Source organism: Sceloporus occidentalis, unplaced genomic scaffold (assembly GCF_023333645.1).
Source record: "Sceloporus occidentalis isolate IW3139 unplaced genomic scaffold, rSceOcc1.0.p SCAF_30, whole genome shotgun sequence".
Classification (NCBI taxonomy): Eukaryota; Metazoa; Chordata; class Lepidosauria; order Squamata; family Phrynosomatidae; genus Sceloporus; species Sceloporus occidentalis.
In genome coordinates, this window is record NW_028317010.1 from 4,645,323 (window position 1) to 4,706,903 (window position 61,581).

At 39.1% G+C, this 61,581-nt stretch overlaps 1 protein-coding gene across 1 annotated transcript; it reads left to right on the forward strand.

The window, feature by feature from the left end:
* Nucleotides 1–7,506: 7,506 nt before the first annotated feature.
* Nucleotides 7,507–8,463, forward strand: LOC149298942 (protein phosphatase 1 regulatory subunit 3C-like). Its single transcript, XM_089486978.1, has one exon. It carries the CDS (start codon nt 7,516–7,518, stop codon nt 8,461–8,463), a length of 948 nt encoding a protein of 315 aa, XP_089343104.1. The 5' UTR covers nt 7,507–7,515.
* The last annotated feature ends 53,118 nt before the right edge of the window (nt 8,464–61,581 follow it).

Genomic DNA, 61,581 nt, shown 5'->3' on the forward strand with positions numbered 1-61,581 from the left:
TAGAACGGAATGAAAAAAAACATCCAGAACACGAGACCAAGAATCACACAAGATCTGAGATGCAGCTAATGGGCAAACTATCTGGGCCTATCTGCAACCAAATATCATATTTCATTTGGAATGTAATGGATCCCATGAACAATGGCATTCAAGGCTGGCAGTGATAGCAGCATAGTATAAATTGTTGGCTTGTGTTTATTGAGGTAAAAGGTAAAAATAGATTTTGTCAAGCTGTATAGTGTCAGTCAATATACATGTGATTATCAAGCAGGAGCCAAAGTTTTCACTGCACAGAGATCACTACAACAAGACCATTTCTGCAGAGTATATAAGCCCCAGCATATAATACTAGAAATTATATCTAATGAGAAAATGTGTTTATTTAATTTTCATTTTTTAACCCATGGAACAGCGCAGCTGAGCGAAAGGGGCCTTGACTGGGTGAGGAGGTCGGATTAGGATAATTGGGTTAAGGCACTTTGGGAGGTCTTGTATAAATAGGTCCCTCGATTTTGTCACTTCTAATCAGTTTTTCTTACCTAAATATTTCCACCCTCCCTCCCAGTTATTAGTAGGGTGACCAAGGTTCTTCTTGTCCACGTCACAGTGGCGGGGCTGGTCCGTTTAAGGTGGGGATGGAATAATGGTTGGTTAATAGGAACTAGTGTGTTTCTGGTTTGGTTGGTGATTTTGAGCTGGTCTATGGCTCAGAACCAGGTGTGGGAAAGTACATCTCGGTATGCTCTTTCCCGACTGGTTTTGTTGTTGAGGTTAATGATGTTGTTATATGTATGGGAATGGGGGAAATGTATGCACTGTATTACTTTTGGTGGCAATTCTATCCAAACAGTTTGTGTCCGTGTGTTTATTTGGTTGGGGATTATGGTATCGGACATCCGGGCCCAAAAAATCGACAATTCCTTGATGGGTTTTAGTGTGAAATTAGTTTGATGGGAATTATGTGGCAGTGTGGTGAGATCCTCTAAAGGACATAATGTGAGTTCCATCAAGCAGGCTAGAGATGTTCAGCAAAAGCTGACACAGTATCATGTGTAACAGGACCGAGTGTCTTAGAGCTTTTGAAGCAGTGTAGAACAATAGGAAACTTAGAAAATGGCAGATAAATTAAACTGGATACGCTGTAAATCCTTTCATACTTATGTAAATGTACCTCTTTTTATATTTTATTTTGCATAATTATGGAATTGAGACCATTCTTATATGTGCTTACCTTGCAATATGTTGTATACTGTCATTATATAGGTGTTGTCTACAATCTACCTGTATGTACAACATACAGTATATTGTAAATACTTTAAGTGTTTTGGTTAGTTACTTTTGGGAAAAACAAAGGGGAAATTGTTATTGTTTAGTTTGGCAAAATGGATGAAAAATTATGTTTTCACTTTTTTCTTTATTAGCACAATTAAATGATCTGATGAGTTTACCTGAAACTAGTTATCTATGAATAGCTTAATTTGTCCTCGAAAAAGTTAGGTAAAGTGAATGCTGTTTATGAGGTTGTCACCTTAATATTCTAAAACTACAAAACTTGACCCAGCTACCCGAGGGGGGAGGGAGTGCCCTGATCTCTGGCGTGAACTGGGTAAATATACTGTATATGGTGTCGATGAGCTGGACAGCTGTGAAACCATTAGAACAAATTACAGAATCATTATGATTAATGCTTGGTTAAAAGTTCATAGTTTCCTGTATCTTGGCTGATGAAATATCCACTTCGGGGGAAGATTACCTACTACATCCTTTGTCTTTGTGATTTATCACGTACTGTTGGAGCAATGCAAATTATAAAACCACTGGCTTTTATCATTGAATAAATTAGAAACAATTTGATCAGTTTTAGAATATATTTTTTAATCTATGTATTTTGTCTTCATCTTGATCTTTAAGGATTGTGAAAAAACAACTGCTCATAAATGATTACTTTTAACAAAGATCTGGATCTCAAGATCAGATAATTTTAATTGACTTGGTTGTTGTATGACGCCTACAAGGTTAATTGTAGAACTTAGTTTTGCTGTGGCCTTTGATCTGCCCCCTTCAGGTAGAACTTGTTTTAATAGTATTTGGGAAGGACATGGTTTTATCACATATTTGTGTACTTGGTTCCACAGATCTGAGCAATGCTGACTTTGGCTAGTCCAAACTGATAAGAGGAGACCTTGGTTGCTTAACTTCTGCTTGCTAAATACTTGTGTGTAAATAAGCAAACCGGGTCTTGCTGACATGTACATCAAACACAATGCTACAATTTAAGTAATTATTAGTGCCGGCTTCTATATTTAGTAAGTATTATCAATGCAAAAAAACTAGGCAAATTGAATTGTGAATTTTAAAAAAATGACCTTGAGTGTTGGAAGCTCAGAATTCTCAAATAAATCTGCGCACCCCACACATCACAAAATGTTTATGTTGCTATAGTTTGCCCCAATTTTTGGTTTCTATATGAAATGTTTCTAGCACTGCCGATAATGACAAAGATGAACAAGCATTTTAATCCTGCTTGCTAACCCTGAAAACTACTGCAGTCATATTAAGGGACAAGGTGGGGAACGAGTGTTAATACCCCCCCTGGCATTGTAAATATTAGTTGCATTTTCTCTGATCATTCAATTCTTACATCATAATATGTACCACCAAATTAATATTGTATTTTCAAATTATAATATAAATGTTTGACAGTAATTTAATGGTTATTTTACCTCAACTTCCCATTGTCATCATATACATTTAGTGAATGGCTCGAAATACAATTTGGGTTGCCAAATCTGCCTTTTTTCCCCAGGACATTCGGAATTCTCCGTGGTATAAGGAAAGGCAACCAGAGGAGAGCCTACTTTCTTTGTGTCATTCAATGGAGGTTATCACGGACAGCTCAGTTCAACCTTAATTGCATGTTACCGCCTGATGCCGATCCTAGGAAATCTCTTCTGCTGGGTAGCAGCGCTCCCACTTAATTGACGCTTCCATTATGATTCCTCTGCTGCCAGAAAAGCCAATGAAATCCTTTTGTTTGTTCTCCCGGTACACTGAAGAAGCTCCATTCCATTCCCCAGAAGGGGCTCCATGGGCTTTCTAATGGAAGAACCTACTGAAGATTTCACCTTGATAAAGTTAAGTATTGTTTAATTTTCACACATATTGTGGTGCCTTTTGTAAATGTTGCGCAGCATAGTTACATAGGCCTTTCCTATATCTGTTAATTTGTTGCTGTTGATCCAAAAGAAGGCAAAAAAAAAGGCAATTTTGCACTAACCAGGGAAAAAAATTCCTTCTTGACCCCAAAATGGCACTCAGATTTCTCCTTGGATCAATAAGCTGTTTCCCCATAATTGAGATTATATCCCTGAATATTATGTTTAATCATTTTATTTAACTGTTTTAACCGGTTTAAGTGGTATCATTATACCAGATATCTGGTGTTTCTATTTCAAGCGCTGAATATCACTCTCTCTATTCCACTTTAAACAGGGGACACAAACTCAAAATGGAAATAGCAGACTGATGTTTAACATCAATTGTGGGGAAAACACTTTAAGGGATCAAATGTGATAGCTTGCAAGAATATATTGTAACAAAATTATTATCTCAAATCAACATGGGTTGATTGCAAACAATTAGTGGCAGGAAGGAGTTTCCATTGCAATTAATTGGTGCACTTTCCACATGTGCACGGGAGGGCTATAAAGACCCTCAGTGTTTACTGAGCCAGCACTAGAGCCGCCTGCTGATGAGTATATCACGACCATAGACATGTGTTGTGTTTGGCCGAACACATCTTCTACACGCAAAGTAGCTGGGTATCTGGGGAGGAGCAAATGCATATGAGAGGAACAAAATTTAAAGGAATCGTGCAGCTATCACATTCATTTAAGTGCATGTGATGGCTGGAGTGTCTCTATAAGGGTTATTTACACTTGGTCTGCATCAACAAACACCATATGAACAAAAGTATGTGGATGCCTGTCCATCAAACTTATGTTGGACATCCCACTCCAAAACATGGGCATTTATATGGAGTTGGCCCCTCTTATGCAGCTATAACAACCTCCACTCTTCTGTGAAGGCTTTCCACAAGATTTTGGAGAGCGTCTGTGGGAATTTGTGCCACTCATTCAACCAAAAGACCCTTTGTGAGGTAAGGCACTGATGTTGGATGACCCGGCTCGCAATCACCATTCCGATTCATCCCAAAGGTATTCAACAGGATTACGTTCAGGGCTCTGTGCAGGCCACTCGGGTTTCTCAACACAAAACCCATCAAACCATGTATTTATGGGCCTTTCCCAAACTGGAGCCACAAAGCTGGAAGCATACAGTAGTCTAAATGGCCTTTGTGTAGCATTAACATCACCCTTCACTGGAACTGACAATAGCTTGTCAGTGATTAAATTATTTTTAAATGCTGTTCAGCAATGGTCCATCTAGAGAAACTTTTAGCATCAAAGCCAAAATGCTTCGAGTGAATCAGTGTCTACACTGACATTGTAATGTCCGTGCTTAGTTTCCACCATCACCTACTGAGGTTTACACCCAATTTATGCAACCTGTAAGGCTCACAAAACATACAGCTCTGAGAAGACACCTGAGCAGGACCGCAGCTCCAAAAAGCTTTGATTAAAACCATATAGAGATGAAATGTTATTTCCTTCACTGCAACATATATTTATAAACAAAGTTCTTATCTTGTCTATATAGACATGAAAATCATTCTTTGGGTGAACTTTGCTAAGTGTCTGACGACATTGTAAGAAGATGACGAAGATGCTCTCTCCACTCTATAAAAATTAAACAGGATTTGGATAAAGCAAGAAATCAAAAAGGGTAGGCGGTTTAATAGAATGGCCAAGCAAAATCCTGCCCTGGTTAATAATGCTAGGCCAGTGTTTGATGCCCCATGTTCAGGGCTGTCTTTTTGACCCTGAGGGTACTGCAGGCAATGTTAAAGCTCCCAATGGACCATGTTCTAGCTTCTCTTGAATGGCACAAGATCACAGTGTTACTAGATCTGCTGTTCCATGTAGCATATGTTTCTCCATCCAGTATCAGTTTGCCAGGGGGGTGCAGGACACCAAGTTGTGGTAGGTCACGGTAGGGGAAGCCTCTGTCAGGGCATGTAGAATGTATTTTCGATGAAAAGGGGTAATGACCCTAGGTGAGAACCCTTGGTGTGAGAAGACCTGCAGATCATTTGATACATGCCTTTCCCAAACACCTAGTTCATTAAATGAACAAACTTTAGGTGAGCCTGGCTGGGTATAACAGACAGGGCGACTTTCAATGGACTATGCGCCTTTTGATAGCTTTTTGTGTGTCTGAGTAGTCATCACAAGTATTACATGTGCAAAACTGATCTATCCAAATACTGACTTCAGCTTAAACAAATTGTGCATCACTTTGATACATTCATACACACCAAGGGTATAGAGGGGGTGTGATTCTAGGTCCACAATAGGGACTGTTGTCTCACATGTAGGATACTTGGGGGATATTCTTTCATCCCCCAGCTCAAGCGCTCCATCACCTCTTATCAAATCTCTATGACTTTTAGAAAACTACGCTCATACCATTCAGATTATCTGTGAGCCACTAGCGACAAGCGTCTTGAAATTGAGTATATGATGCAAGGATACCGTGCGGTTACAAATCGTAAAGTGGAGATTGTAGGAATGCAGGGGCAAGTTATAAATAAATATTATGGTTCTGTCGGACACGGGAGGGCATTGTCGGTTTGTAAAGATCCGCTTCACCCTGCAGTAACCCTTGTGTTGCAAAGACCCATCCATCGGACACTGACCGAACACCCCCCCCCCCCTGACCTCCTTTCTGGGATCCCGTGTCACCCAGTGCATTTGTGTTATCACGTTCACGCTGTTGGGCAGTGCGCGGCGGTGATTGGATGACAGCGACGTGCGCTGCATCCGGATTGGCTGTGGAAGAGCGATCATGTGCATGGGGCTGTCCGGCTGATGATAACCAGCGAGAGCAGGCAGACGTCTGCGCCAATCTTCAGGAGGCTTCAGTGGAGGAGTGACACCGCTCACCGGGGGTGATCACAGTACAGGTATCCCATTATTGCATTTAACACTTTCGCAATGTTATTCATATTTAACCATTAACTACATTAAAATAATTTAAAAATATGGAACAGGAGGGAATATGCGAATGCATTAAAGGATGGCGAAGTTATGAGCAACTCATTTTTTCCCCAAATTATCTTATTTCTTCATTAAAAAGATGAATGTTTAAAACTGCCCAATAAAATCATTGCTATTAAGCATTAAAGTGTCAGTTAAGTGTATTGAGTTAACTCTTGGCACACAACTAGTTAATAGATTTACCCCCCCCCCCCCCCAAAAAAAAGCATGTAACTCCACTGTAGAGATGCTAAATAAATTATTTGTAAGTCAGCACACTTCTAGGACATTTCACTAAATTCTGTGGCAGTCAAAGTGTTAAAAGAATAGTACCTGCATTTGTTGCACACCCTGAAACACAAGCAAATAATGGAGACATTCTTAATCTGAAACTGAATTTATTCCTTTCTTGAATGGATGTCAGTTATATGGTATTAGAAGTGGCTAGAAAAATCCAGTGGTTTTGACCCATATTGGTAAAATACCTCAGCTGCTTCATTACCTCTTGGCAAGAAGATTGAGATAGGAGATGGTATGCTGTAATGAAAAGCTGCAAAACTTTTTTGTAATAAAGAGAAAACGTATTTTCTATCATATAGTCTTATTTATAGTCTTGCTTATTTTTGTATTATAAAGTGTATGGTTTGTTGCTCCTGAAATCATATTGCCAGGGAGGTATATAGACACAAATGGATAACAATTCTGGTTGATTTGTTGCCAGGTATTGTGTAGATTGTGTTTGCACATGTCAATGTGTCACACCTTAAAAATCACTAGGTAGGGGAAGTAAAGGATCTGGCGTATTGCACTGTCTTTGCAGAACATGCAGCAAAAATATGGGCTGATTGCAAACTAAGAATCATGTACTAATATATGACTTGAATGCAAAATGTACGTTATATGTATAACGTATAACACAAATATTTTTATTCACTTGTTGACTAAGTTGAACTAACAACAAACATGCAACATTCTGTAGTATTGTGTCATCTTTTAGTTATTGTAACTGTAACTGTTATTTCAGAAAGCAAAGAATGGATATGCTAGCTATTGTGAAAAAAGCTAAATATATTTAAAAAAAAGTTAAGTTCATTAGATCTTGTCACATTGATTTATATTATATTTCTCATGACACCGTTGTGTGTATTTCGGTGTTAACCCTTGATGTTCACATTAGAGAAAAGTTAAATATATCTGATGCTGACATACAACACTTTTTTTTATCTAGGTCTGCCTCTTTTCACACAATATGGATCTATATTTTGTTCAACATCAATTTTTAACTGTTTTAGTACCAAGGTACACTGTAAAACAGAGTTAATCTCGTGAATTTGATATCACTCTTCTCTTTTACAGAATGATCCAGATTCTTGAACCACGTTCTCTGCCCCGATCAATAATGCCAGTTGATGTTGCGGTTAGAATATGCTTGGCACATTCACCTCCGCTGAAAAAATTTCTCAGTCCATATGAAGATATCCGAGGAAGAAACTTTGTGAATCGATTCAAACCTCTAAGGCCATGCCTCACTTTAAAAAAAGAGTCTGATTCCAGGAGCAGTGAGTGGAACAGGTCGAAGGCTCGCAACAAAAAGAAAGTTGTATTTGCAGACTCTAAAGGACTCTCTCTCACTTCGGTTCATGTGTTTTCAGAATTTAAAGAAGAACCAGTGACACATCTCCAGTTTGACCTTATTGATTTGGAAGATATCACAGCAAGTTTAAAACTTCACGAAGAAAAGAACTTAATTCTGGGATTCACCCAGCCATCGGCCGATTATTTGCAGTTCCGCAACCGCATTCAGAAAAACTTTATCTGCTTGGAGAACTGCAGTCTTCAGGAAAGGTCCATTGCTGGTACCATCAAAGTGAAAAATCTGAGCTATGAAAAAATGGTGAAGGTCCGCATAACCTTTAACACCTGGAAAACCTTCTCAGATGTTGATTGCACATACATGAACAATGTGTATGGAAGCACGGACAGTGATACATTTTCATTTGTTATCGATATCCCTCCCAACACTCCCAGCCATGAAAAAATTGAGTTCTGCCTATCGTATGAAAGTGAAGGCCAGATGTTTTGGGACAACAATGAAGGACAAAATTACTCTGTGGTTCACGCAGAGTGGAAATCCGATGGTGTGCAAACTCCTACACCAATTAAGCCAGACGCAACCTCATACAAATTCCAAAGAATGAAACAACAGAGTGACTTGTATGAGTTTGGGAGCCCTAGAACATCATCTGGGCTCTTTCCTGAATGGCAGAGCTGGGGTAAATCTTTGAACACATCACCATACTGGTAAAGATAACCAGCCACTAGCTATGGGCCCTACCGAGCTGAAAGTTCTCTATGTCTAACAAGCCTGGAGTGTAAACAAGCCAACTGATCTTTAAATCTGATGCTTGCAGAAACACTAGATTGTCTCGTCATAAAGAGTATAATCAAACGCAGCAAGTTTTTATGAAATACACATTAAGGTTCAAAGATAAGAGCTTAGTATGTACGACTTACATTTGGAAACACTTTGCTTGAACAAACAGCCTTTCTACCAATGATTATCCTATGTACTACACACGGCAGCGTAGCGGGAGCCTGTGTGAAGCAAAATACATTGTTGCTTGTTTTAGAAACAGTAAGAAGACGCTTCTTTCAAAGGAGACAGATTTAGGCTTACCAACACTAGAAGATAATTACATAATAACGGTCTCACAAGTAGCAAGGTTTAGAATTGGCCTGTGATTACAAGAAGGATTAAGATTCAACAGAGAGATACATCAATGAGGACTGCAAGAGAAACACAATGTTTCTGTAAGTGAGAGTTAAGGTGAAAACCAAATACTTTAAACAACCGTACTAAAAACAAAATAAGGTGTCAGATTTTAGGAGCCGGTCTTTTAAAGTCCTAAAATGGTTTTGTATTTGATTATACTGATCATAAAGAGCGACCTGGTCCTCCCATAAACATGCCATATAATAATTTGTTTGGGTGAATGAATCATATGTTTGGAAATTTGAAAAGAGATTACTCCAAATCATTGCCTCTCTAGCTGTTGTTGGGTTGCACCTTTCATCAAGTATGTGCGGAGCGTAACCAGCCTTTTTGCCAGTTGTATGGAAAAAAAGTGGCAAAGGTGGACCCAGCACCTAGAGTGATGATATATATAACCCGCTTTATTTTCAGAAGAGACCTTGCGTGGTTAATTTCACACTGTATAATGATCCTGAAGCCATGTTGTCCTGCAGGAGAAACCCTGCTGTCTTTTTTTGTTGTGCCTTTAAAACTATTGCCAAAAATAATAATGCCATGTTCCGAGGCTGTCTACCACTAAGCCTAGATATTTTTATAGTTACAGTATGAAATCTCTTTTGTGTCCCATACAAAAATGGTGCAGAGCCATAATATTCACACTACATCACTAAGTTTGTAGTATTTTGCTTAATTGCAAAGTGAATTGATTCCCTTGCCCTTATTCTACTGATCTGTGGGAACAGAAGATAATTAAAAAAGTATTATATGCCAAAAGAGTTTTAAACCTAAAGGATTACAAAATAATTATTCTGACCCACTGTAATTTGCACATTTGCAAGGAATCTGTAAGATTTTGGATCCACAATTAATAAAATTATAGGAGTCCCAAAATCCCTTTCCTTCACATTGAAGGTAATAAAAAATGTGATGCACCTTTTTTTTGTGAATTTGGTATTTAATACATTTGTAGTTTCCTTTAAAAAGGGATAGAATGATTGTAGTTGATGACTTTTGCACAGAATTGTTTTATTGCAATGTGGATGTACCTGTGCAATTAATCTCAGACATGTTAAACCTAATGTCTTTAATGGCTGTGACGTTTACTTTTGCTTGGAGAATAATTTAAATTCTATGTTCCTCTAGCTCTATATTTTTTTATGAATAAAAAGAAAAAAAGTAAAAATATGCACTTTTGGATCCCAATGTTTGGAATAGAGCAGATTATTTTTCTATTTTGTAGCAGGCTTGAAATTGTTTTGTAAAATGTAAAGTATCTTTTAAATTGAACATATGTATATTTAAGTGTGAATATGAATGAAAGCAAGAGTTGGTCTGTGCTTGTGAAAGGAATTGTGATAGTCATTGCTGTATAAATACTGGGGAAGATTACCACAATCTAATAATTCTATTCCAGAGAAGAAAAAAAAGGACTACTTTACAAATTAAATCCATCAAATGATTCTTTTATAATAAAAATATGTTTCTATGTGAGAGTCCAAATTAAATAACGTTTAAGACAATATATATAGAGATGAGATGAAATGAACACATTTTCAATCCCATGCCACAATTTGTCCTACTGTAAAGATTTAACACTGTATAAAATGTCTGAAATAAATTATGTTTTTGTATTTTGACTTTGGAATTTTTCGTTTTTATTAAAATAATTGATTGTCTGAGGTGCTATCCATGCAGTCCACAATATGTAGTGGCTTGTGGCAACAACTGTTGAGGGGCTTGAGATAAAATATCTTGACAATTCACCGTGCCTAAGACTGTCAGTGGTAATGGGGTGGGTATAGTAAATAAAGTTAAACTACTTTGTTAGTATTCGCTCATTAAAGAAGTATTGGTCCGTGTGATTGCTATTCAGATGAGCTAGTGAAAAAATATCCCTGTGCCAAACAATGAGGGCCTTCTAAGGGCCTTCTAATGGTAGGTGGAGATAGGATTGATCATTATGTCAAGTCAGGCATTTATTATGCACTGCTATATATCCTCTATCCTTTGTAAAATACATGTGAATGTATGCTCAGCAAGACACAGTGCTTACCATTAAGGAGGAAGAAGAAGCAGCTTTGAATGGTAACAGCATCAAGAAAGCAAAAAGCGTCACTGACCATTGATTGTAATATGTATTTATTAGACTAATGCATGGCAAGCAAAATCTTTCGGATGTTTTTGCTGCGTTAATTTCAGGCAATTTCCATTTTATTCGGAACGACATTAGGGGGCATTCCCAAAGAGTAAGGATGGTCAAATAGGAGTAGTAGTAGAGCACTGGGCTTGGGCGGGCAGAGACTGGCTAATGATAAGCACATGAAGCCCCATGGAGCAGGACGGAATTTCTAGGATATTATATATTATATATAACGTCAGGTTTTGTCACCAATATTTATTGATCAACTAAACTCTACTCAGGAACAGGGTAAAAAACACCTGCTGCAGTCCCAGTAATACACTTCAGTAGTCACTAAAGGTACTCCATACCACGCTACAACAGTACATTGTATGCACTAAAAAACTATTAATTAACTTGCAGTATGGTGGGTGAGCAATGAGCATTAATGTCAGCCTCTGTAAATGTTGATTGGCCAGAGCGAAAAAGCCATTACAGCCATAACCATCAATAGGAACACCATACCTGGGAACCCTCTGGGAGAAGCACCGCTTCTCTGGTTCCCTAGGTCAACCCCCGAATCTTCCAGGTTGCTAAAGCGGGGTCTTGACACGCCTACTCCCCACCTATTTCCCCTTTAAGTGGGGGTGTTTCCCACAATGTCAGCGGGAACGCCCAATGACATCAGCAGAAACGCACACTGACATCAGCAAGAACACCAACTGTCATCAGTGGGAAAGCCCCCGGCGTCAGCGGGCGCACACATCGACGTCAGTGGGCAGTCCTGGTCGCATCCCGCTAGAGTACGCTCCGGGTCATCCTGTCAAAGGGCCCATCTCCAACAATAGTGTAGATTTAACTAGCCAAAAACACCTCTGCTTACTTTTCTTCAATAAAACCAATCAATCCTAGTGCACCAGTACCATTATATTAAGGCTAAACGAAAGGACAGGGCCCCAATGCAGAATGTGGACCAATAATGATGAGCACAATAAGCAAGGATGGAAGGTTTAATGGAGAAGAGAGAGAGAGAGGAAAAAGAAGGCTAAAGACAGAAAGGATAAAGTGTATTGTGGCAAAAAGAGGGAGCATTGTGGAACAGAGTTTGAAGGGAGACAATAAGTATAGAGACAAAGTAAAAGGAAGCAGAATAACAGCAAGAGATAACAGCTATTTGAAAGAATAGAGTGGAGAATGGAAAGAAAGGCAAAATAAAAGGCAAAAATGGACACAGAGAGCATGTTACAGCTTGTGTTGATGATCTACCAGACAGAGGTAGATACTATGAAGTAAACAAGGAAACCTGGAAGATGGACACAACTGTAGCAATCTTAAGTTCTTGTGGTATAGTAAATACACTCAGGAGTTTTACAGTTGGCCAACTAGCAGAGAAGGCATCCTCTGATATTTATCTGGGAAACGTTTAGCATGTCCTATTTAAGGATAGCAAAAGTCTCTGACTTGGTCAAATAGCCGTTTGCAGGTTTCAGAGTTCCATGGCTCATTTTGGCAGTGAAACACTTATTTTTCTTGTTTGGCAGACAACCCAACATTTTCTCACTATGTCTTTTATATATACAGTATATATTCAGAATATTACAAATATAAAGCAGTGTTTATGCCAATGTGGAAAACTTACTTTTGTGTGAATGCTCAAAAATCTTAACACAGCATGCAAAACCGATTTGGATGAAATTTTCAAGGGTTGAATTTCCATAATATTATAGAAATATTAAATAGGTTCCTCCAGAGTAAGGGTGGTGAAAGAGGAGCACCAGTAGTGGGGGACTGGGCCTGGGCATCCAGTCACTGGCAGATGATGCAGCCCTTTTGAGCAGGATTGAATTTCCACAATCTAATAAAAAAAAAAAAAAAAAAAAAAAAAGGTTCCCACAGAGTAAGGATAGTCAAAGTGGAGCAGCAGCAGTAGTCATAAGGCCCGGGCCTGGGCATACAGGCACTGGCAGATAATAGGTGCATGCAGCCCCTTGGACCACGACTGAATTTCCACAATATTATAGAAATGTAAAAAAATGTTCAACAGAGTAAGGAAGGAGACAGAGCAGCAGCGTTAGAACCTCACTCACTGGGAAGATTGACTTTCAACCAGGTGTGCGGAGAGCTTTGTTCTCTAGGGGTTGAGTATGTTTCACACAGAGAAAACTATCTCCCTTTGGACACCGGTGGGTGGGCATGAAAGCAACTGTTGGGCCACTACAGAGAGGACTGGACAGATAACAGCTTTCCGGTCCCAATAACGTAGAGGGTCAGTACCAGGAGTGGCAGTTCCTCAAGTTATACCTTCACCATTTAAGAGGCGCTACTCTGCTTTGGGAAGTTTGGGCGGTACTAGTATCCACCAGAGGATCAAGGGCTGCTGCCCAAAGGGTTAATCTCCAGTGGGTCTGGTGCAGCTGTTCTGCATGGGTGCAAGGGATTGGAAATGGGACATGAGGCTGGCACTACTGCCACTGCTGCTGGGAATTTCCATTTCTCCACTTAGCATGCCCCTTTTGTGCTGCATTTCACACACCCTATGGACAAGAATGTCTCTCCAACTTTTAAATGTATTTTTAATGGCCAACTTACCGTTAACCCTTGGGTCATATGGGGCGGCCATTATGTACTCTGGGGTGTCCATGATGTTTTGCATGCAACTTTTCAGCTCCTCTATCAGCTTTGCAACATCCACTTGTAATCTTTTGCATAGAAAGACCTCATTTTGTTCCAGCAAAGTCATACATGTGTTGGTCAAGGTAGGCAAGTAAGGGATGACATGGCCCAAAGTGGAACTCCTCTTGCTTAAGTCGTCAGTCACCTCCCTAAATGGCTTCAGGACTGCCACCACCTGCCCTATTAATGCCCATTCCCCCCCTCTCTAATGGGCTGGACACTCAATGCTTTGCTCAGAGGACATGGAATGAAGGGCCCGCTGCTGCACTAAGATCTGTTCCATCATGTCTATGGTGGAGTTCTAGCGGGTGACTACATCCTGATGTAGACTGTGGTGGGGTAGACCTGCCTTTTCCTGCTCCTCCCACTCCTCCCTTAGCTGCTTGGTTGCCTTCGGGCTGCGTTGAAACTGCCCGTCAATCTGTTTCGAAAGCCTACACTGTGTGTCAATTAGCTGCATAAGAGCTGAATAAAATGTGAGCTGATGGGTGCTGCTCACACATAACCTCAGAATGGAGTAGGAAGAATCTATAAGCCTGCTGTGCTTCTGTCACCCCGTGTGCCTTTGCCTACACTGGCTACAGTGGTCCTTGTCCTCCAAATATTTGAGCAGTCACTAGTGTGCCGTCAGTGAAACAAAGGCATGCTGTGCACTAATGGTGCTTCATATGTCAGATGTGAAGTGGATGGTTTGTCCAGCTGCCTTGGACAGGTCAGCCTAAAACAATGACACACAAGATTGGTAAAGGGAGAGCACTATAGTCCTGCTGAAGGTGGTGTGACAGGGAAGGCGGTAGTAGGGAGCGAGTGCCTCTTTAAGCTGCCTGAAGGACTCACTCTCAATCATGGAGTAGGATGGACCTCCAACAACGATAAGCTGATCAAGGAGTTGTGTCACCTTATTTGACTGCTGCTTTGACGTGCCCCTTGAATGGAAAACCCCAAAGTGTTCTAGGGTACAATTTTGCAGTGGATGTCTGTGCCCCACCTGTCTCTGCAAATCAGTCACACTCTTCAAGAAGTCTGAGACCTCAACACGTCCTTTGCTGTGGTAGGTACTGCTACTGCTGGTGGAGGCTGTTGTGGGTTTGCTGTTGTCGCCAGTGCCTTCAATTCTCTACTGTGGTATATACGTGGGTTCATCCCAGAATTGGTGAAATGTCCTTACCCCTGCTCACTGCCTTAAGACACAACTCGCATCTTGCACAGCGCTCATTTTCCACAGTCTCAAAATGCTTCTTTCACGCTTTACTAAGGCATTGCCTACCAGACGAGGTGTTTTTCGTTCTTTTTTCCCATACTTGTATGTGTGATTGTGATGCTGCAAGAGTAGACCTTCTCTCTTCTTCCACACAATCTTCTGGGGCAAAAACAGACCTGCTCATCTGGCAGTAGTCAATACTCCATTTCGCATTTCATCGAGCACCAAAAACAGCTTGTAATGGCGCCAAAAGATTTTTAATGGCGGCTACACTTGGTGACAAATGGACGAATCATGACTTATTTTCAGCACTTTTAAAGTTCGTTTTCATTGGTTTTGTTGGAGATCGCCTTCATTATCATTGATTTATACAAACACGAAACAGGCAATTTTTGTTAAAAATAAACTTTGTACGAAAACAAATGCACAAGTCTAATATTAATATTTTCCTTCCAAAATGGTTTATTTTTTTTATTCATGTACTAAGTGATCCGTGCGCCCTGCACCACCTTTTTCAGTTCTCTTGAAATATCTACTGACTGATCCAGGTGCTATTTAATCATGTTTTAGTCAAAGTGAGGACATCCAGTTAGTGAGTTACAATTTTCATAATTGACAGCTTGAAATTCTAGGATTCGGATAAACTGGTGCTCATGCTTTTCACATTGCAAAAATAAATTGTATAAAGACAATCAATTGAACATGTACAGACATCAAGTGTTGAAAATCCTTCCTCTTCTTCTCATATTCATGGCAACTGCAGTTTCTCCATCAAGGAGAATGTGCTTTCCTACTTAGACAAACTATTAATTGCACTACCTAGTATGTTAACTATAAACCTTAGGAGACCTGTCAATATATAATTTTCTGAAAGTTTTTTTGACATAAAAAGACCTTTTAAGAAGGGGAAAATCTGTGCTTGTTTGTGTGTCCTATGACAATTCAGAGTGATTGTGGCCGAATTATGCAAGAGGTACATTATTATTTAATTAAATATTAAATTGGTTGGATATTCATAGCTGTGATTCAATGCTCCTGACTCAATTTGGTTTTAGTCTGTAAATACAGAGCAAATGTTCTGCATACCAGAAGCAAATTAAGGCTCCTGAGTAAATGCTCAAAAATGAACGTTCTTAGCCAAAATGCAAGTTAGCAGTAAACGACTGTATCAAGTAATCACACCACAAAATGCCTACAGATAATGGGAGCACACATTTTTGTATCTCAGCCAACTCAATAATAACTTGAGTTGGGAGGGAACCCCAATTATTGAGTTGGCTGAGATAGTGCCAGCGATGGCTCAGGGAATGCCCCAGGTGGAAATCTATTCCAACTCCCATCTGCATGCGTGGAAAGTGTTCCGCTTGATTTTTATGGGAGCTTCAAGTAACCAATCAGTGGCAAGAATTCTCAGACCACGGTGGAGGACAGTGACGGAAGCTGCAGGACAGTGTTGTTTATTATATTTTCTGAAGACTGCATATTAGAGTATATTAGAGTACTTTAATATGTATCCTTCTTTAGAAAGTTTACTGTCCTTGACAGCCTGTCACTTTAATTATGTTAAATTGTCTCTCCTCTGTTTGCCTCAAATACTATACAAAAGAAGGTACTGATAGCTATTTGCCATTAAAATTGAAAAAGGTAAAATAATCTGCATTGTTTGTATGTGATTAAAACTTCAGGAGAAAGAGTTAAACAACAAACCTGCATTCCTTAATATATTTTTTATAAATGAAACAGCACCTTACCTGACAGTAATAATCAGAGGTCTTGTTATCTCATCTCAAATGGAATTATTGCCTTGGTCTATTCTCATAAAGCTCAAGGTCAACAAAATATGTGCCAAAAATGTCAGCTAAATATAAAAGACTACTATTTTTAAATGTTTAGATCAGAGTTTATTTCATCCCAGGATTAACACATTTTTGGCAGTAATATTTTAGAGGATTATAGCACACTTCAAAGGATTATGCCAAGCCCAGGTAAATGGGTTTATGATTAAATATTTGTATCAGAAGCTGGAGCTTTGTATTTCAATATTTAGTTTGAGAAGCAAAGTTTTTCTAAAATTTCCTGGCAGTGAATTTGTTAATCATTTTAGAGTCTGTCTAAAAGTAAAAGAGTAAAACAAGGAATCCTTAGCGGACACATTCATACCCAGACCCTGTGATGAAATATCCTGGTAACTATAATAAATCTATTCAACAAGAAACATAATATCTTTCGGTCATGTGAACTTAAACATTGATTCTTTGGCCAAGGTAAAAACATTTTTCCATGGACACTAATGGAAATATTACAAAACATTTTAAAATAAATACATTTAAATGAGATAAACTTTAATTTTTTTATACAGTGGTTTTGGTAGTGATTAGATTTTGGTACTGAAAAATACTATCTCTTGTGTTTTTTTTATGTTTTTTCATATTTATGTTTGATAATTGAATATCCCATTTGTAAGCATCATTAAAGGGGAAGTTCCATTGAAGAAAGTACTTTTCCTGATCAAACACCTCACTTAGCTGGTGATGCTAACAAAGTCCATTCTTCCATAGAAGTCAGAGTGTCCAGCTGAGTGACTATGATTGATCCATTGAATTGTTTACCATAGGCAGAATGATTAGGGGTCTACCTGAGTATTGTTGCTGAACATGTCCATCCCAGCAGGATAATGCACCATGTCACAAAGCATACATCATCTCAAACTGGTTTCTTGAACATGACAATGAGTTCACTGTACTCCAGTGGCTTCCACAGTCACCAGATCTAATCCAGTAGAGCACCTTTGGGTTGTGGTGGAACGGGAGATTCGCATCATGGATGTGCAGCCGACAAATCAGCACCAACTGTGTGATGTCATCATATCCATATGGACCAAAATCTCTGAGGAATGTTTCCAGCACCTTGTAGAAAGTTAAGAATGAAGGCATAAGGCAAAAGAGGGTCCAACTAGCAAGGTATACCCAGTGAGTGTATATACACACACACACATATATATATATATATATATATATATATATACACACGATCTCTAAATCAGCGCACACACATCAAATAGATTATAAACTCTCATGACTGTAGTTAAAACTACTTAAAAACACCTTTCTAAGATGACAAAATTGGAGTTTTAGTCACATTATATGGCCATATTATGCTAAGCCCACCACTATGCCAAAGTACTCCAATGTAGGGGGGGTCCTAACGCTAAATCTTTGCAAGTACATTGCTTACCAGGAGCCAAAAGGCCTCCCTAAATACAGACACTCCTGCAATTTATAGGTTTCCAAGGCCCTCACAAATGGAGCACCTGTGGTGGGGAGGGGTGCTGAACCAAAAGCCTGGTCAGAGCTTCAAATACAAACAAATACAAAAAGGGAGCACTCAAAACAAAGTTTTTAAGTAGTTTTAACTACAGTTATGAGAGTTTATAATCTATTTGATGTGTGTGCGCTGATTTAGAGATTGTGTATGATTTTGGTCTTCAGCAGCACCCCCTTATAATTAATGCTAGTTCAGGTGAGTGCTTCCTTTTTGTATTTGTTTGTATTTGAAGCTCTGACCAGGCTTTTGGTTCAGCACCCCTCCCCACCACAGGTGCTCCATTTGTGAGGTCCTTGGAAACCTATAAATTGCAGGAGTGTCTGTATTTAGGAAGGCCTTTTGGCTCCTGGTAAGCAATGTACTTGCAAATATTTAGCTCCATAATAAGCAACAGTATTTAGGTTAGGACCCACCTACATTGGAGTACTTTGGCGTAGTGGTGGGCTTAGCATAATATGGCCATATAATGTGACTAAAACTCCAATTTTGTCATCTTAGAAAGGTGTTTTTAAGTAGTTTTAACTACAGTCATGAGAGTTTATAATCTATTTGATGTGTGTGCGCTGATTTAGAGATTGTGTATGATTTTGGTCTTCAGCAGCACCCCCTTATAATTAATGCTAGTTCAGGTGAGTGCTTCCTTTTTGTATTTGTTTATATATATATATATATATATATATATATATATATATATATATATTTAAATGATCACTTATATTGACAGAATGGATTAATCTATCCTTTCATACACTAGCTAGATTTATTCTTATATTCTCTACTCTTAAACGCAATGCATTAACAACAAAAAAAAAAGCTAGTTTACATGATTGTGCAAAAAAGGATTTGGTTTTATTATAACATAGAACATGTTGCAAAGAGCAAAATCTTTGGCTCTCTGACACATTTCTAAACCAGCTTCATGTTTGATAAGAATGTTTCCAAAGCTTTAGTACTGATTTAGTAATGGACAATATCTGCTGAGGGGGTTCCAGACAGGTCAGAGAGTGCCAAAATGCCATTAAATAAACATTGCAGACTTCTTATTAAACTTTGAACGGTTTAATGTTGAACAGATTCTTGTAAACATTGTTGCAAAGTTTTCCCATCTTCTCTCTCTTTTTGAAGCTAACCTTAACATGCAGTGTGATTGAAAGACTTCTATTCGCAAATCCACTTGTATAATGTTTATGCCTTATTTGGACACAAAGCTGTTAATACAGCAGATATTGAGTTGCGGTTGTTTAGCTTTTACTGTACCTCAACATATAAATCATGCATTATACAGGGCCAAATCAGGGTTAGCGGGAGAAGCTCCCCAAGGCTTTGGCTTTACAAAGCAAATGTTTTACGTTGAGATGACTTTTTATTTGACTACAATCCACCTACTACTGTTCAGTGACTACTAACTTTCTGAAATTCCATCTGGATGGAGAACATTTCTTCTGGGCTACAAGCTATAACTAACAATGTCTTTATAACCCATTTTATATTGTGTATTCTTCTTTGGTAAAAAAAAACCACATACTTTCTTCTCGTGAGCTGGTTCGTATATTTTGCTGGCCCCTGGAGCAGCTTACTCTAATGCTAATCAATATTTAGTAATGATCTTTACATTGTGTTATATTTAGAATCGGGCTTCTGTTGCCACCACGTCCCAGCAACACACAGTGCAGTTCCTGGATTAATTGTACCAAAGGCTTCTGGGAGGTTGGCTTTGTAACATATGGCCCGCTCTATATCCGCTCTGTGTTCTGTTTGCCAGATGGTAAAAAAAAATCACAGCTAGGTACCATGTAAAAATACAGAAAATTGTACAAAGGAGTACGATTCTCTGAAGCCTCTTGTTTACTTTATCTGTCCAAAGCAGGTGCATGGGTAGAGGCTTACTGATGTCTGTTCATAAAAGTCTGATGCCCCAGTCCTTGCATTAGTGGTGATGAAACCATGTTGCAGCTTACATATGGTTTATGTGTTCAATGCAGCAACAAATACTGCTTTAAGAGATACTATAGATTGTTAATGTTGACACCCCTTTTTGTATGTGTTTGTATTAGCAATGCATGACTATTACAGTTAACAAAGCAATAACACTAGTAACAAATGTGGCTCTTTCATTGTTGCTTGTGTGTAGGAGTTACCCTTATGATAAAAACCAGTTACATTCATGACATTGTACTGTAGACAGAACTCATTTGACTAACAATTCAGTTAGTCAGTTTATAATTTAGATTTACTGATATGGGTTTATTCACTAAATATGGTTTCAAAACTCTGAATTTATTATGTATTTTCATGGATCATCCCTGGCAAGTTGCTCCTGCAAGAAGTGCTGAGCTGGGCCTGCATAATGCAAAGTTCAGTCTGTGGGTGGAACTATCAAGAAATCTCACTGCTTGAACTATACATTATATGGGGCCATCTAAGCACTTCCTGCAGCAGTAGCTCAGTGGGGTCAGAAACTCATAATGTATAATGCAGGAACGCACTTAGGTAACTAAAGTGCCCAGCAGGGTGACACAATGCATGTTACATGATACCGCGGTAGTAGTGGTGGCTCACAGGCAGCGTGCTAGCTGAACCCACTGATGAGGGAAGAATGTGTGTGTATGTGCAAGTGTGTGGTGTTAGAGTGATTGTTACTATATGGCAGTAGAGTGTGTCCTAGTATATGGTTGTAGGATGTGTGTGTAAACATATACTGTTAGGACAAGTGTATGTTACTGTATGTTGTTAAAGTGTGCATGTATGTGTGTGTGCATGTTACTGTATGGTATTAGCATATCTGTGTGTGTGAGAATATGATGTTAGCATGTTGGGTTTAGTGTGTGCATGTATGAGTGTTAGCATATGATGTTAGCATGAGTGTGTGTGTCAGCGTATGATGTTAGCATGTCAGGGTTGAACCTATGATTAGTGGTTTGAGGGAAGTAGTTTATGTAAAATTGATTGAGTGTGGTTGATCAAGTTTGCTTGGAGGTTACATTTGAAAAGTGATTCTGATGCACAGTGATTTTCTCACCTTTGCAACAAATGCGATGGTCCAACAAGCATATAATTTCCGTGCAAGACTTTGCAGACTTTGTAAATCACCCTTTATCCTTAAGTTTGTTACAAGTTTGTGCACTTAAGAGAATTATACTTGACTGTGTATTGGAATGGAAACCAAAAAGAATTAGTATGTTCCTCAAATCACTCTCCCATTATCTTCTGTACTATGATAGAATATGAATTCTACTATAAAAATGGATTCTCAGATTTTCAGTTCTTGTAAATTCATTATGTTTTCTCTACTCCAAGAATTGATTACTATTTTTTAAGACAGTAATGTTACTGCTAATGCAAGCAACATAAAAAAAAATCATACATAGGAAGTCATTTCATCATCAGAGCCCTTAACGTCCCAACAACGCATTCAATTATGTATGGGAACAACAGTTTCGAATGCAATCTTCATGTGTTTTCTGCTATGCTCTCAGATTGGTTGATTAATATCACTTATAGTAACATACATCTTTATGCGGTGTTAATGCAGAAAGTAACAATGTCTTTTTGAATGTCTTGTTTTAGTAGTTAGGAATGTGTTCTGCATGTAAACAGCTCAAGACCAAATTTGCCTTTGGCTGTATTGCATTCCCAACTGGGGAATGAGAAAAAAAATAGTTGGCAGGCTGAATGTGTTTTTCACAGAGACTTCAGGGCTCACTTAATAACTTTTGGCAAGAAACAAGAATAAACAGGAAGTTTTAGAAATATATACTCCTTGGCTGCTCCGCGGAAGTTTAAAAAAACAGCAACATTTTATTGTCTTAGTATGTTATAGCTTTTGTTTACTGTAATGGGCTTTAACTAATGTGATGCTTCATTGTATTTCATTTAATGGGTTAATTACATTCCTACAGACACATATTTCATCATACCAGCTACCCATAAAACAGCTTAAAATAACATTTGGTTTATGAAAGTGTGTTCACTGAACAATGATCCACAGTAAACACATTTCCAGTATTTAAAAGAAGTCTCTGCCAAGGTCATAACTTTGTGCTTACAGTCCAGTCCCCCGCACTGAATAAAAAAATAATTAAAACGCAAGAACATTGGCTCTTTCACCTCTCCAGCAGAATCAGCCTTTATGTGGTGCAATGGAACTGAAATAATTGCTGGATTTTATTGCTGGTGTCTGGCTAGCAATTTGGGCAGCTTCTTCTGGTTTCAGTGGGCCTTAAGCAGGCCCGGACTGGGACAAAAAATAGGCCTGGGCATTTAAGCCCGAGCAGCCCATATTTATTTATTTATTTTATTGTTAAAGCCCACCCTTCATGTACCATCTTTGCATTTACTCATTCACACAAATCATTAACACATTCATTAATGCAGTCTCACAAATCATTCAAGCAATTCATCCACACATGAATTCATTAATTGTCATACGCATTCACACAATTCATCCACACATTTATTCATTCATTCATTCTCATACGCATTCACACTACCCCCTCTCCCCATCTTATCTGCCCCTTCTCACTATGTTCCCCCTTTTCACTAAGTACCCCTTTTCACTATGTACCCCCTCTCACTATCTATCCCCTCTCCCCATTTCTCACTATCTAACCCCCCTCTGCCCCTTCTCACTGCACCCCCCTCCCTCACCCTACTTACCTTGTTGCCAGAGCAAGCAGCAACTGCGGCCGGGCCCGCGGCAGGACCGGACCGGACTGACTGACTACGGCCGCATTAACGCAGGGCATAAGGGGCACCTGCCCCTTAAGCCCGCCGCAACTGCGACCGGGTCCGCCACTCTAAGGGGCCGGGAAGCCCCCACCAGGGCCGGCCTTAGGGTCAGCGGCCGCACAGGGCTTACATTAAAACATCGGGGGTTTTTTTTACTTTATTTAACATCCTCCATGTTAAATAAAGTTAACAAAAACTTTATTTAACATGGAGGATGTTAAATAAAGTAAAAAAAAAACCAAAAAAAACCCGATGTTTTAATTTAAACCCTGTGCGGGGGCTTCCCGACCCCTTAGAGTGGCGGACCCGGTCCCAGTTGCGGCAGGCTTAAGGGGCAGGTGCCCCTTATGCCCTGCGTTAATGCGGCCGTAGAGGCCGCATAGGCCCAGTCAGTTCGGTCCTGACTGGGCCTATTTTAAGGTAGGGGCCTGGAGCTGCAGCTCCATCAGCCCCTAAGTCAATCCGGCCGGCCGATGGCCAGTCCGGGCCTTGCCTTAAGGATAAGAAAAATGAGTGGCCAAGTGGCCCCTGCCTCCTCCATATCTTGCATACGCTCACTCTAACACATCTACACACATACTCCCTAAATCGCACACAGGTGATTTAAGACCCTGGTGAGTGCTGGAGGGATGCATGTCTCCAAAATACACCTTACTAGTGGTTATCTTTAAGAAAAGATCCCTGCTAAATAAGGACATTTGGAATCTATTTGTATTGAAAATGCATAAAAACATGATTAATGGATTTTATTTTTAATACGTTTTGGTATCCAGCAATCTGAAAACCTGTTCCCTTTACAGACAACATTGTTTAATTTAGATCTGTCAGCACAGATTTTAGTGGGCTCTGCAGCATTTATCACACACTCGAGTGTGCCTGGGGCATAAGTGAGGTGAACCGAGGCTCATTAACTCCCCAAAACATGTTGACTAGGTACCTTCTGTTTTAGGGAATTATAGGCTACAGAACAACCTAAAAACACAGAATGAAAAAGAATCAGAGTCCAGACAATTATAAACATTTAATTTTAGCTTCAACTTTATTTTATTATTTGTTTAAATGGGAGGAAGGTTGGTATAGCCTCAGAATGTCTAGTCATGCAAATATTGCAATACACGATTAGGAAATTACTATACAGTCTTTCTTCCAATAAGAAATATGCTCATCCACTGCCAGTGATAGTTCTCTTTTTGATCTTCAACCTTTGATGATTTCACTGCATGTACCTACATAACTGTGATCAACTTCTCTATTGGACATTTCAGATCTACATTTTATACTACATCATACACAATACATCGTTATTTTTTTTTCTTTTTTGAAATTAATAATGAGCAATATCACTTAGAAACCACCTTAGATGTTATATCTTAATTTCCTGTTAAGATATAATCACCCTTTTTAACACATTAATATAGTAATTGGGAATCAAAAAGCATAATCTATAGGAATTTGAAATACATTAATTGAATTAGCCGAATGATGTGTAGCTAACAATTAATATCAGCCTATATTATTGACTTGCAAAGACAGTTTTTGAAGAAATTGATTAAGTCGGCAAAAAACACATTGCAGGTATAAATAATTGCATTTATAGACATTAATCTGAACTATGCAACGGGCGCCACTAAAAGGGAAGATTGCAGTAGCAGGTGCCAACTTATTAAGCAAAATTCTGGTTGGTATCTCAAGTGGAAACTTCTGTCAGTGATGACAACTCTTGAACAGCTGTAGAACATTTCACTGCCTCATCCTCTATTTAAGCCAAGCTATATTTCCATCCACCCATATTTTGTGATAGGAAGAAGATTAAACAAAATACTGATTTGATTATACATTAGCATTTTCAGATGGAGTGGGAAACAAGTATAAAGTATTTCAGAAAATTTTCTTTTTCTATTTTTGAAACAAAATGCTAAAGGGGATGGCTAAGGTAGTTAGTGAGTTAGTGGAAAATGACCCTTGCGACATTAGTGTCTATTTAATGAGTTATTTCAACACCTGTCTGGTCCATATTTTTTCTTTTTTTATCTTAAGGCAAGGATGTATCTGTAAACAGCCTTTATGTATACACTTCGCTAGGAATACAACTGTCCCGTTTATGGTAAATCTAAAAGTTTGACCAAATAAAATAAACTGTTCAATTGCTGCTTAGGAAGTTGTTCTTTTTAAATAATGCTTGTAACTACATTGTACTAGTCCTTATGTATATGTAGAGATTATAGTCCAGCAAGATGTATAGTCACACAATAGCACATTTTGGCTAAGTAGGTTAATATAGAAGGCAGACCTTCTAGGCATAAACAAAACCCCATGGATTTTGATACCATGCAAGGTACCAGCAGGGCCTGATGAGACAAAATTCACAAAAGTCCATTTGTAAAGAAAGGTAAGAATACATATACGCAACTAAACAGGTCATTAGACTGGAGAAAGCCAGTGACATATCCTGGCCTAGGCCAACCAGGTCTGGGGTTTCAGGGCCAGGGAAGTGGCAGTCCCCCTACTGCAAAATCAAAAGGCAAATTGTCTTATGGGATGTTCAGCCCCCAGTGTGCTTCTGCTCAATGGGCTGCTTACAGACATCTCTGATCTCCCCAACTAGCCCGTTTACACTATGGAAGCTCTGTAAGACAAAAGAAGATGACGACTGTGGAGGGAGTCACTAAGGGTGCTATCCTAGGTCAGGCCAAAGGTAAATTCACCATAAATACACCATTGAATACAACAGTATCTTTAGTACACACATGAAGACTCCTGGGTGATAGATGTTGAAGGCTGCTGCATGCCAGATAACTACTCGGCTGTATGAATGAAGACACAATTAAGGAAATACAACTATTAGGGTGAGCTATGAGAAAGGCGCACCAGTAATATTTTTAAAACATTTGACTATTTCTGCCTATCATCCCTTTTGAAGTTGTGCTGTACCTTGGTATTATATGAATTTATTATAAAGAATATGCTAGTTAAATCATTATATTGTGCCCTATGTAACTTTAGGCAAATACCTTCTAGTATCTCTAGTACCTTAGTACTGTTTAGACAAACTTTTAACAATAAAATGAATACAAATCTGTCCTTATGATAGTAAATAAGCCATATTATTTAGGGTACACAATCTTTAGAATGTATCTGTCTGTCTCTGATGGATTGCATTCTGAAAATGAATTTGTTTTTGATGTTTAAAAAAAAAAAAAGTTCTACAGTTTTACTGAAGCTAGTCTTAGTCATTCTATCTAATGTGACATGGCACTTTGGCACAGAAATGACTGATTAACAAGGTTTTAGGCATTCTTTTTTCTGTGCGAGAAATAAATAAATAAATAATGCCTTTTACTTTGTAAACGTGAGGCATACTAGCATAAATGTTTGGGGATTCTTGTTATACGATAAGAATTTGGAAACACAGCAAATGTTACATTGTCCACAGAGAGAGTTGTTATAAACTAGTCAGGGAAATAAAATTGTTGGCTCGTATTAAATGATTGTTACCTTGACCTTTGAACAACATCAGATACCAGCAGGGCCGCCATCAAGAGGTTATGCCCTGCTCTCTCACGTGGCAGCAGGGAAGCAAGGCCCCCCGCAGGCTCCAGCACCAGCTGTGGGTTGTGCTTCCTTAGGCCCAATATGTTGAATCTGAGTGCCACAATATGACAGTATTTCCCGACACTTAGACATAGCATGTAAGGACCTTGAAGAAGCAGAAGTGCTGGCAAAGGCCTACCACCTCTCGAGCCAACAAAAGTAGGTTGTGTGTGTAAATAAATATGTTAGTTTGTGTTAGTATGTTACTGTATGTGTATATGTTAAAATATCTAAGTATGTAAGTGTGTTTAAGTTTGTTACTGTGGGAATGTAAGTATGTTAGTATGTTACTGTGTGGTTGTTAATATGCTAGTTCATGTGTATGTTTATATGTGTAAGTATGTTTGTAAGTTACTGTATGTGTGTCAGTGTCATTCCAAATGGGTCCCGCTAACGGCAGGCAGGAACCTCACCTGGTTTATCCCTCTGTCAATAAAGATCAATTCCTACTTCCTGTCACCCTCCAATGGAATGATGTCAAGGTATCCACTTTTGCCATGCTTTATTCCGGAGCTGCAGGATCCTTCATTGATTTCTCATTTGTCGTGAAAAAGTATAATATTCCTTGTACTGCTTCTATTGATGGATACCCATCCAGTAGCGTACCTAGCGGGGGGGGGCTGTTGTTCCGGCCCGGGTACTGCTCATCAGGGGGTGCCACCATGCCGGTACCCCTCCAGAGATGGACAGGCTCGGTTGGGGAGATCAAGGATCTCCCTCTAACTGGCTTAAAGTCAATCAAGGGAGAAGGAGGTCTGTTAATGCAGACCTCTGATCCTGCTCCCTTTGCGATGCCCGCGGCAACTGATGTGCGTTGGGATTTGCTATTATAGCCCGGTGAACAACGCTGAAGCCGCGTCCACCGCCTTCCTCGCTCACTGCACCGGAAGGACACAGATGAAGAGCCAAGAGGAAGAACGAAGAGGAGGAGGAAAAGGAGCTGTAGCGGGAAAAGTTACAGTGACAGAGGAAAGGTAGGAAAACATTCAGTGAGAGTGGACTAGTAAGTGTGTGAGAGTGAGGGGTGTTATGCTGTAGCCTGTAGCATTGCCAGTGTCTTGTTCATTATATAATTATGGGAGTTTAGAGCATAGCTCCCATAATTATATAATGAACAAGACATTGGCAATGGTGCAGACTACTCCCATCACTAAATACTATAAATGTGTGTGGGAGGGGTAGCATAGCATAGGGATGCTGTAATCACACTCCTATCATGCCCAGGTTCCAGCCTGTACTGGCTACCTGAGCATCATAGGAGTGTGATTGCTAACAGCTATCATGCCAAGTCATGCCAAGTCAGCCAGTAGATGCTGGAATCTGGGTATGCCTGGGCATGATAGGCTTGTTATAGGATTGTGATTGCTGTTAACAATCACATACATATATATATATATATATATATATATATATATATATATATATATATATATATATAATGTATCACAAAAGTGAGTACACCCCTCACAGTTTTGTAAATATTTTATTATATCTTTTCATGTCACAACACTGCAGAAATGACACTCTGCTATACATGTAAAGTAGTGAGTGTACAGCCTGTATAACAGTGCTGTCCTCTCAACATACAGCCATTAATGTCTAAACCTTGGCAACAATAGTGAGTAAACCCCTAAGTGGAAATGTCCAAATTGGGCCCAATTAGCCATTTCCCCTCCCCTGCATCATGTAACTCGTTAGTGTTACAAGGTCTCAGGTGTGAATGGGGAGCAGGTGTGTTAAATTTGGTGTTATGGCTCTTATACTCTCTCATACCGATCACTGGAAGTTCAACATGGCACCTCATGGCAAATAACTCTCTGAGGATCTGAAAAAAAGAATTGTTGCTGTACATAAAGATGGCCTAGGCTAGAAGAAGTTTGCCAAGACCCTGAAATTGAGCTGCAACACGGTGGGCAAGACCATACAGCGGTTTCACAGGACAGGTTCCACTCAAAAGAGGCCTCGCCATGGTTGACCAAAGAAGTTGAGTTTCTTTGGGAAATAGACGTATGAGTGCTGCCAGCATTGCTGCAGAGGTTGAAGGGGTGGGGGGTCAGCCTGTCAGTGCACAGACCATATGCCGCACACTGCATCAAATTGGTCTGCATGACTGTTGTCCCAGAACGAAGCCTCTTCTAAATAGGATGCACAAGAAAGCCCGCAAACAGTTTGCTGAAGACGAGCAGACTAAGGACATGGATTACTGGAACCATGTCCTGTGGTCCGATGAGACCAAGATAAGCTTATTTGGTTCGGATGGTGTCAAGCGTGTGTGGCAGGAGCCAGATGAGGAGTACTGTATTGTTATTGATCTTTTTGTCCAATTTTGTTTTTTAATAAAAGTTATTAGTGCTTAGTCCGGGCAGCGTGTAGAGCTCTATTCGAATCGCATAGAGCTCTACACGCTGCCCGGACTAAGCACCGGGGACTCAGAAGTACCGGGAGGGGAGACAGGATGATCCAGGTCCCCTGCATCGCTGCGGGGGATCTGGATCTTAGTCTTATAGTCAGACCTAGTTGAGGTCTGATTATAAGACAACCCCGATTATAAGACGAGGGTTATTTTTCAGAGCATTTGCTCTTGGAAAAAAACCTTGTCTTATAACCGAGCAAGTACGATATCTCACTGGTTGTAACAGCGCTATGAAATCTGCTGGCACTTTATAAATACATGTAATGTAAAGCATGAGTAAGTGAGTCAGAGAGTGTGAGAGTGTGATTGGAGTTATGGTGCACCACCATCAGTGCCTGGCTCAGTAATAAGTGATGGAAGTTAAGGTGTACCATAATCTGTGCCTGGCTCAGTACAAAGTGATTAGAATTACAGTATACCACTATCAGTACCTGGCTCATCATAAAGTATTTGGAGTTTTACTGTACCATTGTCAATGTCTGGTTCAGTTTATGATAACCTTTAATATAGCTTTGATGAATTCATTGATCAATTTGCAGAAATGTAGGTTCCAAGGGAGATGTTAATCCATTTACATTTGCACACAATTCTAAGTGGTCAGTTTGGAGCCGTGTCTCTTTTTATTATTTTGTTCATTTTATTATAACTGTTCCGTAAATGTTATTTATTTTAACTTATTTAATTTATTAAATACATCTTTTATTTTAAGGTGTCAGGGCTGCACATATAGGATTCAAATATTTTAGGTTGTAGTTTTTATTGATTGTAAACCTCAAATTATACATATTTTATAAATGTGTTTATATTCAGATTTCATTGATAGCCTGTTACTATGATTTATATAAGAAATATAATAATAGCTTTTATTATTGCCTCTGACTGCCCCAAGACAACCAATACATCAGCATCTAGGACTTTTATTAAATAATACCGTAATTTGGAACTTTACAAAACATATTGGTTAAAGATGTCTCAGTATAAAGCAGTTGATGTTTATTAATCTACATATGTATATACAGTAAATTAATAGTAATTATATTAATATTTGACAATGTTAAAGGATAAACCTATTGCTTTAAAATATTTCACATTTTGATCAATGTAAAACATTATTCATTGTGATATATCTATCACCAGTGCGTAGTGAGTTTAATAGATTGTCAGCTTGAGTTATAATTCACCTTCATATAATTAGCATGATGTTCCTCCAAATCTAACATTTCTGATACCTAGTGGATAATTTCGTAGTATTTTTAGTAGCTACAGGAACATAGTGTGTGTGTGGTATGCAATATCTAAATAAGAAAAAAGACTTTGAAAGTTCACAAATAATGAATGCTCTTGGCAGCCAAACTGTAGTTTTTGGCCTCATTCTGAACAAAACAGAAAAAAAAACATTTTTTGTATAAGACACTGGCATAAAAAAATAAAACCATAACTGCAAAAATATTTAGGAGGGCTGTGAGAAAGGCAGGGCTAGGTGAGTGAAAGTTGGGAGAGGGACAGAACTGTGAGAAAAGCCACAAGCGCACATGTATGTTGAAAAGCAAGGTAAGGTATTTAAGGCCTATGCTTTTATGTTAGCAGCATAATTTTATATGCACATTTGCAATGTAATATTTATTAAATAAGATAAACTATTACATACATATACAAGGAATGGAATTGCAGCAAAGGTTGGTAAAAGTGTAAGTGTGCCAAAGCACTACAAATCTTACGGTAGTTATTGGGTTTTACTTTTTGGAACATAGCAATACCCCTGGTTGCTTGGAAGTCACCGTGACAAAACACTGAGCCCTCATGTTCTGACTGTTTACTGTCATGGTAGATACATGATGTTGTCCCCAACAAAGTCCTGCATCCCACTAGGGATGGCCCAGTTCATAATTGCATGGTGACTGCTCTTCTCATATTCTTTTTACCTGGATTTGATCCATTTTACACCCACATTTTTATACCAGAAATGATCTAGTTTTGGTTTGAAAAAAGATGCTTGTTCTGTAGTCCTACAAACCAGGTCTTAGGTTGATCTTACGAGAGGTCTGTTTTAATAAAGTGAAAATGGAGCAATTCTACACAGGGTCCTCATTGACACTGAGACCCTGAGCAATCCTTCTATAGTTGCCTCCCCCAAGCCCAGATGGACTTTCTGCCAGGAGCCCACTTTAATGTCGCAAACTTATGGAAATCTTTCTTCACACAGGAGGCTGATGCCCTATGTTAATAATGTCCCTGATCCTGCATCTTTTGGAGGCTAGTTCATGCTCAGCACAACCATAGCTTGTTGGTTTTTTTTTCTAAAAGCAGTGATGAAAATATCAGAATTAAGGGTTTATATAAGGTGAAGTATAATGCCTTTATTTTATAAATGTAAGTTTACCGAAAATAGTGAAATTGTTGCGTTTTCTTTATATCCTTCTTAACTCTAAAGAACAATGGTTGAATGTTTCTGCCTTGGCTGAAACACAAGCAGGAAACTGAGCTTCCTTGTATATAAGCCTCTACTGGAAAAATACAAAAATGATCTATTTTAATATAGCATATTAAACTTTCACTTGTAAGAGAGACGAAATATATACAATACATGATATAGGTTAGCAAAGAAGATGTGCGTATTGATTTGCCAAAAGATGACAGTTTTGACCACTCTAAATTTATATAAGTTTTTATTGTTAGAAAAAAATTATAACAATCCTACAAGTTCATTACTTCCAGGATCCCCTATTTATTAATATTAAAGGGACAGTTGAGTTTACTGTTTTTTACATGAAAGCACTCTGTGTTCATAAACCTGTGGCAGCTGTCCTCCTCCTCCATGGTCAGACGATTCTTCCTACACAAGTGACGGTGTGAAATACTATCATACAGTGCGAAGCTAGGTACAACGAGGACAGAATGAGAGCCTTGGCTTGATTCAGTAACAGGTATATTGAAACTCAGTATTAGGTATTCACTCCAAGTTTGAATCACCCTGTTCTAATACTGGCTGGTGAGTTTTGACATTTTAACTTTCTACCTTAAGGATAGTGGCTCGAGAGCCTATTAGTAATTTCCAGCAGATTAAAGATGAACAGAAAAAATCTATTACCGGTATATTTGTTTTTGTTTATAAGATTGTGGATAACCCATGGATGCCTATTATGGTACTCATGTTTTTTATAGTGCATGGAAGAGAGTTCTAACATGATTATTTAATACTATTACTATTGGGTTTATCAATATACAATAGGAACATGTAAAAATGTCTATTTTTATTTTTTTATTTCTGCACATGAGATTGTGGATAATTCATGTATGCTTTATTATTTATGTTTTGTATTGTCTTAAAACTGAATAAAAAAGAGAACCTGCCAAAAAAAGAAAAATCTATTATTATTGCTAGGATAATATCATAGAGCACATTCAGTACAGTAACGTAACACAAAATCCCAGGCCCACACATAGTAACACAGACACCGTAATACAATAAAACACACACATAGACAAAGTTTAACATACTCAGTATTGTATTTACCTTTGGGGCTGCTCTAGGCCTGACCCATAACGGTGCCCTCAGTCACCTCTACCTGCATGGTCATTGTCCAAGATAAAACAAAAGGCGCTGCAAACCTTTCAGAAACATACTAATATACTTACACACACATGCTCACACTGTAACATACTCATACACACTACCATCATTACTTAAACACACTCTAACACACACAGTAACATACGTACACACACACAATACAATGCTTACATACCAAGACATACTAACACGCACAGTAACATACTTGCACATACAGTAACAGACACACCTACCTTTGGTGTAGAGTGACCACATGTCCCAGACTTAAAGTCCCATTGCGGGGAGAGGGGGTAGATAGAAGGGGAGAGGGGGTAGATAGTGAGAAAGGGAGTAGATAGTAAGAAAGGGCGTAGTAAAAATATTGAAATAAAGAGTGAGAATGAGTGAGATAATGAAAGCATTAATGTGTAAATGATTTGTGTGAATGAGTGAGAGAATAAATGATTGTGTGAATGAATTATGTCATTGAAAGTGTGAATTGGTGAGTGTTTGTGTGTATCATAGATGTATAATTTATTTGTGGAAAGGCAAAGATGCCACAACAGGGCCTTGATTTTTGAGCCTTGGGGACTAAGATTGCACAGGCAGGGTGTTTATAGGACAAAGATGGCACAGGCCGGGATGTTTGGGGACAAAGTTGACTCATGCTAGCCTGTTTGGGGACAAAGATGGCAAGTGTGTAATCTGGGTGCTGGTCAGGTTATATGTGGGCAGTGTGGATGCCAGGGCTGGCTTTAGGTTGTGCAACCTGTGATCTATGCCTGTAATTCAAGGGTTTTATCTTTACCTTTAATGCAGACTTTTTATGTGAATTCCAATTGATCTATACATACAAAGCTGGGTTTGTGTGTTATATGGTCTCCCTGCTCCAGGAGTCGCTCGTACGGACCTTTAACTCCTGACGCTGGAGTTAAAAGTCCGTACAAGTGACTCTATTTGTCGCCGGCAGGGAGCTCCTCTGGCAGAGGTAAGGGTTGTAAGTGGGTGAGAGAGTTTTGATGTTTATGTCAGTGGTAGGCTTCCCTGAAGAGAAAGTTTTTAGGGAGTGTTTGAAGGAGGGTAGAGTTGGTGAGAGAGTCGGACAGCACAGGGAAGAGAGTTCCAGAGGTTTGGTGCTGCGTGAGAGAAGTCCTGTAGGTGGGCATTGGAGGAGGTGATGAGTGAAGATGCAAGGAGCAGGTCATTGTTGGATCTTAGAGGGCGGGCTGGAGTATATTTGCTGATGAGGGAGGATAGGTAGAGGGGAGTGGCGTTAGTGAGACCTTTGTAGGATAGAGTTGGCATTTTTAATTTAATTCTGCTATGGATGGGGAGCCAGTGGAGGGACTCACAGAGAGGTGCAGCAGATGCAGAGCGTCGGGTGAGAAAGATAAGTCTGGCAGAGGCATTGAGGACAGACTGGAGGGGAGACAGAGGGAGGCCGGTAAGTAGGTTGTTGCAGTAGTCTAGACGGGAGATTACAAGGGAGTGGATTAGTTGTTTTGTGGTGCTGGCAGTCAGGAATGGACGAATTTTGGAAATGTTGCATAGTTGACTGTGGCAGGATTTAGAGAGTGATTTGATATGAGGGATAAAAGATTGGGTTGAGTCTAGGGTCACTCCGAAGCAGCGGAGTTGTGGTGAAGGAGAGATAGTGGTACCGTCGACGGTGATAGAAAGGTCAGAGAGGGGAATAGAATTAGAGGGAGGGATTAGAAGGAGCTCAGTTTTAGACATATTTAAATTGAGGTGGTGAGAGAACATCCAGGAAGAGATGCCAGATAGGCAGCTGTTGATCTGAGAGAGGACAGATGCAGAGAGATTGGGGGTGGAGAGATAGCCCCCCAACTTCACCAACCAACTCATTGTTATTTGTTTACCGCCTCCTGCTATGTTTCTTATCATTGATATGGGTGATCTTCTCTTTGTGACTATGCCTGGAATGGTATGAATAGTAGTTAATTATAGGAAAGAAAACATAATTCACTTCATTTGTTGGGATTCCTTTTTGCAAAATACTTGCAATGGCATGGCCCCCTTAAGAAACCTATTAGCAGACTATAAATCACACTGTCTACTGTTGAAAACATTACAAGAGATTACAAGAGTGGATATCAGTAAGAATAATCCTTTTTTAAATGCCATTTGAGTCCAACACACAAGATAACGTGTGTATACAGATCAATCTGTTCTTCATCTATGTGTTCTTCTAGAACACTAGGTCCCACTTTACAAATAAACATCCCAACAGAAAAATGACCATTTGACTAAAGTCAGGTCATTGTCCTCTGCAGGTGATGGCTCTGTTTTTTTAAAAGACCTTCAAATACTCTTACTCGTATAAAACTCTGTAAAAATATATTGACATTTCTTAAAAGTGTAGATACACATTCATTATATTTGTAATCCATTTTTAAAATGGTATACTTGGTAAATCTATGTCAAAGTGCCTGCGAACCTTTCCAATTACTTTATTTCCTATCTCATGTTGGGAATAAACAATTGACAGCTGATGGTCTGCAGACATACACTGGATTTTGAGTTCTGTTGAGGTTTTTCTCATTACTTCTGCAGTTAGGATCGTTGATTTTGGCTAACAAATGTTGGAGGAGATCTGGTTCTAGAGGATGTCTAGCAATCTTGGAAAAAATGTTGTTACCACAGGAGGAATGAGTGACTCTTGGTGACCAGATCGCTGTCTGCAGGCAGGCACTGTTGTTCAAGTACAAGGCACTGTTGTTCAAGTACAAGCTGTATTCAGAAAATGTGGGGGGCATTGAAATTTTTTTTTCTTCTGATGAAGCCAAAGTTCATTGTAAAGTAATCCGCCTCTGCTATTCAGAGCCTCATGTGCGGTGCACCCCATGCACCCACCAAGGTGTGACCCTGGTTGGAGGTGCAGGTACCCCTGCAAATATAATAATACGAGCTACTCCTTGATGTCTGGTGGGACATATGTTGGACACCCTTGTTCTATGTGCCTAGTTTCTGAAGTCCTTTTCTTCTTATCAATCAATGGGGAACCATATCTTCTAGATTTGTAATGATATACGTGATGCATAGTCGGAACTGCGTAATGAAGTAACATTCTTTTGTGTTATAATCAGTATTTTACGACTAGTATGTTCAATAAATAATCACGTTATATAATTTATAGTCTCTTCCTCTGACTGAAAGGGACAATTCTACATACAGAAAATGCATTAAACACTAGTCCATTTTCACTGGTGCCTGGATATGCCCTGTCATAAGCAAGCCTGTCCAGGATATTGCAATCTAATGCCAAGGACAAGTTTAGCATGTTAATCACAGGCCAACATGTTTCAATATGAAAAATGAGAAGATGGAGTTTTATTTTTCGATATAATATCTTGAAAAACTATGTTTGACCTAACGAAGTAGATATTTTAAAATATTGTTGTACATTGTTTCGTATATACAGTATAGACACCAATCACTCATAACATAGCGTGACATAACAGTCAGAGAGATCTCTACGTGAGATTTCTCCATATCTTTAAAACTGTAATAACTATCATTTAGTGCATATCCACCTTGAACTCAGCTTATGTTGCAGATAAGCTAGTCTGGGACTATCTGCATGCACAGCCCACAATGTAATAATGTAACATCGTACTAATAAATACCTTCTCTCGTTTTTTAAGACACTAAATCATTTCAATGCTATTCAGTACAAAGGAATGCCGCAAAGTAATAAAAATAAAGATTTTAGCAGGCTAGTAGTTACACATTGCCTATCACATTTTACACAAACTATCTATTGTCATTGAGGCAATACCTTAAAGAAAAGAAGAGCAATGCATTTAGCTCAGTTTGTATGATTTAACAGTAGTCAGAGGTTAACTTGGATAATGACAATTCAACAATATTATCAAATAAATGTCAGGTGTGAACGTCACAAAGTACAGTATACTTGATGCGTCCGTCAGTGTAACATGGAATGTTTCCCACTGCTGAAAAAGCATTCAGAACTTCTATTGTATTTTTTATACGGCCATAAAGGGACAGTCATGGTCATGTCTTTCCAGAGGACATTTATTCCTTCTCCTATGGCCCTAAACTTTAGAAATTATTACAATTTCAATTATTCACACTTATGTTATGATCTTTTGGAATCACAAAGATGGATACTGAAAAAAGTGAAATAAAAAATGTGATCACATCAGAAACATGTCCCCCTCCTCTGGCATGGCCACATTAAGACATAGGTGGGCCATGTACAACTTTTCTTAAGCCTCTTGCAGCCCAGTGCCATCTCATTTTAGTTGAATTATAAATCCAACAACTCTTTTTTCTTGGCACATTCAAACCTTAAATCAAACCTGAGAACAAAGTCATGGTGGGCCCTGGCACATTTCAAATGCATAAAACATCCCAAAAAATAGCTTAAAACATGACATTTCATTCATTTACAATTAAATACATTTCTTCTGGTTCACATAGGATCATTTTCTTTAGAATTTTGCTCCATTTTGATTGTTTTGTATACTGAGCATTTTGTTTTTCTTAAAGTCTCTCCTATAAGTAAAGTATTTACTGTATATTGCACAACTGTCTATAATCTTTATAAATGCATTTCAGAATGTTGATGTGATCCTCTGAGGCTCTGACAAAAATTAATTTTATAAACTTTTTGCCATGAACCTATGTGTACTTGGCTGCATTCCCAGACACTAGACATTGCATAATAAACTATATGATTTCCACTCCCTTAGACTATTTCAGTCGGGAGTTACTGATAAGAAATGTCACTAAGTTCAGGTTGTTTAAGGATCTGTTTTCAAAGCTATTTGCCTCACATGTCAACCTATATCACATAACTTTAACAGAGCAATCAGTGAAAGTATGATAAAGTACTTAAAGGGACATTTAATGTATTTTATTGTCACGATCCCGGCCGGCGTGCATCGCAAGGGTGCTCGCAGCGTCACGCTCCCGTTCGGAGCGCTTCGTCCGAGTACCCGTTGCGACGGGATCTCATACGGAGCGTGTCGCCCGAGTACCCGCGGCGTCATGGTCCCGTCCGGGACATGTCGCCCGGGTGCTCGTGGCGTCCCACTAGAGGCGTCCCACTCCGGTGAGGAGTGCTTCTCCCGAGTACCCACGAGTACCGGGTACTCGGTACTTACCCCTCCAGGACCGATGCCGCAACGGTGTGTCTTCATGTGAACCGCCGCGCAGTGATAGACACCCACGGCATCATACACCACGCCCCCCTTCAGATTCTAGTCTCCAATGGAGGAGACGAAACGTCCATTGGACGGCGTCAGTGATGGGGGTGGGACTTAGAAGGGCGGCTGGTTTAAAAGCTGAGCACTGATACCTGTTCAGTGCTCAGTTGTTCTTACAACTAAGCTGTATGCTAACCTGTTGCCAAAACCCTCTCTGCTTGATACCCGGTGCCGACCTCTGCTTGCCTTGTGACCTTGTTGACCTCTCTGCTCCTGACCCGGATTGTCTGACCCTTCTCTGCCTCATACCCAGTGCCGACCTCTGCTTGCCTTGTGACCTTGTTGACCTCTCTGCTCCTGACCTGGATTTCCTGACCCTTCTCTGCCTGATACCCGGTGCCGACCTGTGCTTGCCTAGTTACCGCGCTCTCCTGCATCCTGGTTTCCTCACCTGTACCAACGTAATATATATTTACTTTAATGTGTACACAGAATCCGCCCATATGCATTTGCCCCTAATCCGTCCCACAGATATTTTCCATGCAGGAGATGTGTTTGGCCAAACACGTCATGTCACATCATCTACTTACCACCAGTCAGTTCCAGCTCTGGTTTGGCAAACACTGCAGACGGGGGTCTATTCAGACCCTTGTGCACATAAATGGAAAGCAATCCCACTGATTTCAATGGAAGAGCTTTTCTGCCACTGATTGGTTGTTTGGCATCATCAGACAACGGAGGAAGAGGGCATCTGTAGCTGCAGAGTTGCAGTTTGTTCTTCAGGTGAGTTCTTTTTAATGTAGTTTTCACCATCTGCATGATTCCCATTCTCTCTTTTATTAAGCCCTCCTTGACATTCATGGGTGCTTTCTCTAGTCTCTGGTCTATACATCATATCATCTTTCGCGCCGTTCTCATGTATTTGAACAAACGTCTCATGTAAAATGTCTGAATTCAGCAATTTTTGTGTTTAAGATATGTTTCTGCACTTAGTAACCAGCCACTGGGAAAATACAGTCAATAAACTATTTAAGTAATAGCTGAATTTGTCAAAAGACAAGAAAGAGACAAATGTTTTGAGACATACGAATAGTAAGTACATTTTGCTAAGCTCTGGAAATAGTTCCATGAAGTAGGAATGAAAAGATTCATTTCCTCGCTATATCAACTTTCATTTCCGTTTTAAAATAACTCGATTTAGATTGGCAAAGTTCTGTAGATAGCTGGAATATTTTTTCCACAAGTTAAATGTGAAGTCTGTTATGACAGTGTTACATCATTGGTGTGCTACATTTGGTAGCATTTCCTAGTCATTGACACACACACACATATATATATATATATATATATATATATATATATATATATATATATATATATATATATATATATATATATGAACAGACCCACCTTTATTAGGACAACTAGGTCTTTTATACACACCAGGACAATAGGCGGATGATTAAACAATTGATACAAATTAGGGTTTGGAACAGATTAACCAATAGAAAGAGCGATTTACACAAAAAACAACCAATAATATGACGGCACACCTTTGGGGTGGGGATTAAATGGTTCATTGGACTATTGTGTCTCTCTCTCTATATATATACAGGGCAGGGGTTGGAATGCTGATAGGGGACCCAGGTAGGAACTGGCTCTTTTGGCTGAATAGGCACACTCCAAAATCTTGTGGCAAGCCTTTCCTGAAGAATGAACTATTGTAGACGTACCATGGTTTTAAAATGGGACGGAATGCCACAAAAGCTGATATAAGTGTGATGGGTCACGTGTCCACATACTTTTGATCATATGGTATGTATTTATATATTAAATTGTATTTTGTCATTAGCCAACCATTTATAAACAAAAATATGTATATTTTCACATATAGAGTGAGCAGCGGCTATGTGAACAAATGCAGTCATTTTAAGAAATTAGCAGGATGTGGTTGTGGAGCAATTTCCATTTACTTCAAACTCATATGATTAAGCGATGTCTCTTGCAATAATGACTAGTAATTTCCAGATCAGTTTGGTGTGAACTGCTCACCTGATTATGAACAATTATGACTATTTCTTGTCTTTATGTATTGTCATTTCTGTGCCTAAAGGGAAGATCAACCACGCTAATATACACTACATGGACAAAAGTGGACCTTGCTAGTATTTTATTTTTTATTATACTTTTAACACCATGTTTCACAATAGTGGCATCTAGAATGAATTTCTTTATTTATGACAACACATTTCTGCACTCTATATTTTGGCTTTCTGTGTGGTTCTGTTTGGTGTATGTCGAATTATCACTGTGCGTTGGAGACTTTGGAGTATTATGCAGTGGTGAATTCTGCACACACATTCCATTTAATAGTAGATGGCTGCCATGACAAAAAACGCAACCATACTTAATATTAACTTAACTAAAATATGCACAAAATAATTATGAAGTTTAGAGCACCAGTTGGAATGTTTAGATACCATAAAACATAAACGAATATAAATAATAATAAAGTCTAGGGGTGAAACCAGAGGGATTCCATGTAATGATATAGTGAAATCAAGTTCTATAACACCAGCATAATCTTTTCACGTAACTTAAATGAATATAAAGTTATGGAGATTGCGCAATGTACAGTACAGAAAATGAAAACATTTTCTGGGTTAGAGAAGCAAACTGAATAAACAAGTTGGGCTGGAACTGAACAAATTCTTTTGATATGTACAGTTGGCCTACCATATAAAGGCACGTCTCATATTCATGACTAAGTTAAAGTTAGAATTCTATTCACAGCAAAATATATAACTGAGCCAACAAAAGTTGGCAGCAATAAGCCAGCAGTGAGATTTTGTGCAGCAGAAACCAGATAAGCATAGATTTTTTTTTCTTAAGTCTGTTTGAATAATTGAACCACACAGTGCAATTCAGTAGGGCAAAGTTGGATTAGCTGAGTGGGTCTTAAAGGAAAATGACTTCCAAAATAGTTTATAATGTAATATTTGCCTAATGTGACTTACGTGACTGCATAAACTGTTACAGTTTTTTTTTTATTCTTGCAATAAAATGTACTGTGTAAAAACACTGCCTTAAGGGAAAAAAAAAGTGAGTTTTCTGGGTCATGTTGCTCACTAGGGTTTAGATCTTCATGTGTATGGCAATCAGTATACCTACTATATTTAAGAAGCACTAACCTCAAGCTTCTATGTCATAAAGGGAATGTTGTTAAGGACAATTAATCATTTTTTGATTAATTAACCCCCTCTTCCTTACACAGGCAAGGACAGCCTCTCCAGCAACTACATATTTATGCCCAATGAAATACATCCCAAACTGCCCCACCATTGCTTCCATAAGCTTATGATTAATTATGATTTGAAACCGCTAGGTCAGGATATGTAATTGCAATGTACTATATGCTCTAGTAAGGCAGGTGATTTTAAGCCCAAGAGCTCAATGACGTATAATAAGTGAATGTAAAATATGTTTTGGATGATTGAATAAGGAAGGGCTTGAAATATGCACTAATCAGACTAAATGTGTTAACTAAATTCGAAAGCAGCTTTCTGGTTGGGTTACTAAATATCCCTTGGAGTATATATAGCAACGTTTAGGCTTTGGGCTTAAAGCTTTCCTATTATCCATGTAATACTGTGTATATCGAAATTAGGGAACAAAACAATGGACACAATGTGAGCTGCAATACATAAATGAGTTTAAGGCCAATATTCGCTAAGGGACTAGAGAAAAGATTCACTCTGCAATAAAACAGGGAGCAATTGTATTTTATGCATTGTACGGTTTAATTATAATATTGCATGAAAATTTTGGTTAAAGATATATATTTTGTATACAATAAATACAGTTAAAAGACCAAGCTATAGTGTATGTTTGAGGCACTTGGTGCTGAGGAGAGACATTTGTAGCTCGATATATTTAAAACCCCTCCTTTTGCACGAGTCCAACTCACACAGCCTAAGGGTAAAATTTACAGCTGTTCAAATGATTTATTCGGCTGGGTGAGTCTGAGAGCCTGCCAGTATACACAAAAACAACCTTACTTTTTTCCGTGCAGATATCAGGAGAAACAAGCATATATTCCTACTATGCTGTTGCCAAATAAAATCTGTCTTGACAAGACATTTGCACAGTTAAGCTTCACAAAGGCTCAATTGAAAATGAACACTGTATTTCAGAGTTTAGAAAAACATCTAAAATACATCCACTTACATGATCATATTACTGAGATACTGGAATATACACAGGAGATTATAGTGCTTATTGCTTAATTATGTCAGTGGTTTAAAATGATCAGCTCTCCTGCAAACTCTTGGTTTACTGATTAAGCTCAAAGACACGCCATGATCTCAATAGTTTGTATCTTTGATGTACCTTCGTGTGAAGAGTTCACATGAAAGTTGTGCAGTATTTATGGTGAAGGCCCATAAGGTATTGAAACATTGTCTACAGTAGTGGACAAACGTATAGGGACACCTGACCATTATACCAACAGGGACTTTTAGGACATCACATTCTAAATACTTCCACTCTTCTGGAAAACGATTCCACAAGTTTTTGGATTTCTGTCTGAAGTTTGCCCATTCATCCAGTCGAGCTTTTGTGAAGTCGGGCACTGATTTTGGGGGACATTCATGCTGGAATAGAAAAGGGCCTTCCTCAAAATGTTCCCACAACGTTGGATGCATAGCATTGTCCACAATATCTTGGTATGGTGAAGGTGACAAACCAAGACATTTTGGACAATGCTATCTTTCCAACTTTGTGGGAACAGTTTGGGGAAGGCCCTCTTCTATTTTCACAAATAGGTCAATAAAGACATGGATGGATTAGTTTGGTGTGGAAGAACTTGACTGGCCTGCACAGAGCCCCATCCTCAACCCCATCAAACACCTTTGGATGAACTGGAACGGAGTAAAAGTCCCTGTTTTCTGATTAAATCTGGTGTTTTGGGACAGGTCAGAGTCCTAAATATGCGTACCTACCTCTTGTAATATCATTTATTGTGGTTCTACACATACACATTTCATTAGAAAAGCCAAGGAATGTCTGCTGTCTACAATCGAGGGTTAAAAAGAGCAGTATTTAATGCAAATAACTTGTTGTATACTTAAAATATGGGTTTGTAGAAGTGGCCTTTCCTTAATACCCTTAGTATGTCTGATTGAGCTATTTTTATCTATCTCGCTCCTCTTGTTTTCCTCTTGAAGGCGCCAATGGGGCAGCTGAATGATACAGGATCATTTTCAGTAGCAATTGATATTGACAGATCTTACAAAGCAAGTAGTTACCCGTTAAACTTCTTAACATGCCATATTTTTTGCCATACGATGTTTAATTATTTTACATGTGCCACATAAAACATGTATTTTCTCATGTCTTGCCTCAAATTAGAAAACCATTCATGGCAACAAGACATGTTGGTAAATGTCAGCAGAGCAGAGCTCCAAATGTTACATGAGTAAGTCTCAGATGATTCATAGCCATCAGAGCAGCTTTGGGTTAACCTGACACATGCACGTAATACGTAGAGGGTACATTAAGTAATAGTTTATATAAAGGGTATATTTCATCCTGTTCTCATCAAGACAATTATATTCAATGTAAATGTTACTGAAGGCTATCTCTATCCTAAATCATTATTTTAGTGTATCCATATGGCATAATGACGTTGTCCATTCTTCTTTCTGTCACTCCGTGTCCGAACCTCATTCACAATGTAAACATACATGGCATAGGTATATGGAGATCCTGAATCTAAGAGAAGGCCAAGGACTGATAAAGAATTACGTCTTTAGAGCAGGAAAAACAAGCAGACTAGATATGTCAAATGGTTCTGCTGTTAAATTCTATGTTTCTATTGTGTATTTATCTTTGGCACTGCCCCAGGCTTAACCCAGGCAAGCGACATCAGCCACTCCTCCATGCCTCCGTCCTTACAGCTGGCACCAAGATATGACATCCTAAGAACCTGCTGCATCGTCTGGAAAGAAATATTGGAGGTGAACAGTGGTGCTTCAGGGAGCCTGATAGCCTAATAGGGCTACTGGCTCCTTGTTATGCGGTAGAGGGGCTGACGCCCCCTGGACCTGCCACCCTAAGCCTTAGCCAGAATATACTTATGCTTAATATTTATTGTTTCTGCTTGTCTCACCTTCTAGCTACCATCTTTTATCTCTTTATGGTGTTGAAACATGCCACACAAAACAAGTTTGAGATGCTCATCAAGGAAGGACAGGCGCTTCATAGCCTGTGCCACGGTGCTTCCACCGCTTGGCAAATTTTACCTTTCTTGTGCCATTACAGAGCAAAATGTCCATCAACATATCAGTCTGGTTCTGTCACAAGAGCAGTCTAGAACTGAAATGTAAGACAGACTTCCTCTGCACAAAGGAACCAACAACCCTAGACATACATTTTGGCGTTCATGGGCCTCGTCAATTCGGTGTTGAAATATACAGCACATTTTCATAAGCCTACTCTTGTATTGGATTTACCTTTAGAAGTGAAAAGCAAGCAAATGCTTGACAATTATTTTTCATATATCAGAGATGAAAAACATGTTAGTAAGGAAACTACTTTAGTCCTTAAAATCCTTAGCAAATCTAAATGAATATCAAATATATTAAACCTTTAGGGGTATACAAAATTGTTGTCTGTAAGCTGGGCTTTTAATGCCCAACTATAAAAAAGGGGTAAAACAAATTTTAACTTTGAAGCACAGAACACCCACCCCTGTAGCAATACAGTAGCTTAAATATCATGGGCCAGCATTCGTAGAGGGTCCAGGGGCGGGCTGGGCCGGGGGGCAATTGCCCCCCAGGCCGCCCGAAATCTAATCTAAACGGCCGCTGGGTGCTGATGCCGGCAGCCGGCGCTACTATAGTACTTTCTTTTACTTACTATGGCAAGCCGATCCAGCTTGCCATATTAAATTTAAAAAAAGGTATTAAAGCAGCGCCGGCCAGCAGCATCAACACCCAGCGGCCGTGTGCGACGGCCGCCTAGTGATGGGAGCAATGCCAGCGTGAGGGTTGAAAGCTCCGCCCCCTCGCACGGAGCTTTCATCCCTCACGCTGCTCCCGTCACTATACGGCCAATCTAATCTAAACGGCCGATGCGTGCTCCTGATGCCGCCGCTACTATAATGTTTTTTTTTTTAAAGACAAAAAGTATTAAAGAAGCTCCGGCCAGCGGCATCAGCAGCACGCATTGGCCGTTTAGATTAGATTGGCCGTATAGTGACGGGAGCAGCGTGAGGGATGAAAGCTCCCCCCCCTCGCACTCAGACTGCTGGAGCACCAGATGTCAGTACGTAGAAAACGGCAGTCTGCAGCTACCAGGGAACGGAGGTCTACACGAAGAAGTGGAAGATGTACAAGGTTATTAAACCAATCTATATTTGTACAAATTATATATTATTTGATTGTATTCGTTAAAAAAACAAAAAAAAACCGGTAGTGTCACCTCCGTCCCCAATCAGCCCCTCCCAGTGTCACCTCTGTCCCCTTTCAGCTCCCCATGTCATTGCTGTCCCCATCAGCCCCAACCAGTGTCACCTCTGTCCTCAATCAACCCCTCCCAGTGTCACCTCTGTCCCCTTTCAGCCCCCCATGTCATTACTGTCCCCATTCAGCTCTCCAGTGTCACCTCTGTCCCCATTCAGCCCCCCGTGTCATTACTGTCCCCATTCAGCTCTCCAGTGTCACCTTTGTCCCCTTTCAGCCCCCCATGTCATTACTGTCCCCATTCAGCCCCCGTGTCATTACTGTCCCCATTCAGCTCCCCAGTGTCACCTCTGTCCCCATTCAGCCCCCCGTGTCATTACTGTCCCCATTCAGCTCTCCAGTGTCACCTCTGTCCCCATTCAGCCCCCCATGTCATTACTGTCCACATTCAGCTCTCATGTGTCGGCTCTGTCCCCAATCAGCTCTTCCAGGGAATTAATATTTGAGAGTGTATGGGCCCACTTGATCCTGGTAGGGTACTCATATTAGCCTTAAAAACACTTTCCCTGCTGCTGTGTACTATATGTCCCATAATTCTCAGCCAGAATCATGGGGACATTTACCTGGCTGAGCATCAGGGGGACATTAGGTTTTACGTTTTTTTAACTATCCTTTGTTGCTATTAAATTTACTTATGTTAAACCACATTTGAATCATATTTGTATTTTTATAATCAATATGCGTTAGAAAATCAGGAAAAGATAGGCTGATTCGGTGGCACAATGGGCCACTTGACTTGACTTGCCCCCCAGGCCTTAGGCTGCCAGCCCTCCCCTGAGAGGGTCTATTAACAAAACTATACCGTAACCCTGGAGAGTTAAGTAAATAATATCTAGTTCCTCTGAGGAGGTGTTTTCAGGATCCGGAAACATGCGGTTCTATCAAGGAAGCACTTCTTGAAGGGGTAACTCTCAGAAATAAAGGTAGTCATGTCCACATTTCCTCTCTTTTAGAGTTTTAGAATAAAATGTACCGTAAATTGCTTAAAATAAAATCTATATAGACATCTTTCATTACACCTATGTGTTTTTGTTATTATGTGATAATAACAATGTATACAATATTTTGTGTGGTATTCCATGGTTTTTATGTCCATTGATTAGTAGAATTCCATCTGTTAATTTATACTTTGATGTAGGCGTACGATTATACTGAAATAAAAGATGGCCTGAGGTGTGTGTCTATGTATGTTTGTCTGGGTATGTTAGTGTGTGTCTATGTATGTGTGTCTGTTTGGATATGTTAGTGTGGGTGTCTGGGTATGTTAGTGCACGTATGTTTGTGTGGGTGTGTCAGTTTATGTGGGTTCCAGAGAGTGGTTGCACACTAGTCTTAAAGTGCTATGGACAATTTTAATCTGCTTTGTCATCTTTTCTATGTTTTTTATTTATTTATTTTACAATGAAAACAGCCACAGTGTGCTCTGGTCTTTTGCCTAAAGGCAAAGAAGACCTTTTTGATATTCTGGTCCAACCCACTATTATTTCCTTTTATCATCTCATTCAAACCTCCTGTCTGTCCTTTCGATTGCAATTGTGAGGAATTTTAGTAGGAGTCTCGTTAGCAGGTTGTCGAAGACCTCAGCCCTTTTGGGACTGTCTTCTGTCCAACAGGAGAGGTAAAGGCTGGCACTTGTAGACTTTGTGGTTTATTGATGTTCGCAAACACAATTTTGGCACAGGAGGACACATTCTGGATTTTTTTCTTATTTTGGAGCACTGTGCTTCTGACTTCAAAGAAAAAGTTAATTTGATATAGATTGCAAGAGTGTAATAGTTATAGCAAGAAGCCAATGAATAAAGCTCTAGATAACCTAGCAAAATATTATCTTTATTCATGTTCATCATTGCCCTGAAGAGCAAGTCCTATTATTTTTGTAATACTATTATGATATTCTTAAAACCATACGTCTCCAACCTTTCATTTCGTGGGAGCTACTTATGACTGATTTTGAGAGCTACTACAAAAATATATTGTGAAAAAAATAGCTAGTTTAGGAATTAGGGATTATGTTTCAGTCACTTATTTTGGATATTTTGATTTTATTTTAATGTTATATCTTTCTGAGCATTGATAGAATAATTACAAACATCCCCTAATAATCCTTTTCTAGTTGAAAATATATAATTAATCAATGATCGACATGGACTTGGCTACCTGTAGTAAACTGAAGAATTATAGCAGCATAGGCTGCACAGAAAGTAATTGTGTTATTATCAACAGGTCACCCAGTCCAGTCTTAATGCTTGATTAAACTTAAGTCAGTGTGAAATATAATGTCTACATTAAAGCATTACCACTTCAGTGTTGACGGAAAGGTAACCTTCACGCTTCTTTTCACAAACCAATTCAAAATCCACACAATGAAGCTAGTCATGGAGCAAAGGAAGTGGATTAAACAAGGAGTGCACATCATGAATCTGTCCCTCTATGAATTAAACACAGGAAGCTTGTGAAATGAAAATGCAATCTCACTATATGGAAATAAAAATGTATATAAGGCATAAGGTAGGTAGAATAAGGTAGAGTAAACATAAAAAAATGTCTGACGTATTTCAATAGGTGCACTGAAGAGAGCAAATTCACACTAACTGATTTAAAGGTTTTGAAATCCCTTAAAAAGCAAATAAAATATTATAAGGATTTATTCAAATTCAGTGAGGTAAACATTTGAATTCACAAAACTGGGCATTATGAAGAGCCAGTCCAAATGAGCTTCTCCTTAAAAAGTCATCTCTGTTATCTCTGCCAACAGAACAGGGATTGTAAGGAGCATCTGTCATGTGAAAAGCTTGGGTCTATGTTACGATAGAGAACACTGGACAATTTTCTAGAACTCCATATTTGATGGTAGTGTCTTAGAGGTATTGTAAATAGCAACATGCATGTTGTATTTGTGGGAAAATAAGTCTGACGCTATGGATCAAGCAGATCATTTTCGCCCACAAGGTCACGGTAAAGCTTTAGTTTATTTATTTTAACAATGGTGTCCTTCTTCTTTGTTTCTGCCCATAGTTCCAAAAAAATCTGTAACCTGGGCAGTTCTTACTTCACCTTCTTTACCATGAGGAGCAGGTGATTATATTGTATTAGGAGGATGAGGCCTGGATGATAATTGTTTCAAGACAAAAAAGACAAATTTAGACAAAACTTTAATTGCACTCTATAGCACGTTGACCAAATTATCCATAGCAGATTTGTCATTTTAAACTTCCTCCTGAAGGTTTCATCACAAAAATAACAACAACGAAATGTTTAAGATGTTTCTATGGCAACAACCTATCAGTTCCAACTTTTGTGTCACATGACATTTAAGTATACCTGTCAAAATAATACATTAGTCTTTACTTTACTTGATTAAATTATTTTTGGAAAAGGTTTAGGCATTCAACAGTACTAGAAACAATTTTTATAATGCTGCTTTTTAAACACTTAATTCCTGCAAATAACAGCATACTGTTAAGATAGCAGGGTTAATTTGACCAAAACTCATAATAAGGATAATGAGCACCATCCTCATTAAATTATAAAACATAGTCATTATTCTTCAAAACATTCATCAGAAAAGGAAGCATCTTTACTGTGCAATCTGTCAACTAAATTTAGTTAAGCTCATTCTGGTGTACAGATGTCCCTTTGTCCTCTGTCCCTTGCTAGGATTAAACATGCCTTCTATCTGCGGATGGCTGCATATGACCTATTTTTTATTTCTGGATTTATTTTTGGGTTTACGGCGCATCTGAAATTGTATATCGTTTCTGTACAAGATACATGTCGAACAATCTTCATAGTGCACAGTTTCCTATACAAGAAGCCTATGTGTGAGTATCAATCCAAATGCTTCCAGCAGCAGATGTATAAGGCAGGTGACATTTTAGTTAGATGGTGACAGCTGTATCTACTATAGGCTTCCAAGTGAACACAGGCCAAAACATTTTGTAGGACATAGATAAACACACAGATTGCAAATATAGTTCTGTTTTCCGCAAACTCTAGGATTCAGGGCAGAGAGTTAATAATGACCAAGTGCAGAGTTAATAGTTACAGCTGCCTTGGTACTGGTGGAATAATCTGAATTGGGGAGTCACCAATCAATCCAGGATTCAATAATCTATACAGGGATGTCCCTAACACCAGTACTGTTGAAATTGAGACTGGAAAATACTGATGCATATAGTACATAGATATGCAAGCTTTGTTAATGAACAAGACATGTTATAGTGATATAAATTCATCCTATTTCCTTCATAGGGGTCTAAAAGTGGGCCCTAAGCAGCCACCCATATTGCTTATATGGTAGTGCCACCAGTGGGACTGTGTATCCTTAGATACTTTATGACCTTGGGGCTAAGTTTTCTTTTTACTTGGCAGCTGATAGCAGACCATAGTAATTATTCTTTTTAGGAATGTATTGATCAAGCAAATATATGACATCTTATAAGCCACGAAAATTTGATTTTAAATATTCTTAGAAAGCACTATGAACATAAATCCTCCTCATGAACATAAATCCTCCTCACTTTCAACATCCTTGTAAACCTGACACATCCAAGAAGAAGCTTAAATAGGTAATCGCCAGGTCAGTGGGTTTGACTGATACCTTTTTATAGCTTATGCAGCAGGCATTGTGTCTGACATCCTACCATGTCTACATAATAGCAGATTAGGTCTTTCATTAGGGTTGGATCATCCTGATCTTCTGTTTTGTGATGCATGCAGCTACATCACACATCTCAATTATGATAATTCTAAGATACATCTCTAAGATTCATACTACTTTCAGTGTCATTAGTATATAATTATGTGTACTCAAAACCCAACACCTTAAAAATGACTAAACGTTTTGAATCAACAATAATCAACAACAGTCATGCAAATCCTGACAACACAAAGTTGACTGCTTTCATGGTATATAGTATATGTTTCAGATGTATATATATTTATTTTATTTGCAAGGGGATGGCGCAGGGAAACCAACTTGAAAAACAATAAATGATACACAATAGTGCAATATGTAAAATATATGGATGATAAATGAAATAGGAAATGTTGCACTCACAAACTGATGGGTAGGAACACGCCCAATATGAGAAAAGATGAACCTCTGCCCTGAATAGAGTTATTTCTTCTTGTTTAAGAAATACTTCAATGGCAGTAAATATAAAGATCTTCTCACTGTTCATAGTAATCGATGACTGCCCTATATCACTTAGAGTGATGCGGAGGTTGCAGATGTCAAGAGGCCACTTCCGGTGAAAACGGAACATCACTTCCAATATGGCTGATTCGTGACACTGAAACTTGGATAAAACTATTTTTATTTTCATTGACTTTCACGTGTATTTTTATTTGATGTATCCCATTTCCCAAAAATGTAGTTATCCAGCCAGACTATTTATTTATTTTATTGCCACTCCTCTGTTGTTACCCATCCGTTTCATTCCTTTATTGGTGGTGTGCAAAGGGTGCTCCCTTTGATGTGTCTAAATTATCAATAGCCACTCCCTGTGTGATTTAACCCCCCCAATGCTTATGTTTTTTTTATATGAGTTTCAGTGTCGCAAATCAACCAAATTAGAAGTAATGTTACGTTTTCACCGGGAATGATGGATTGACATCTGCAGCCTCTGCACAACGGAAGGGCAAAGGCTGTTAATGCGGAGTACATACATATATACACCGATCAACCATAACATTATGACCACTGACAGTTGAAGTGAATAACACTGATAATCTTGTTTTCATGGCATGTTTCAGTGGGTGGGATGTATTAGGCAGCAAGTGAACATTTCATGCTCAAAGTTGTGTTAGAAGAAGGAAAAATGGGCAAGCAGTGAAATGGCGGTAGGGTCATGGGCAGCCAAGGCTGATTGATGCACGTGGGGTGAAGGCAGGCCCGTGTGGTCAAATCCAAGAGACGAGCCACCGTAGCTCAAATTGCTGAAAAAGTTAATGCAGATTCTGAAAGAAAGGTGTCAGAACACACAGTGCATCTCACTTTTGCATAAGGGGCTATGTAGCCGCAGACCAGTCAGGATGCCCATGCTAACCCCTGTCCACTGGCGAAAACGCGTACAATGGGTAGGTGAGCATGGACCACAGATCAATGGAGTGAAGTGGCCTGGTCTGATGAATCGTATTTCCTTTTATATCACATAGACGGCTGTGTGCGCTGCTTACCTGAAGAACACCAGGATGCACTATGAGAAGAAAGCAAGCCGGCAGAGGCACTTTGTATACCCTTTCATGGACACGGCATTCCCTGATGGCATTGGGCTCTTTCAGCAGGATTATGCGCCCTGCCACAAAGCAAACATTGTTCAACAATGAGTTGAGAAGGTGTTGACTTGGCCTCCGAATTCCCCAGATCTCAATCTGAAAAGGCATCTGTGGTTCATTAATTAAGTAATCTAATGAATCATAGACATGAAGACAGAATTGACAGAAAAGACAATTCTCCTGAACGTTTTTAGGGTACACTAGGCTTTATTGTTTTACAATAATCATACAGAATCCATATTTCAGAAGAATAGGATGCACGGAAATGTAGGATACATTTCCTGTATCTGTGTTTATTACTGAAAAAACACTAAATTGGTGAATACTTTTATGTACTTTGTTTCTAAAGTGAACAGCATCTATTTAAATGAAAGTGAATTACATAGGTTCAGCTGTTTGTTTGGAGATCAATTAACAGCTACAATTATTGATTTTTGGACAAACCACTTTCAGTTCTTGTGGAGCATATCTAAAAGTGTATTTGCTCTTAAATAATGCCATTGTCTTTACTTATTTTGAACAAACCAAAATTTTATCGTAGGAGATAATTAGATATATAAAATTTTAGAAATCTTAAAATATTTCTGCTGAGGTTTAACAATGACTTTCATAATTATGTCAGATATCCGACATTAACTGAATAAAACTGAGTCAAAATTAAGTGTCAATAAAAAAGGATGCAAGAAACAATGGTACTATTTTCAAAATATTGTTTGAAGCATGTAACTAGCATTTAAATTAGTGCAAACTTGTTAACAAAGATTAATGAGAAGTTGCATCCAGTACCTGACACTTTGTCAACATAAAATTGTAAAAGCCAGTAATCCAGTGGCATGTGTCAATTAAGACATGAGTTATTAAAGGGGGCAAGCCACAGTTTTTCCTATGGTTTGGCCAAGCTGTGAAATACAATATTCTCTGTTTCTATTTTCAGCACTTGGAATCGTCCTGCAATGTTCACTGCAGCACAACCAATGAAACTTGAGCAAATGCTTCATTAAATGAACACAACACTCTGAAAACATAATTACTATGTATGTATTACTAGTATTTGGACTAGTTGTAAAAGAACTGGCCACAGTAAATGTTTATGGGTTCCCAGTACCCTTGATATAAAGCTTGTTCTTCACCAGGGCCTGGTTTCCTACATAGCTCACCAATGAGTTGCCACCAACACAGCTTTTATTACAGTGGCATGCAATGTAAAATGGAGGTGATCCTAGCTTCTCATACTGCCTTCTTGTTCATTTGTTCAAGTGTCCATCTTTAGGAGGGATTATGCCTCTTTGAGACCCAAATCCATCCTTCCCTTTTTTTTCCATTGTGTCTAACTACAACCGTACCTCACAAGATAATTTAAATCAATTTTAAGAGGTGTGTGTTCATTATATAACACTAAATATATATTTGTGTTGGAAGCATAAAGCAGGAACCTGTAGGAATTTTTGCCTAAAATGCATATTGGGACACCTGTGTTGAAATGTGTGGCAAGAGACGGGGAGGATTGGGGCTGGCACCAGATGGGGGCAGGTCAGGGTGTGACCTCCTGCCCACCTTACAGTTAGATTTACCCCACAGTGGTCAGCTTCAAGGAGTTGGAAGGCTACGTGGGAGCAGGGCCGGCCCGACAATGGAGCCAAGTGGGGCAACCGCTCCAGGTGGCACTTTTGAAGGGCCTTTTTTTTAAGCCGAGGCGAGCCCTCTAGCTCGGTGCTGGCTTGTAAGATGACGTCATTTCCGGCGCTCAGCATTACAAGCCGGCAGGGAGACCGAGCAGGGAGACTCACCGCAGGACTGCTGAAAGGTAAGTACGGGGGGGAGAGGAAGGGTAGATAATGGGGGGGGCAGCAGGGAGAGGAAGGGTAGATAATGGGGGGGGCGGCATTTTAAACTTCGCCCCAGGCGGCATTTTGTCTTGGGCCGGCCCTGCGTGGGAGCTTCTATGGTGTGTGCTACGCCAACTGGCTCATGATCCCCACTGCAGTACAGTAAGGCAGCTACCTGGATGAGAGGGACAGTCCCTGAAAATTACAATTGCACAGCAAAAATCTGGAGCGTTGAGTGGCCTGCATTTGGTATATGTACGTACAGTATATATTTTTTAGTTTGAAAAATCCCAGGCTCTTGACAGTAAGACTTAAGGCTCTTGACAGTAGGAGTCTAGCAGCTAGGAAGAGTTAACTATGGCTAAACAGAGCTATCTGACCATATAACTTGCAAGGGAAGGAAAGGAGAGCCTCCCTTTGGCACAAGCTCAATATTTGCATGTTCCACATGCTGTTATTACTTGTTTGAATTTCCACATCTATTTAAACAAAATCCTGTGTGTAAACCATCTGTTTATGTTATAAGTTACGTTATCAGGCAGGAAGGCCGTTTTCTACAGTTCTATGCAAATTATACATTATCCATTTTGAGCACTATTAACTAGATAATCACACCTTCTAAAAAACCCATGCTTATATATATCTGCAGTCTTCTGTAGCATGAAACTTCACTTTACTGATTTTTATTACTGAAAAGTGTATTTGGGAGAACTTTCGCAAGGAGTCTATATTGTTGTTCCACCTGTTGTTGCAGGTATTGGGAGCAGGAGTGGTATATAGCTGCTACCTTGGTGGGTACTAAGTATCCAGAGCCGGCCTTAAGTGTTCTGGCGCCCTGTGCGGACTGCTCCTCTGGCGCCCCCATCCCAAAAAAAAGAAAGGTGCCGGCCCCTCCCGCTCCCACCGCAGGACTCCGGCAACAAGGTAAGTAAGGATAGGGGGTAGATAGTGATAAGGGGCAGGGGGGGTAGATAGTGATAAAGGGCAGGGGGGAAGGCAGTGAGAAGGGGCAGGGGGTGAAGGCAGTGAGAAGGGGCAGAGGGGGGAAGACAGTGAGAAGGGGCAGAGGGGGGAAGACAGCGAGAAGGGGCAGAGGGGGGAAGGCAGTGAGAAGGGGCAGAGGTGGTAGATAGTGAGAAGGGACAGAGGGGGGAGATTTTTTTCCTTTAATTTTTTTGGGATGGGGGGCGCCAGAGGAGTAGTTCGCACAGGGCGCCAGAACACTTAAGGCCGGCTCTGCTCAGCATTAAAGGTATAGATAACCCCCTAAATTACAGGCATAGATCACAGGTTGCACACCCCAAAGCCAGCCCTGGTGTCCACACTGCCCACATAGAACCTGATCAGCACCCAGATTACACACATATTACAGCCCAGCCTGAGCCAACTTTGTCCCCTAACAGCCCAGTGTAAGACATCTTCGTCGGCAAACAGCCCACCCTTTATGTGCCATCTTTGCATTTCCCCAAATCACTTAAACATTCATGATAGACACAAACACTTACACAGTTACTTACTCATTCACACAAATAATTGACACATATTCATTAATGCAGTCTCACAAATCAATCAAGCAATTCATCCACACATTAATTCATTCATTCTCATACAGCTCATCTAAAAATACTATGGAAGCCTATCACACACCAATCATTATATTACAGACACTCAACTAGAATATCCTTTAGAATGTTCCCTTTTAGGGGACACAGACAGCTTAATGTTCCTACCAACAGATCTATAAATGAAAATGTATGTGATAGTACACAGCAATGTTATTCACTGTACAGAAGTATACATTTCAGCCTCAGACAGGGTTACCATTTTATACGTGGCAGGTGTGAATGGCTGAAATATTAATCACACGATTTATGGAAACTATTAACTCAGATGTCCACATGGCTGTATTGTAAAGTCATAAGCTGGGTATGAAGTAGCTTCAGTGCATAAACATTACCTTCAGAATATTACCCTGTACCCAGATCAGAAGCCTATAGAACTGGTACATTAGAACTTCCTGATCTGTACTGTGTGGGAGGGCTTTTTTTGTGAAAAACATAATCTCCATAACTGCAAATACAACTATGTTTGCCTCTGCCCACTACTCGCTCTGTCATATATACTCACTGGCCACATTATTAGGTACACCTTGCTAGTACAGGGTTAGACCCTTTTTTTGCCTTAAGAACTGCCTTCATTCTTAATGGCATACTTTCTACAAGGTGCTGGAAACATTCCTCAGAGATTTTGGTCCATATGGACATGATGGCATCACACAGATGCTACAAATTTGTCGGCTGCACATCCATGATGCGAATCTCCCGTTCCACCAAATCCCAAAGGTGCTCTACTGGATTAGATCTGGTGACTGTGGAAGCTATTGGAGTACAGTGAACTCATTGTCATGTTCAAGAAACCGGTTTAAGATGATGTGAGCTTTGTGAAATGGTGCATTATCCTGCTGAAAATAGCCATTGAAAGATGGGTACACTGTGGTTATAAAAGGATGGACATGGTCAGCAACAATACTCTGGTAGGCAGTTGCGTTTACACAATGCTCAATTTGAACTTAAGGTCCCAAGAAAATGCCCCGCACACCATTATACCACCACCACCAGCCTGAACTGTGGATACAAGGCAGGATGGATCCATGCTTTCCTGTTGTTTACACCAAAGTCTGACCCTGCCATCTGAATGTCGCAGCAGGAATTGAGACTCATCAAACCAGGCAACATTCTTCCAGTCTTCCATTGTCCAATTTTGATTAGTCTGTGTAAATTGTAGCCTCAGTTTCCTGTTCCTAGCTGACAGGAGTGGCACCCGGTGTGGTCTTCTGCTGCTGTAGCCCATCTGCTTCAAGGTTTGATGTGTTGTGCATTCAGAGATGGTATTCTTGGTTGTAACAAGTGGTTGTTTGAGTTACTGGCAATTTTGTCCACACAACTCGTTGTGTGTGAAAATCCCAGTAGATCAGCATTTTCTGAAATACTCAGACCTGCATGTCTTGCACCAACAACCATGCTACTTTCAAAGTCACTTAAATCCCCCTTCTTCCCCATTCTGATGCTTGGTTTGAACTTCAGAAAGTTGTCTTGACCACATCTACATGCTTAACTGCATTAAGCTGCTGCCATGTGATTGGCTAATTATCTATTTGTGTTAACAAGCAATAGAACAGGCGTACCTAATAGTAAGGTCTGGGGCAGAGAACTTGGAAGGGGAGTGATGTGATAAGGCCAGAGGCTTCTCTAAACCGTTTACTGTTTACAAAACATATTCAATGCTTTTGGGGGAGAATACCAGAGCTGTCTGTTACTAGTTAACACATAGTAAAGTAGTTTTAGATTTAAATACAGCCACACATTCCATGTACATAAAAACCATGATTGATTTGTACAGGTAGCAGGATTTTATAGGCAAGCATTAACATGTCCGGCTTGAAGGATTTAAAAAAAGACACTAAAGGACACATTCCAAGGAGAATTACCATTCACTTATGTTAAGAGCTATTTTATTAATTGAAAATAAGGTTGGACATTATGTAAGAAAAAAATAAATATTAGCTACATTTGATGTAAACCTTGAATTCAATGTTCATTGTAAAATCTTCAAATGTGTCTTTATCCTTTTTGTTAGTAAAATAGTTAATGTCATAATTATGGGGTGGGGGGGTATTTTGGGATAGGCAACACAAACAATTTTCAAATAATGTGGTCTATTAATTTATTTCTCAATCACCTCCAGAAGCCATTGCAGCCAGATTAAAAAATATAGGACAAAAGTAATTAGTTGGACCAAAATATTCTCATTGTTTCTGTTATCCTGTCGGGTATATTTATCAAGTATGTACATGTCCATGTATAATTCACATACATACAATAGAACATACACATGTAAACATACATATAGATATTATTTATCAGTTAATAGACCTATTGAGCTGTACAGCCTTACAGCAGGTATGGACTAAGGTGCCAAATATTGGGACGTTTGTGACTCCAATCGCAGAATATGCTCTAGATCATATACCTTGATGGCTGTAGCTATGCCTCTAGTACATTTGCTTATAGCATTTTATATCATCCGTAAAATTCAAACTGAAATGAATCACACAGGGGATCAGTATACATATATGTGAATGAATATGCTTTAGTCCTGGGCAGGGCTGGTGCAAGGATTTTTGCCACCCTAGGAAAACATAATTTTTCCGCCCCCTGGCTCCACCCCCACAAGCCCCTGCCATATTGTCACACCCACCCATCCACTCCCAACTGGCTGACTCGCTCCCACTCCTCCCCATAGTGACCGTGAGCCGCTAATTCAGAAGAAATTAATAATATGCAATGTATTTATTAAGAAATGCGTAAAGATGACTTGACCTGATTTACAAAATATGAAATGTGTCTGAAACAACCACAACTTATAATTTATACAAACAGCAGTATTTCTGAGGTATCATTTATACAGTAAACACTTTTTTAAATAAATAAAACCCAACAAAGGCAATGTTCCTTTGTCTCAATGTGATTGAAAATAAAGCCTTCATTATAAGTCTCACAAGAAACAATGTTTAAAGGAAGAACAACTTATAAATTACTTCTTTTTTTAATGTAGGTAAAAAATAAACATAATGTATCCATCGGTCACATAAGATTGTTCTTATTCTATGCAAGACGTTTTGACCCCCCAATATGGAGCCTTTCAATCTATTCAACTGATATGTTATCATTAGTTTCTCATAGATGTTTGCTACCATGAAGTACTGAAGATATAGGATTCAGTGACCAGAGGCTTCCAACATACGAGAGGTCATAGTTGCCAGTTGTCAAAACCACGGAAAAGACAAGTCAACAGCTATTTAAAAACATTAGAACAATGGGTCATAAGTTCCAGGAAAAGCATAAACCTAAGTAGATTGAAAGGCTGCTATATCAGTATTATCATTTCCCTTTTTAAAGTTTATTGTACTTTGCTTTAATAAGGAACTTTAGTCATAAAAAACAATATGTGTCTACATTTGCATCAAATATCTTTTACATTTAGCTGACACTGCAACGTAGTATTATGGCCTTCTCTGTACATGGTATGAGATTCAACAGGGGGCGTAACTTCCATTAGGCAAGAGAAGAATCTTTCCCAGGGGAGCTCAGGAAGGTACGGGCACCCTTGAGCTGCGTGGCCGCAATGAGCCTGTACCCCATCCTGCTTCTGGAAGGCAGGTCCTTCGCTCATGCCCCAGATGCCAAAAGCCGTAGTTATGGCTCAGATGGACAAAGTTTATCTCACTGTTCCTGTCTTTATGCAAGTTGATCAGTCAGTGACTATGTGCCCAAGGATGCCTCCGTCCAATAAACTGAAATGTTCCCTGTCTATGCCATTGGCAAGGCAGCCTGTGAAATAAGCTAGAGTATCAGCTGGATGCATGACATAGTGTTTCTTAAAGAAACGCCATACAATGCAGAGAAGGGTAGGGGACTCACACAACTGCTCCTTTTACTAAAAGTGATGATACCAATAAATTCAAAGATATGATATTCCAAGATCCATAATAGTTTAAACTCAATAAAACTCTACTGAAGACATTTGCCAAGCAGGAGCCAAGCAATTATAATGCTAATCACTTGTTACTGCAGTAATTATAGTTATTTGAAAATACAAAGAACTTCATACATATTTACAATAAGTTTGTGCTTATGTCTTATCTCTTACAGTCAATTTTGTACAGTGCAATGCTTTTTAAATTACATTCTTAAATTCTTTTTGGTTACATTTTGTGTAAATGTTGAATGTAATATATAATGTCAGCCAAATGTTAAAAAATGTAGAAAACAATCAATTAAAATACTGTACTGTTAGGTAAATGCTAACACTTAACTTCTTCTAATGCAGTTAGCAGTTGTCTTCCCAATTGCCCATAACACAATGTGCCTGTTTTGAATTTAGAAGTCATGATAAGACATTTTTTTGTTTTGTAATAATATTATAGGTTTAACTGTTATATGTTAAACAGTAACTATATAAAATATTACAATTTTTATTTAGAATATAACACCCCTGATGAGACACACACAATTAAACAATAACAAATTAACCAGAAAACACTGTATATTATCATAATCTATTGTTACAATAACAAAATAATTTCATGATAGAATAATATAAGATCATGCTTTCTATGTGTTCATAAGAAATGCATTGTATTGTGCTGCAGTACAGCAGTGCATGCCTAAAATAAGCCTACAGAAGGCACAATTAGTAATGCTTAGTAATGATGCTTGTATCTGGCGCAAGTTTTTACTGCTTGAAGCAAGGGGATACTTTTCAATCTATCCACATACTGGGACTGGGAAAAATGAAAGATGAGGCAGCTATCATATGTACTAAAGTGCATATGATGGCTCATATGTTCTTTTAACGCTTCTCACTGTCTTGCAAACTTTACAAAAAAAAATAGTGATGGCGCAGCAATGCCAAGAAAGCAGACACACAGTACATGAACTGATCACACAAAACATTAATGGCACAACTATATGGCAATACAAATGTGCTTAACTAAGAGACATCAAATACTTTGTACAATGAAAATACCATTAACCAGAGCTACAATTTCCATATGTATTTATTAGTAATTTATATAAATAATATTTATGAAGTGTTGGTTGTTCTATACTCCACACATTATCTAGATCATGCAGCAACTAAATTCTAGAAAGAATTCCAAATGGGGAGGAGAACCATCCTATTGCTAATGGTACAGTTTTATGGGTGGCGACTGTAACACAATCAAATATATTCCAATGATATCTCTGCTCTATTTTCGTTATTTCTCCCACTAGTGCAACTCTCCCTGTCGGGTGCTTTCTATGTGAAGCTCTGCAGAAAGCCTAAGCTACAGCATAGGGAGCTTAAAGCTAAAATTTAGCACACAGTAATGGTTAAATCCTGTATTAAGACTAATGCTTGCCTTGGTCAGATTCATCAGGAAAGGAAGAGGTTGAGTCAAAGTCAAGATGGATGAAATACCACCTCCTAATCCATCCTTGCTTCCTTTTGCATATCAAGAAGGCTGCTCACAGGAGTGTGTAAGAAGGGTGAGTAAGACTCATTTCGCACATTGGCTTCGCCTGGTTCAATTTACATTTTGCTATCGGATCAGACACTAAGTCATGTTAGAAGTTCAGTTTCTGTGACCAAATGCCATATTGACTCAAATTAACATAACCACAGAAATTTTGGTCAGTAAAGTTATTAATTCACTCTGACCTGGTCAAAGTCTCAATAAATTAGACTTACACGCTTCAAGTCCTACTCAAGAGCACTGAAAAGCAACTCGGAACTCAGCCCTATGGAAAACTTGAAAATAGTAAAGTCGCTCTTTAGATCATCTAGGACTTTGGTGAACAGATCAGTTACAGACATAAGCCATTTACAGTACTGACATCCTTGGTAAATATAAGCAAAGAAGGCTGTGAAAAATTGTATATTTTTTAACCCTACGATCTTTTCTTTAAAAAAATACACAAAAATAATCTGCTCTCATGGATACCAAACAATTGCAAACACAACACAAAAAAATGAAAAAAATAAACCATGTTAAATATGTGTGGCACAATTATTGGCACCCCTATGAATTCATATGAGAAAAATATATTGGAAGTATATTGCCATTGATATTTTACATTTTTAGTATACCTGGCAGCCAGGCTGGAGCCATCTCTGACTACCTTGGGGCCTTGTATGACAGGTCATTCTGTCACACTGGGTGACTAGGAACAGGAAATTGTTCAACCATGACTTCAGAGGGGTATACAAAATAGGTAACACATAAGACAAATTTCCTTAGTCATTCATCACAATGGGTAAGACCAAGGAATATAGCTGTGATGTACGGCAAAAGGTTTTTGAGCTTCACAAAATGGAAAGTGACTGTAAGAAAATAGCAAAAGCATTGAAAATACCAATTTCCACTATCAGGGCAATAATTAAGAAAGTCCAGTCACCTGGAAATGATATGAATCAATCTAGAAGAGGATGTGTGTCTATATTGTCTCAACACAATGTGAAGAGGATGGTTTGAGTGGCCAAAAAATCTCCAAGAATCATAGCTGGAGAATTACAGGTTAGTTGAGTCTGGGGGCAGAAAGTCTCCAAAACTACAATAAAATATTACCATCACCACAAATTGTTTGGAACGGTTTCAATAAAATGTCTCTACTCACATCCAAAAACAAACTCAACCATCTTAAGTTTGT

Coding starts and splice junctions, on each gene's coding strand:
- LOC149298942 (XM_089486978.1), top strand. CDS start 7,516: ATGATCCAGATTCTTGAACCACGTTCTCTGCCCCGATCAATAATGCCA.